Source organism: Microtus oregoni, unplaced genomic scaffold, assembly GCF_018167655.1.
Source record: "Microtus oregoni isolate MIOR12 unplaced genomic scaffold, Mior012 000168F_ref0000490, whole genome shotgun sequence".
NCBI lineage: Eukaryota > Metazoa > Chordata > Mammalia > Rodentia > Cricetidae > Microtus > Microtus oregoni.
Genome location: NW_024544824.1, coordinates 601,402 through 667,500, shown reverse-complemented (window position 1 = coordinate 667,500; position 66,099 = coordinate 601,402). Strand labels below are relative to the sequence as shown.

The 66,099-nt window shown below is 42.1% G+C and overlaps 3 protein-coding genes across 3 annotated transcripts; 1 reads left to right on the top strand and 2 right to left on the bottom strand.

Moving 5' to 3' along the window:
- Positions 1-5,981: 5,981 nt before the first annotated feature.
- On the top strand, positions 5,982-14,504 carry LOC121445234 (interferon-inducible GTPase 1-like). Its single transcript, XM_041647272.1, has 2 exons — positions 5,982-6,205; positions 11,722-14,504. The coding sequence occupies exon 2, from the start codon at positions 11,741-11,743 to the stop codon at positions 13,052-13,054; it is 1,314 nt and encodes a 437-aa protein (XP_041503206.1). The 5' UTR covers positions 5,982-6,205; positions 11,722-11,740; the 3' UTR covers positions 13,055-14,504.
- A 7,978-nt stretch (positions 14,505-22,482) lies between these two features.
- On the bottom strand, positions 22,483-33,712 carry LOC121445233 (interferon-inducible GTPase 1-like). The gene is made up of 3 exons (XM_041647271.1): positions 33,601-33,712; positions 27,339-27,568; positions 22,483-24,135 (listed from the first exon to the last, which is right to left on the bottom strand). Exon 3 carries the CDS (start codon positions 24,113-24,115, stop codon positions 22,754-22,756), a length of 1,362 nt encoding a protein of 453 aa, XP_041503205.1. The 5' UTR covers positions 24,116-24,135; positions 27,339-27,568; positions 33,601-33,712; the 3' UTR covers positions 22,483-22,753.
- A 5,411-nt stretch (positions 33,713-39,123) lies between these two features.
- On the bottom strand, positions 39,124-65,758 carry LOC121445238 (small integral membrane protein 3). The gene is made up of 2 exons (XM_041647279.1): positions 65,233-65,758; positions 39,124-40,427 (listed from the first exon to the last, which is right to left on the bottom strand). Exon 2 carries the CDS (start codon positions 40,418-40,420, stop codon positions 40,238-40,240), a length of 183 nt encoding a protein of 60 aa, XP_041503213.1. The 5' UTR covers positions 40,421-40,427; positions 65,233-65,758; the 3' UTR covers positions 39,124-40,237.
- Between the last annotated feature and the right edge of the window lie 341 nt (positions 65,759-66,099).

Below are 66,099 nucleotides of genomic sequence, written 5' to 3'. Positions count from 1 at the left end.
CCCACATGGGAGCACCGGACAGAAATCTCAAGGTCCAAATCAGGAGCAGAAGGAGACGGAGCACGAGCAAGGAACTCGGGACCACGAGGGGTGCACCCACACACTAAGACAATGGGAATGTTCTATTGGGATCTCACCAAGGCCAGCTGGCCTAGGTCTGAAAAAGCATGGGATAAATCCGGACTAGCTGAACATAGCGGACAATTAGGAATACTGAGAATTCAAGAACAATTGCAGTGGGTTTTTGATCCTACTGCACGTACTGGCTTTGTGGGAGCCTAGGCAGTTTGGATGCTCACCTTACGAGACCTGGATAGAGGTGGGCAGTCCTTGGGCTTCCCACAGGTCAGGGAACCCTCATTGCTCTTCGAGCAGATGAGGGAGGGGGACTTGATCGGGGGAGGGGGGGGGAAATGGGAAGCGGTTGTGGGGACGAGGCAGAAATCCTTAATAAATAAATAAATTTAAATAAAAATAAAAATAAAAAAAAAGAAAAAAAAAGGAATATGCCCTGATAGTGGAGATCCTCAATTTGGAAGCTATGATGCTTTGGTTGGAGGTGAACAGTACTGCATCATGGATAAGTTTAGCCAATCCTTCGAGTTGAGGTGATTCTGAAGGAAAAGATCTGGATGTTGTTTTGGGTAAAGTATATCAAATTGATTTTCTTGTCTATTGTTCCTTTCCCTAAAAATGATTTGTAAATAGAAGTTTCAGATAATGGAATATCTCTGCAGTGTGTGTGAGGTTTGTTGTCTCTCATGGTCATGGATTTCCCACCTGGCTTAAACCATGAATTTAACATATGCTCCACAAAAGGTCAATGCATGCCATATAAGACTATCAATTCCTTGAATCTCCTTAAGTCTAACATTTTCACAGGAGTCCATTCAGCTCTTGCACAGCCTTGGGGAAATCTATCATTTAGCAGTTGATCCTGTAAAGTTACTGGATAAATTAAAGTTTGAAACCTTAGGCTGTTCCTCTCTAACCTTAAAGTGCAATGCTGAGATTGGTTCCCCTTTAAATATCTCTATCTGTTTCTCAATATTTCTAAGAACTGTTTTAATAAGACTTTCTAAAACTTGTATCTTGGCACTCAGATTAACCAACTTCTTTAGTAATAAGAGAAAAAGCAATAAAACTGAAAAAGTTTATAGTTGACAGTACTATCTAAATCAGTTATTCCTTCATTTAATTGTCCCATTTTAAACCATCCAGTGTATTATTATACAGAGACCTAACCAACATTGTTAAAGTGTTTCTTTTTTTTTTTTAGGTTTTATGAGACAGAGTTTCTTTGTGTAATAGCCCTGGATGTCCTGCAAATCAAACTGTAGACCAGGCTGGCCTCAAACTCACCAGAGATCTGCCTGCCTCTGCCTCCCAAGTGCTCACTCTCATTTAAAAAAAAATCCCCCACCTTTAAAAATTCGCAATTGTCTCAGCAAAGCTGCCGCCGGTGATGATGTACACTACAATGGAGTGCAAAGCTGACTGCTGCTGAGGAGAGCAGTAGAAGCCTGAGTGGATTTCAAGGAGGGAATGTGGGGAAAACTCACACCTACCAGGAGAGGGAACCCACTGTCTAAAAAAAACGCACACCAGGGATCATGCGGGAAGAAAGCTGCCTAAAGGGAGAACCAGCTGCTGGTGAGGGGCTAACTCTGGCAGTGTTTGGAGCCCAAGCTTCTGAGGAGTTTGCTGCATGTAGACCGCAAAGAAATATCCCAGACCTGCTCAGAGGCTTAGGGAAAAGGAGAGGAGAACCTGACTGTCAGGGCCGTGACTCCAGCCATGAATAGCTCCAGTCTACAAGTGTGAATACAAAGCCTCAGGCAAGCAAGCGGCTTTTTTCATGAATTCACGCCCTAAAGTTGGAGCGCTAGATGTAGTGGGAATTCTAATTGGTCTTAATAAATAAAAACCCAGAGTCAGATATAGGGACAAGTGCAGAAAGATCAGAGAAGCAGAGCATCCAGCCATTAGAGATCTTCTACACCTCTTAACCAAAAAGAAAAGGAACTCCTGTCTCCACCTTGCTGTATCACCTCCTCTCTCTGCCCAGCCACATCACTGCCTGTCTATACAGACCTCCAGACCTCTGTGGTTAGCTAGTAGCAAGCCTCTCACTCTCGTCTTCAGGTAAGCTTTATTTGTTAGAGCACAAACAAAATATCAGCACACAGTGATTAAGAATGCTGTATGCCAAGTCTGAAGATTTGAACTGAGTCCCCAGAATTCACATGATAGAAGCTGAGAATAAGCTCCCACAAGGTATCCTCTGGTCTCTACCCACAAACCATGACAAATGTACACTCCTATACATACACACAGAGAGACAAACAAACAAATGTAAAAACATAGCTAAATAAAATTTTAAAAATGAGAAAGTATTATGATTCCTTCCAGGAATAATGCAGATCAAAAGGACCAAGAAAGAAGGAAGAAATAAGATGAGTTACATTAAACTGTGTCACATTTTAAGAATTTTTGGGTTCTCTGAAAGTGCTGGTGATTAACAGCAATAATTAAGACATGAGTAGTTGATGCTTGGAGAAATAGATCAATGGTAACAGTTTTCTGCACAAGAATGAAGACTTCAGCTCAGACCCACAGCAACCATAAAGAAAGGTGGATTAAATGGCATGTACTTGTAATGCCAGCATTGGGAGGTAGAGACAGTAGGATCTCAAGAAATCACAGGCCACCTTGTCTTGACTAATGAATGATGTAGGAGGTCCTTCTGTTTATGTGTTGCTTTCATTGGTTAATGAATAAAGAAACTGCCTTGACCTTTTGATAGGGCAGAACTTAGGTAGGTGGGAAAAACAGAACTAAATTCTGGAAGGAAGAAAGTAGAGTCAGAGAGTCATGAATCCACTGGAGATGGACCCTGGTTAGACTCTTTCCCAGTAAGCTACTACCACGTGGCAATATACAGATTAATAGAAACGTTTTAAATCAAGATGTGAGAGTTAGCCAATAAGAGGCTAGAGCTAATGGGCCAAGCAGTAATTTAATTAATACAGTTTCTGTATGATTATTTCGGGGCTAAGCTAACCGGGCTGTTGGGAAGAATAAGCAGGCTCCTTCCCCTGCAACAGATGAACTCAAAACTCAGTGAGAAACTCTATCTCAAAAAAAAAAAAAAAAAAAAAAAAACCAAGTTGGTGGATGATCAAGGAAGACAGCCAGTGTCAACCTCTGTACTCTAAACATGCAAACAAGAGTCTAAGCACCCTCATTTACACATGATCACACACACACATATGAGAGAGAGAGATTGCTGAGCTGTTTTATAGCTGTGTCTCCGTTGAAATTGTCTCATTCTCAAGAAGAAGGGACTGGGGACATGGTTCAGCGGATGAAGTGCTTGCTGTGCAGGCATGAACCCTGCAGGTCAGATCCCTATAGCCCATGTATAAAGTGAGTGGATATAGGTAACTCCAGCTCTCTCAAACAGAGACCAGGGATTTGCAGTGCAAACTGGCTAAAGTGAATAACTAATCTAACTTTATAGGCAAGCTCTAGGCTCAGTTGTGAGCACTGGCCTCAATGAACAAGGTCAAAGATAACAGAGGAAGAGTCTCGGCATCACCCTTGGACAGGCAAATGCTGTCTTTCACACTAGCACTGACCTGATAGGGGTCAAAAGATAAAAGGAAGATGAAATGGAGATATTGTCTTGCTACTTCACAGGTGGCAGAATGCAGGGATCACAAATTACATTAGATCTGTACTAAAGAGGTCTTCCTGGGATCCTAAAACTTGGAACCTATGGGAAGAACTGAAGGACAAAGAGGGGAGAAAAACAAGGTAAAAATAATAAAAGATAACCCTGAAGCCCCACCTTTTCATACAAAGAGTAAGAAATTTCATGATTCAACAAGCAGCTGGGGACCTAAAGAATAACCTATGACAGGACACTAGGAGAATCAAGGAGCATAACAGCCTGAATTGCTCTAATTGGAATTTTTAAACAAACACTAACAGAGACTCCCACCCCTAGTTCATGGGGCTGTGGGATGTGAGCATAACTGAATGAACCTGAGGACGCTGCGAGTGCACAGAGTAATAGAACTGCCTGTTCTCCTTGCGGTAGAGGTTACATAATCCAAGGCAACACAAGGTCATCATTCACTGGTGGACAGTCCCACAGGAACCATTAGGAACCCGTGGTCACCACATGGAAGGGTTCCATGATATAAAGAAGAAAGGACAGACATTACAGAGAGAATTGGGCACGAGATAGCCAGTATTCAATGCCCACCTTATTAGACCACATAGAACTGCGTTCATGAGAGAACTAGGAGGACACTGTCAGGTATGTGCTTGCTATGCTAACAAGGGGACATTTATTGGAATCTCCAGCATCCACATGGAACTTCAGAGGTTGAGAAACATGTTCAAAACCTAGTCCTGGGAGTATGGGAAGAAGAACGTTCCTGGAGCTTGCTGCAGAGCCCATCTAGCTGAGTCAGCGGGCTCCAAGTTCAAGGAGAGACCCTGTCTCAAAAAATAAGATGGAGGAGCAACTGAAGAACAGCAAATGTTTTCCCTTTTGTCCCTTAATTTTTATGCCTATACATTTGATGCTATATTTCCTTGGTTGTATTTTAATTTTCTGTCTCCTCTTTTGTTATTTTAAGATCTATTTTATTTTATTAATTATTTTATTAATTGTGTGCATGTGTGTTTATCTATGTGATATATGCTATTTGGAGGGTTGCATAGGCCAGAGGCATGAGAATCCCTGGAGCTGGCTTGGCAGGTGGTGTGAATCACCTGATGTGGGTGCTGGGAAGAAAACCCTGCTCCTCTGAGAGAGCAGCAGGTGCTCTTTAACCCAGAGCCATCTCTCCAGCACCACCCCTTAAATGTTTATCTGATTTTTTTGTCTTTATTGTATAACCGTTTTTTAACTCTCATATTCACCCTTTCTCTTTCTGCTTCAGTTTAGTAGTATTTGACTTTATCTTGTCCCTTTTCCTTTAAAAAAAAAATGTTATAAAGCTGATAAAGCATTGGAAGTGTCCAGGTGAGACATGGATGGGAATTTGCTTAGTGTGAACTTCAGAAAATAATTCCTCAAACAAGAGGTCTAGAGGCCTTGTGTGAGCTCTATATTATTCCAAGAGTATTATATTAACTCTGAGAACAACTGTAACTGTATGAAACTACCACTATGTAATTGTCATGAACATAATTATTAAGCTACCTCCAAATGAGTTATTGTTATACCCATAGAATGGATATGGATATAATGATATAAGCCATGGATATAATGATACAAGGCATCTCTCAACCCTCATCGTGGAGGCTTGTGTTTGCAGCAGATGATCATCAACCCAGACCAAGACACAGAGACTAGGACACAGAAGACAATCCAGCCCTAAATGGAATATATTAATGCTTCTTCTAAAGGCACAGGAATGGTTGTGGGAGAGAGGATGACAAGACTGAAAGAGCCAGAGTTGGTGGATGGTGACAGGGAAGCAGTGTCTTCTGCACACAGCACGGCAGCTCCACTTATGAACTCACCATGGTTGTGACAGCAGGTGTAAGACCTGCCAAGCCCGTGCTGGACTGAATAGCAGCATAGACAGGGGAATTGAGAATGAGCAGAATTAAGAAATGTGAATTTACAACCATGAGAAATTAAAGGGGGGTAAAATGAGTATTTTCTTGAATGAGACAAAAAAAATGACCTCTGCACAGGACTTGGGACAATGTTTTGTGTAACCAGTTCAGGTTGCATTTGTGAAGTCAGGGATCAGAAAAAATGCCTTTCAAGGGTTGTGTTCCTGCCTATCTAGTCAGATACTTGCCCATGTTGCCCCGATTCCAAAGGTCACATTCCACTCTGTTATTATTTTATGACTGTCCATCATTTGCTGCCAAGAAATGAAGAGATAATAGAATGAAAAACAGCCAATACTTTCACTTTCTCTTTCTTCTTCTCCGAAGGGTAGGGGATTCAAAAAAACAGCAAGATCCATACGCTTAGATGATTGGTAAAAACACACTGAGAGGAAAGGGGCAGAAGTCAGAAGAGTGATAAGTCCCGCCCTGCTGACTTGAACCTGCTGCTTTTCCACAGAGGAAGCAGAGAGGGGATACAAGAGAAAAGACTGTAGGACAGTGGAGCGTGGTTCCTGCAGCTGAACCCAGTGAGGAAATCCACTGGACACAGGATAATCTGGTAAGTGGACAGCAGTATTCAGATCTACCTTGAACCCTCACCATCTCTAAAGAGATGACAGGTAACGGGACTTTTAGAAACATGCCCTGAAAGTGAGGGGCCTCAGTTTGGAAGATCAGGAACTTTGGTGGGAAGCAGGCAGGATTGGTTTGTGGATGGTCTTAGCCAATCATTCATTGAGGTAGACATAAAGGAAACAATCTCAATATTTATTTTGGTAAAAACTCAAGCTGTTTTGGCTTGTCTCTTATTCCTCTCCAAAAAAAAAAAAATGGTTGTTAATAAGTAATGGAGTATCTCTGCATTGTGTAGGAAGTTTATTAAATATCATCTAAAATTGCTTCCTAATTCATGGTCAACTATGTAATTCCTTACATCCCAAGGCCTCCGATCTGTGGAGAAGAGGTCTCTCTGCGTACTGCTTATGCTGCAGCTGTCTGTGGAAATCTGTGCCTGAAAAATCTTCTTTACTGTGGTTTTCTTTATTGTAAAGCAGGAGTGTTAAGGAGCTTCCCTCCATCTGTGAGGGACATGATCTCTGTCAAGGAGTGGTGGCAGCTGTCATTTAGGCAGGCATCATTTTTTTTTTACTTTTTATTTACTTATTTTTTTATTACTTAAAAGAAATACCAATCCAAATTCCCACTCCTTCCCCTCCTCCCAGTCCCCTCCCTCTCCCTCCACAAGCCTCCCACCCCACCCCTTCAACCCTAAGGGAGTGCCATGCACCCTGCCCTGTGGAAAGTCCAAGGCCCTCCCTATTAAATCGAGGTTGAGCAAGATTACATCCAAAGAGAATAGGATCCCGTGAAGCCAGTATATGCAGTAGAGACACATCCCAGTGTCACTATTGATGGCCCCTCAGTCTGCCCCAGCTGTCAACCCCCTTCAGAGGGGCTTGGTTGTTCCCATGCTCATTCACTCCCAGTCCATTGGAGTTGGTGAGCTACCATTAGCTCATGCACACTGTCTCAGTGGATGAAAGTGTGGCACATCCACACATTAGAGTACTACTCAGCAGGGGAAAAAAAAGACAACTTGAATTTTGCATTCAAAGGGACAGAATTAGAAAACATTATCCTGAGTGAGGTAACCCAGACCCCAAAAAAACGAATATGGTATGTACTCACTCATAAGTGGATACTAGTCATAAACAAAGGGCAACGAGCCTATAGTTCAGGATCCTAGAGAAACTAAGTAATAAGGTGAACCCAAAGAAAAACATATGTAGACCCACCTGGAAATTGGAATCAGACAAAAATTTGGGAGCAGGGAGGCAGGGGATAGAAGGAAGGGGAGAAGGGGCTTGAGGAGAACTTGAGGGAATGGAATAATTGTGATGGAAGAAGGACAGATACGAGAGCAAGGAAAGAGATATCTTAATTGAGGGAGCCATTACAGAGTTAGCAAGAAATCTGGCTCTAAAAAAATGCCCCAGAACCCACAGGGATGACCCCAGCTAAGACCCTAAGCAATAGAGGAGAGGGTCTCTGAACTGGCCTTAACCCAGTAGTCAGACTGATGATTATCTTAAATATCACCATAGAAACTTCGTCCAACAACAGATGGGAACAGAGGCAATGACCCACATCGGTTCACTGGACTGAGCTCCTGAGATCCAGTTGAAGAGTGGAAGGAGTGAGAATATAGGCAGGCATCATATTGTAATGCCTGCTCTGTCACAGCCTTCTCGTTCCCTGTGTTCATACTCGGTGGAAAGACCTTGCAGACAACTGTCACACTGGAGTCTGCATCACAGATCCTGGAGCTAGAACTAAAAGAATGAGAGAGAAAAACTGAAGATGAGAACAGCTCGTGTGTTTCAGGGACATGCTGTCTGTGTCCTGTGGGTGACTGTCACCTTCAACAGTAAATGAGGCTATGTAGTTTATCTAATCTTGTTTAGCTTCCCTTTCAGGACAATCTTTTTACCACCTCTTCCCATCCTGTGCCTGCAGCCAGACTGAACAAAGTTCTGCAGCGCTGGTTTCTTGCACAGCTGTCCCCATTTGTCTTGTAGATTGGAGAGGGGCTGTATGTGTTGAGTCTGTTTGCACTGTGCTCATACACAGTAAGATTCTAAGAACACCTCTGTTTTGTATTACACTGTTTTATGCTCTCCCCAGACTGTTGGCACCCACTGTCTATGAATCTACTAAGACTTCAGGTTCCCGCTGAGCAGTTAAAACTACAGAACAGACACGAGTGTTCACAGTAAACTCCAAGTGTTTTCCTCACAGCCCCCTTTAATAGCCTGGTGATATATCTGCGTGTTAATGGTGAAGACGTGAACAAGACAAAAGCACTTTCTGCTGTGTGAGGTTCACTATACTGTGGGAGGGTAACAGCAAATGAACGACAAATACACACTATGCAGCAACAAGGGCTATGGAGAAACTGAAATATAACGAAAGGATGGCAAATGATAAGAGGAAGGCGTATTTGTACATCCCAATGTGAATATAAATCCTGAATCCTGCCTAATTGAAGTAGGACCTAGAGAAATGTAATTAATATCTGTGTGGTTACTGGGAGAGAACAAAAAGACACAGAAGCAGTTGCAAGGTTCAAAGTGATGAGACGAGAAGACAGCCCAAGATACCAGGGGTCTGGAATCCAGACACCAGAGGCTCCAGAAATGTAATAAGTATTCAAAGGTATAATGTATGGAGCATGTGCACTGTATACCCAATGAATGTTCCCTGGTGGAAATGGAAATCTTTGTGGTGCCTGTCAGAATTGCCTTGACATGGTATGACGTCAGTGTCACTAGGATAACTCTGGCTGATTGATTATCCATGTTATTGCAGAAACAATCCCAGGAAATATAGCAATATCGATGACATAATCAACGCTGGATTTGAGGAGGTCTTGCAGAGGGTAAAGGAGGAGGAATGATCAATTGTAAGTGGATTAGGAAATAGAGCCTAAGCCTGTGAACTAATTTGATGTGGGAGAGAGAGAAAGAGGAGACTCCAAGGTGACAATGGGGATTTGCGGTTTCCATAACTGATTGTGAGGTCCATTGTGCTGTCGTGCGAGGTCTTGTAGGCAGGTTTGTGGAAAATAAAGGGTAGAAATATGAGATCTGTGCTAGCTAAATGCTCAACAATTATACTCAGGTCCTTAGACCTGGCAGCAAGTGTATTTACCTGTTGAGCCTTGTAATGAACTTGAGCCCAGGTTAGCCTCTAACTCACTACCAAAGATGACCCTCTTACTCTGAGTTCCAGAATTACAGGGATCCACAAGCACCTACATTTGATGAGAATTGAACTCAAGGCCTTATCCATGCTGGGAAAACTCTCTACCAATTGAACTACATCTCCAGTGCTCAGTTAGACTGCTTTCATAAAAGAAAAGGTTTAAAAGAAAATAGTGAATCTAAATGATGACTTGAGGACACAAAAAATATTGTTTTAAATAAACTCATTTTAATGCAAAGTTTAAGGTATAGAAAGTTTTGTATTATTTTATGTTTATATTCTTCATGGAGATGAGTTCCATGTCAGGAAAATGATAGAAGAAAAGTAAATCTAGGCAAAATTAGAATTATTTCAGCAAAACACAATAACTGAACTTGCTGAAATATTTTTGAAAACAAAATAACACAGACAAAACCAGATTTGTGTGATCATTCGAGAGATTTGTCATTGATTAAACACTGATGTCAATTGCCATTTGTTGTTATTTATTTTTCAGTGTATAAAGCTAGATGTATGTTAAATTTCTATTCATTTGAAAGCAAACACTGAGGGTAGTGTGCACAGATGGTAACGACATCTCAGATTTCAAACAAAATATTCCAGTTCTAATTAGATGCAACAAAGTTACTCATGATTTAATACTTGATTACTTGATGATGTTGGCAAAAGGATACCTGTACATTTTATATTATTTTTATTTACTTAAGTATTATTTTTTCTTTAATGAAGGGTTTAATGAGAGTTAGTAAAATTTGGTTTAGTTTCTTTTCTAATTATAATATAAACACTATGACAAAAAGAATTTCTAAAGAAAAGGGGTTTTCAGGCTTACACACTCTGCTCACAGTCAATCACGGGGGAAAGTCTGGGCAGAAACTCTGCAGGAGTAGAGGCAGTATCAATAGGACATGATGTGACATTTTATTTGTTTTTTAATAAATAAAGCTTTCCTGAAGATGAGAGAATAAAACAGCCTCAATGATCAACCTTACAAGACCAGGCAGAGGTAACACACACCTTAAATCCCAGTAGCCACATTAGATGCCATAGAAACCAGGCGGTACATGTCGTTAAGGCCAGTGGTGTGTGCCTTTAATCCCAGCCTAGAGAGGATTATAAAATGGGAAGAGACAGCTCTCAGACATAATCTCTTTCTGAGATTCCTGGAAGCAAGATCACCATTTCAGACTGACGTAGACATAAGAACCAAATGGATGCCTGGTTTGTCCTTATGACCTTCAGGTTGTGGTGCAAGACAATTCTGTATTCTGCCAATTATGTGTGATTTTCTTTGGGGCATAACGGCTGCAGAAACTGGGCAGGACAGAAACTCCAATAAGCAGGTCCTCATGTTACAATGTTGAACCCCAGTTTCTTTCTCTGAGTTTTTAATTAATTGTGCTTCAAGGAGAATATTGTTTACTATCTTGCTCCCAATAGTTTGATAATGCTTTCTTAAATTACCCAGTTCAGGAGTGGTACCACCAAGAGTGGGCTGGAAGCTCCCACATCAATATTCAATCAAGAAAATAGCACATAAGGATGCTCGTGGGCATCTAATGGAGGCACTTCTTCAAATGAGATTTTTCTCCTCCAAAAGGACAGCAGCTTATATCTTGTTGACTGAAAATAATCAGCAAATGAACTTGCCTAAAGGTGAGATGGTCCTGCAGGGTTCCTGCTTCATGAAAGAGTCTGCCAAACATTCGGCAAGACACCGAAGAAAGTGACTGACAAACTGCCAATATAGGTAGAATTGTCTTTGAAATTTCCTGTTTTATTGAAAAGTCTGCTGGATATTATGGGCTTGTAGGCTGAAGATGGATGCCCCAACAATACAGAAAAACTTTGAGTAACTGTCCAGGCAGCAAGAAGTCTCTGTCATCTTGATAGATTTGGAAGTTGCTTACAATGCACTTCCTGTTTATTTAGGTAATAGTATATCCTTCTGGAGTCTTTGATGGAGTTGAAGAATATGATAAACAATAAAGTAGATATAAATACTGTAATTGTATTTCTTGCTTGATACCTGTCTTGCTGTATGTAATTTTACTATGTTAAAGTTAAAATCTTCCTTTTTATTTAAACAGAAAGGGAGAAAAGGTGTGGGAAGTCCTTCTATATATGTGTTGCTTTTATCAGTTAATGAATAAAGAATCTGCATTGGCCTGTGGGGGAAAAAAGAAAAGAATCAGCATAAAATATATGGTTAACATCAGAACACATCCGAGATTGCAACATAGAGAACTCAATGTTAAGCATAAAGGCATCTTGAATATCTTGCAACTTACTCTCCCTTCCTTCTTTCAGGGCCCTTTTATCAACAGTCATGGATCAATTATTCTCTGATACATCTAAGAATGAAGACCATGGAGATTTGGAGTCCAGCTTTACTGCATATTTTAAGAAAACCAAGAAAGAAAGCAAAATCATTACTCAGGAAACCATTGATTCAATTGAGTTACACCTGACAAGAGGAAATATTCAGGGGGCAAACTCTGTAATCAGGGATGCATTAAAAAATATTGATAATGCCCCAATAAACATTGCTGTCACTGGAGAGTCTGGAGCAGGGAAGTCCAGCTTCATCAATGCCCTGAGGGGGGTTGAACCTGAAGAAGAAGGTGCAGCTGAAGTTGCGGTGGTAGCAAGAACTATGAGGAGAACTCCACACAAACACCCCAAAATTCAAACTTTGACTTTATGGGACCTGCCTGGCATTGGAACTCTGAACTTTCTACCAAAAGATTATCTGGAGAAAATGAAATTCCAAGAGTATGACTTCTTCATTATTCTTTGTGCCAAACATTTTACAAAACTTGAACTAGATCTTGCCAAAACAATCAGACTTATGAAAAAGAATTATTACTTTGTGAGAACCAAGGTGGACCTGGATTTAGACAATGAGAAGAAATGCAAACCACGCACCTTTTACAGAGCAAAGACCCTGCAGAAGATCAGAAGCATGTGTGTGAACACCTTCAGTCAGAATAACATGGATGTATCACAGATTTTCTTGATTTCTAACAGACATTTATCTGACTATGATTTTCCAGTCCTGATGGACACCCTGGTAAAGGATCTTCCTGCTCAAAAGCGCCACAATTTTGTTCTTTCCTTACCTAATATTACAGAACCAGCCATTGACAGAAAGCACAGCTCTATGCAGCAGACTGTCTGGTTGGAAGCCTGCAAGGCTGGATTTTTAAATACTGTTCCTGTAGTGGACATCCTCAGGGATGATGTGGAGGAGTTGAAGGTGAAGTTAAACCACTATCGAGTCCTCTTTGGAGTGGATGATGAATCCTTGCAAGTCATGGCTAAGGATTCCCAAGTGCCTCTTGAACAACTGAAAAAAATTATTAAATCTCCTTATTTGTTAGAAACTAAGAAAGAAGAAACATTCGGAGAAATGTTTTTGAAATATTTGGAGAAACTTGCCTTAGGTAATGGTGGGCTCCTAGCTTCATGTATTTACTTTAGGGAAACCTTTTACTTGCAATTTCTGTTCCTTGACACAGTGACTGAAGACACCAAAGTTCTCCTTAGAGAGACAAATTTAAGAAAGCAGTTTAAACTCAACTCACCACAGCTACTGACCATGACAAGAACAAACGATTACTATCAAGAAGTCATTAGATGAATTCCCCCCTCTGACATATTTTCTTTAGCCAAACCACTATCACCATGGAGACACCTAAAGATATGGACCACACTTCTTACTTTGTCACAGTCTGACAACCCAAGTCCCTCTTCCCCTCTCTGCCTGCCTCTCTGTCTTTCAACTCTACCTGTTGTGAAATATTCTTTTAAGTACGCCAAGATGTGTTACATTTGTTTATGCTGCAGAATATTACTTTAACTGTGTAAAAACCATGGTACATTTTCTCATTCCAACATGGGGCCAGTACTTTTATGTAGGGCCTAAGAAAACTGAGGGAAAAAAGAACAAAAAAGAAGTTGTATGCTAAGCAAAAATAGTCAAAGTTAGGATCAGCATTCAAAGCTAATAATTCTGTGTCATGGATTGGGAGCTAATTAGTGGCCCCAAAGAAAGAAAGTCTGGTACATTAGCCTGCACACTTGAATACACACACACACACACACACACACACACACACGCACATGCACACATCTACAAATGGACACATACAATGCCCAAAATGTACAAGCACATACAAAAGATATGAATAAGTTCTTTGTATCTAATTCCTACTAATCAGCTAATCAAACATTCTAATGGAGGACTTGCCATGCATGTATGAGGACCAGAGCTTAATTGCCAGAACCCATATAAATGTTCAGTGAGTGTGGCAGCCACCTTGTACTTCCACACTCAGAAGGCAGAAACAGTGCAACCATGGAGCATGTTGACTTGCTGGACTGTGTTGATCTACAAGCTCGGGATTCATTTGAGAGAACCTGCCTTGGTGAAAAGGGTAGAAAGTAACTTAGCAGGAGACCCAACATAAGCCTGACATGTCCACACACACGTAAACATGTACACCCCACACAGGGACACATTTTAAATATAAAATAATATTTAGGAAGTAAAAAAATCACAAGTCTTAGAAAGTATAGAAACATAAAAGTTTCATGAAGCTCTCCTCAAGGTTAACAAGTAGTCTGTACATTGTCATAGTTTTTATCTCTGTTGATGGGATTAAACACTAGCTGTTGGTACAAAGTCAGTGAAGGAAGCTTGTGAGGAGATTCCTGAGAGCTTGTGAGAAAACTCCAGGACAAAGACAAAAAGACAAAACCACCTGGCTAAAACCACCATAAAATTTACATATTTACATACAAGGGTCTTGTAACTTCTATTCTTTCATAGCATGAATTTTTTTTTGTGGAATGCACTGCCGTGCCTTTCTGAGGTGGAATAAACAGGAATGGGTCTTACTGTAGATTACCCATCATCTTACCTCTAGTATTCAGGATGATGTTTCCAAACAGAAGTTGTCCTCCTGACTCTATACTACATAAACCAAGGTGAGCTTGCCTTTGTGATTGATCATAACTTGAACTCAAGTGAGCTTTGTTCACATGATCTTGCTTGACCCACAAAATGCCCTCAGAATATAAATTGTCTGATTCCCTGAATAAAGTTGGTTATTGCATGAGACTTTAGATCACCTCATTTTTAAGCCCCACTCTCCCAAGTTCATGCCCCCAAATACAGCAGAAACACTAACTAAGTCACCCTTAGGGAGGAAAGTATTTAATTGGCTGACAGGTTACAGTCTATCATCAAAAGAAGTCAAGGAACTGAAGGAGAAACCGGGAGGGAACACTGCTTACTGACTTGCTCTCCATGGCTTATTCACCCTATTTTCTCACACATCCCAGGACCACATTGTTGTTCCTAATTTCTGGCTGGCTTTCTTGTCTGCGGGCTAGAGGGTAAAGACATTACGCGAGGAAGAAGACACAGACACGCGGCGGTCCCACGTGGGTGCACTTTTAATGGGGAAGGGGTAACAGCGGGCAGGTAAAAGGTGTGCGAACACAACAGGAGAGGCGGGGAAGAAGAGAGAGAGAGCTTGTGGAGGCCCTTGCTTTTTAACGGGGAATGCAAAGGCTTCTGGGAATATGTCCATAGTCCAGGAGAATGCTGGGAGCTGTAGTTCCGCAAAGGAACAACACACATTCCTAGAGATGGCACTCACCACAGTGGGCTGGCTCCTCCTACATCATTTATCAATCATGAAGATTTGGACTCCGGCTTCACTGCTTATTTAAAGAAGTTTAAGGCAGAGAACAAAACCATTTCCCAGGAAACTGTCAGGTCAATCGAGTATTTTCTGACAAAAGGAAATATTTGTGGTGCTAAATCTGTAATGAGTGATGCGTTAAGAAAATATTGATAATATCCCATTAAGTATTGCTGAGATGGAAGAGTGTGAAGCAAGGATTTCCATGGATTACCTCCATCTATTGTGATTGGAAGTTTGGCTGGGTATATTAGTATGGGCTGGCATCTATGTTTTCTTAGAGTCTGAACAACATCTATGCAGGTCCTTCTGTCTTCTAGGGTCTCCACTGAGCAGTCTAGTGTTATTCTAATACATCTGCCTTTATATGTTATTTAGTTATTTTTCCTTGCAGCATTTAGTATTCTTTCTTTATTCTGTACATGCAGTATTTTGATTATTATCCACCAAGGGGACTCTCTTTTCTGCTCCAGCCTACTCGGAGTTCTGTGTGTTTCCTGTATCTTGATAGGCATTTTCTATGGCTTTGTTGAAAATATTTTTCTGTGCCATTGACATGGGTTTCTTCTCCTTCCTTTATTCCTATCATTCTTAGATTTGGTCTTTTCATTGTGTCACAGATTTCCTGAAAATTTTTGTCAGAATTTTTTCTTTTTTATATTTAATATTGTCTTTGACCAAGTTATTCATTTCTTTTATCATCCTTTCAATGCTTGAGATTCCTTCTTCCCTCTCTTGTGTTCTGTTGGTGACGTTTAATTAACATTAAGCATGAGACTTCCCTTCATCAGCATCCTGTTGCTTAGGTAGAGGGATGACTCAAGTCAGCTACACTTGGTCAACACTTGATTACATAGGCAGAAAGCACCTCCTCCCCAGGTAGGAGCAGAGGTACATTAGCATATCCTGACCACCTGTCAGGATGGCACTGAGTTTACTTCACTTCAAAAAGGGGCCAGGTGGCCACCTCCTGTGCTAGAAGGCGTGATTAAGCCTTGTTATTCCCCAAACTGCCTGACCTTCAGATAAGGTGGAAAATGGACCTGCACTTCTTCACTGATATTAGAACAATCATTTCTAGGCTTCCATATTGGATTCTGCATCAGTGGCTTTCAAGGAAGATTCCAGAATTTCAGTGTCAGATTGGGACCTTGGAGTTACCCAGTCTTATGGTCTAAACAATTGTGGGGTAGTTGACCTGCCTAGTAGGAGACAACCATTGTGGGACTACCTGAACTCGTGAGGCATGCCCCATCAAATATGGAGCCAGCAGCAAGTTCTAAACCTCTTAACTGTGATTTATGTGTTGATACTATTACAATGTAAGCTGCCTTAATAAATTATTGCATACTATGTGTTATTCTTTCTGTCCCCGCCCTAGCCACGCCCACTCCTTTTAACCTCTAACTTTGCCCACCATCGCTCTCTCTTCCTGCTTTCTCTCCCGGTGTACACACGGGGCTTTGCCTCTCTCCTCCTCTCTCTCCCTCCTTTTCTCTTTCTCTCTCTCTCTCTCTCTCTCTCTCTCTCTCTCTCTCTGTCCCTTTCTCTCTTTTTCTCCTTTTTAATAAATACTTATGGCTATTTCCTGTGTTTATATGTCTGTTACTCACCGCCACCGCCAGTGCAGTGGGAAACTAGCCACTTGCTCTGGTGCTGGACTCTAGAGCCTGCGCCCAGCACCGCTGGAGACCCGCCGAAGTTTGCTGCTGTTCTGTGAGCCCGCCGGGCGGGGGGGGACCCCATATATTTTTTAAGAATAACACTATGTATGTATAATATACATATATTCATTCCATTGATTTGTTCCTAAAGAGAACCCAGAATAATTCCAAAGGGGTTTGCAGAACACAAATGGTATGAAGAGGGGGGTGATAATGGGGATGATTTAAGTAGGCAGGAGCATGCAAGGGCAGGGTGGAAGAGGAAGGGGAGTTGGGGAAGGAATCAATAACTGAGGATATCTGAGAACACTATACTGAATCCTACTTTTAATGTGTGCTTAAGGAGTTTAACTGTATTAGGAGTGAGGGGGTAATGCTCATTCAAGAAGACATAGCTCATCAAACAGAAGCTCAGGGCCAGGTGTGGGATACCTCCCCTTGAGTTATTGATCAGGGAGTGAGGTCCCAGAGACTGCCAAGCAATGCGGTCTATTGCTATCATTCTTGATTCACCTGAACCTGGTGGTGGGATTCTATCACTGAAGACACCATCCACTTAGTCACAAGACATTGAGAACTGATGGTACTAGCCAGAGCTTCCTGACATCTGGCTAGCTTTGACAGTATTGGAGGGTGCTATGCAGGCTGCTGAGGGAGAGCAGTCATAAACAGTGTTACCTGACTGAGGATTTGTTCAAAGACCAGTCATATGCGAAGAACACTTGCCGTCCTCTTTTGAAGAACTAATGGCATCTAAATTGACTATCACCCCATGAAATCATTGCCCAAAGACCTCCGATGAGTTGTCATTTTCAGCTTATTTTATTGTATCTTATCATCTGGCTTTACAGAGCCTAGTCACTGTCATGTCCTTATATCCCAGGGTTCAGAGTCACTACTACAGCAAGCCTCATCACTGAGGGTCTGAAATGCTATCTTCTGGCAACTATGATTCATGCTGTAATAGAGTCCTGTTCTACCAAGTGTGAGTTTCTGGAACATCCTTTTTCTGTTAAAGTCATGCCAGTGCTGTGCTCTGTTCCATAGGGACAAATTTTACCACATCCTTTCTCCTGGAAATGAGCAACTAGCAATATTGTCTGATTCCACCATCCGGTGTACACGCATATGTGTGTGTGTGTGTATGTGTGTTTGTGTGTATTTGTGATCTGTACTGTCCTGAGCTTTAAGAATGAATAGAAACCTCAAGTCCCAGTTGCCACAGACCCTAAGCACAGGATTATCACTCCACTGCAGTTTTAAACACATGTGCCCTAGAATGAAGTGTGGCTGTGGTTTCTACCTTTTTCATCAAGGAAGGTCTCTCATCCTACCCACTACTTGGATGCCTATACAATCTAGCTAGCAAGCTTGCTCCATGGTTCCACATTCTCTGGTTTTTGAGGGCGGGATTATGAGGTGGCTACCACATCCACTGCATTCTGCAGATTGAGCTCTGGTTCTCATATCTGCATGGCAAGTGCCTTATGCACTGTGTGTGTATGTGTGCTTGTGTGTATCTTTGTGTGTGTGTGTGTGCGCGCGCGCACGCGTGCGTGCACTCGAGGTTACACACATGCTCATGCACACACACACACAAGTAATTGTAGATGCCTGGTAAGGTCAAAGACTTTGGAAACCTGTGAAGCTCTGGGGCTTTGAGTAGTTTCCCAGTGTGGGTACAGAGTGACAGTTAAAGTTCAAAGTGTCAGCCTACTAGGAGGTAACTCACTGATGAGTGAATCCCAGATAGGATAGGCCCTGAGACCACAGACCCCAGAATGTCTTTTGCTTCTGCTGTGCCTTTATATATTTGTGGTGCTATCTTTCTCTGGTATTTGATATGGTGTGGATGGGTGTGGGTAGATCTCCACTGGCTATAATGTAGTGTGTTTATCTCATGAAAACATTCTGCTCTTCTGGGTATTTTACCTGTGGGTTATTATGAAGATGATTTCTTCCTAAGCTGTACTGTCTAATTGATAATAATAGTGTTAGTTTAAATAGAGCTTTGATGATTAAAAATTAAATAAGGATGTGTCGCACAGCTAGGAACACATGACTTTATATTGAAGAACCATATAGACTGTGATTTAAGTTAATGATTAAGAAAATTAATTGAGTCCCAGTAGCCCAACTAGTTTAAATTCTTTTAATCTTAATGTTGGGAGATGTGCTCTCAGGTTTCTGGGTGCACAGCTGAAACAGGCTTTGAAAATAACTTAAAGTTAGACTAAGATGTTTCTGTTAAATAGTTTTGAGGTGAAAAATCCAGAAAGACAACTAAGACTCCTTCTGAAGTCTTTGGTGGAGTTGAAGAATAAATAGTTATAGTTTTCCTTAGTTACGATAAAAGATAAAATAGATATAAATATTGTAACTGTAATTCTTGATTGATAACTGTTTTGTTACATGTGATTTTACTATGTTAAAGTGAAAGCCTTTCTTTTTTGTTTAAACAGAAAAAGGGGTAATGGAGGGCCTTCTGTCTATGTGTTACTTTCATTGATCAAATAAAGAAACTGCCTTGCCCTTTTGATAGGACAGCAGCTTAGATAGGCAGAGTAGGCAGAACAGAATGCTGGGAGAAAGGAGAAGAGACAGAGAGCCTCCACCATGAAGCTGCCAGGTTAGACATGCTGAATCTTTCCCTGTAAGCCACGAGCTCGTGGTGACATACAGATTATTAGAAATCGGTTAAATCAATATATGAGAGTTAGCCAATAAGGGGCTGGAGACAATGGGCCAGGCAGTGTTTAAATGAATACAGTTTCTGTGTAATTATTTCAGGTGTAAAGTTGGCGGGAAGCAGCCCGCTGCTCTCCTTTTACAGAATGGCCCCACGTTGGGCACCAAGTGTAAGTGTTGGCATATTAGGATAGTACGCTAAATAACCAGACCAGCTCAAAACAACAGATATAATTTAATAATTAAAAAACAGGGAAACTCACGCTACCAGAGTGGAAGGTCCGAAGTCCAAATGGGTCTGGCAAACACCGTGTAGAGAGCATACGCACCTATCTACCCTATTTTTCTACCTGGGCTCCAGGTGGCCACATCCTAGCCAGATGTGATTGGCTGAGCTTCCAGATCACATATTAACAATACAGCATAATGGCTTCTGCCTTCCAAATGCAGTCAGGCAGGTTCCTGATTCAGCCCTTAACTTATGTGTATCTGTCAACTCCTTGAGAGAGGACTGTCTTAAATAAGGTCATTAAGTAGCAATGATGCTTGAGTTGTTTGTCTGACAGGTGACTGAACGAGTCACACATTTTGCAGAGCACAGGTCCTGATTACGATGACCAGTAGATGTAGCATTAGAGGGCTGATGAAGTAGGGGGATCATCTTAGTCAAATTGGCCAGTGAAAATTTGTTTGGGAGATTTTGTCTATTTCTTTTTGTGATGATCAATTTGGTTGTCAATAGTATGAAAAAAATCAGAGATATTAAATAGCACACTCCAGTAAATTGTTGACAACCAAGATTATGTTTAAGTAACAGGAAGTCTATAGTAGGTCTATTTTGTAGAACAGTTGTCCTCAATCTTCTCATTTCTTGATTAATGTTGGCGAATATTACTGCTGCAATATTAGCAGCTTTTGAAATTAGACAGGCTATTTTGGAAACCTCTTCCTGTCTCCTAGGGTTGGGTTTTTTTAAAAAAAAAAAAAGGCCACAGTGGCAAAAACTATAGTGGGATCTAATAAATGTAAGGAATCATTGCAATTTTCAGGAAGAGTTCTTGTGATTCTATTAACCGATTGTAAAGATTTCTTGAATAAAATAGGGGTAACACATTTCATCCCACATAAACCCTTATACCCAGCAGAGAGTGAAGAATAAGTATCTTTTTCTTTTTCAGGAAAAGTCTATCCTAAGGGCAATTGTATTAAGGTTGGATGAAGCAGGATCCCCAAAGCAGGCAAAGTGGCAGGATACAAGGTTAATACACAAAAATGAGTAGCCTTACTATATACATATGACAAACAATCTGAAATAGAAATTGGGGAAGCAATCCCATTCAAAATAGCTTTACCAAAAAAGAAAAAAGAAAAGAAGAAGAAATGCCTTGGAATACAGCTAACCAAGGCAATGGAAGACTCTACAATGAAACTGAAACATCTAAGAAATACGCTAAAGAGACACAGAGAGATGGAAAGCTTCCCCACGCTCGTGGATTAGAAGAAGCAATATTGTGAGAATGGCTATTTTATTGTTAGAAACCTACAGAGTCAATGAAATCCCAATGAAAACTCTCATGCCTTTCTTCACAGAAATAGAAAAACATTGTAAAATTCATATGGAAGTAAAGACACCCCTGACAGTCAAAGAAATCCCGAGTAAAAAGTGTATTGTTGGAGGTTATGCCATGCCTGTTTTCAAGTTACCCTACAGAGCCATAGAAATAAAGACAGCATGATACTGGCACAAAAACAGACTCGGATCTATGCTAGAGAGTAAAGGACCCAGCTATAGGCCATAAACTACAACCATCTGATTTTCAACAAAATCACAAAAGAAAAATCAATTGAAGAAAAGAGTATCTTCAACAAGCAGTGCTGGGAAACTGGACAGTTACATGTAGGACAACAAAATTAGATTCTTATCTCTCACCCTGCACAAAAATCTACCCCAAATAGACCAAGGACCTCAGCGTAAGACCAGACACTGCAAATTTATAGGAGAAAACATAGAGTCCACTTAAGACAGAGGCATAGGCAAGGACTTTCTGGATCAGATTCTTGTAGCTCAGCAAATAAGGGCAATAATGAATAATTGGAAACTCAAAAAACAAAAATATTTTGTATAAAAAATTGTCAGAAACTGGGAGCATAGGGACCTTGGTAGAGGGTTGAAGGAAAGGGGAGAGGCAGGGAGCGGAACAGAGAAAAATGTAGAGTTTAATAAAATTCAATAAAAAAGTGTCAGACAAAGAAGAAACACACTAAAGAATGGGAGAAAACTTTGCCAGTTAGAAATCTGATAGAGAATTAGCTACAATGTATAAAGATTTTTAAAGTAAACACTAGGAAAACAAACAACCCAATAAAAAATGGGCCATGAAATGGAACAGAGAATTCTCAAAAAATTAAAAAATGGCTAATTAGCATTTGAAAAAGTATGTAACATCACTGGCCTCAGAGATATGCAAATTAGAACTACTAAGGGGCTGCAGACCTAATGTCTGTCTCCCATTGTGGGGAGGGCTGTTTTCTATCCCTCCTATCTTGTATGCACTTGAGAGAAAAGTATCCCCAGTCCTGTTAGTCCTGTGCAGTCCACAGTCAGCTCGACATCCTCTGAGGAACCAGAGCCTCTCTACTGTCACTTAGGCTAGTGCTGTGAGATGCCGAAGCAGGTAAAGATCCTGACCGACAAGCCTGCATTACTGAGTTAGATGCTCTGAACCCTCATGGTGGAAGGATAAAACTGACTAAGCAAGTTCTCCTCTGGCCTTCACATGAACCTGTAAGTTAAATAAAATAAGTGCTTTAAATAAAGAATTTCAAATGTCCTTAAGGAATTCAAATTAATTCTGACGTACTATTAATGACTTAAAAAATATGTGATTATTGGTTTGCTACATACAATTATGTTGAACATTGAAGAACCTATTTCATTTACATTACCTGTCAGAATTATGACAATATGTAATCTACATCCTATCATTTTTTGTTAGACGGGCAGATATGGCAATTAAATTATATAAGTTCAGAATTTCAGAATAGTCAGACTATTGTCTTACTTAAATCTAAAAGCTATCACAAGGTGAGGTGCATAGTTTAGTGATAAAATGCTTGCCTAGCATCTACAAGGCCTGGGTTGGAGCCCTAGCCTTATGAGTAATTGAATAAACAGGCTATTGTATAATTAACTCATTTGTTTAAACAGTATGTATTTGTATTCTTATAAAATAAGATTAAAATAATCTGAATGTTAAAAAAAAAATTATTTGGAGACTATACCTCATCCCATGCCCAAAGCCTAAGATAAGACAAAACAAAAAAAACTACCACAAATCCTGTCAAGAACATGAGGAAAGAGTAACACTTATCCACGGTCAGTAGCTCTGGGTGACATGAGTTTGAACTAATTTTTGAGTATGTCTCTCTAAGGACAACTTTGGCATCTTCAGTCACTGTGTCAAGGAGAAGAAGTTGTAAGTAAAAGGTTTTCCTAAAGTAGAGACCTGTAGCCAAGAGCCCACCATTAAGTGAGGCAAATCTCTCCAAATATTTCAAAAGTTTTTCTTCTAATGTTTCCCTTTTCTTAGTGTCCAACAAATAAGGAGATTTAATGATTTTTTTCAGCTGTTCAGCAGGCACTTGCGAATCCTTAGCAATGACTTCCAGGGATGCATCGTCCACTCCAAAGAGGACTCGATAGTGGTTTAACTTCTCCTTCACCTTCTCCACATCATCCCTAAGGATGCCCACTACAGGAACAGTAGCTAAGAGTCCAGTCTTGAAGGCTTCTAACCAGATAGTCTGCTGCAGAGACTTGTGCTTTTTGTCAATCGTTGCTTCTGTGATATTAGGCAAGGAAAGCATAAAATTGTGGCGCTTTTGAGCAGGAAGAGCCTTTACCAGTGTGTCCATCAGGACTGGAAAATCATAGTCAGATAAATTGCTGTTAGAAATCAAGAAAATTTCTGGTGCGTCCAAGCCATTTTCCTTTAAGGTATCTATATAGGAGTTTCGGATTTGCAACAGGATATTTTTCCTGTCAAAGGTACGTGCTTTGGATTTCTTCTCATTTTGTAAATCATTGTCCACCTTGGTTCTTACAAAGTAGTAATTCTTTTTCATGAATTTGATTGCTTTGGCGAGGTCTAGTTCAAGTTTTGTAAAACGTGTGGCAGAAACAATAATGAAAAAATCATACTCTTGAAAATTCACTTTCTCCAGATAATCTTTCGGCGGAAAGTTCATAGTTCCAACACCAGGCAGGTCCCATAAAGTCAAAGTTTGAATTTTGGGGTGTTTGTATGCAGTTCTCCTCATAGTTGTCTCTACCACCCCAATGTCAGCTGCATCTTCGTCTTGAGGTCCTACCCCCCTCAAGGCATTGATCAAACTGGACTTCCCTGCTCCAGACTCTCCAGTGACAGCAACGTTTATTGGGATGTTATCAATATTTTTTAAAGCAGCACTGATTACAGAGTTTGCCCCCTGGATGTTTCCTTTTGTCAGGTGTAACTCAATTGATTCGATGGTTTCCTGGGGAATGATTTTGCTTTCTGTCTTAAATTTCTTGAAATATAAAGTGAAGCTGGACTCCAAATCTCCATGGTGTTCTTCCTTAGAGGAGGACTTACCCATGGCTGTGGTGAAAAGGGGCCCTGAAAGAAAGAGGGGAGAGTAAGTTGCAAGAGACTGAAGATGCCTTTGAGCTTAGCTCTGTGTTCTCAGTGCTGCAGCTTCAGTGATGTTCTAATGCTAACCAGTTCCCGTGTATTTGTGCTTTCTTTTTTGTCAACAAGATACAAACTATAGTCCTTCTGGAGGAGAAATCCTTATCTGAGGAATTGCCTCCATCCGACTGAACTGGGGGCACACCTATGGGGCATTTTCTATACTGAGGATTGATATGGGATTTCCCAGTCCACGGTGGGTGGCACACCCCTGGACAGGTCGTCCTGGGTAATTTAAGAAAGCATTATTTAACTGTAGTTGGACTTTTTCATGGAGACTACCACCTCCCCAATTATGACATGGGGACTTATTGTTAATTATAAAAGTTCATCCAATAGCTTAGGCTCATTTGTAACTAGCTCTTGTACCTTAAATTAACCCCATATCTTCTACCTACATCCTTTTATGTGGCTCAGTTACCTTTACTTTTTACTGTCATGCCGCTTCCTTTTAACTGCTCGTGGCTTTTCCTTTCTACCTCCCAGAGTTCTCTCTCTCTCTCTCTCTCTCTCTCTCTCTCACTGTCCTAGCTATCTCTCCTGCTAATTAATGGCCGTATAACTTTTTATTAAACAAATCAGAAGGCGCCTTGCAAAGATACATCTTTACAGTGTACAAAAAGATTATTCCACAACTTTGAACTATGCAGAGCAAGCCAGTAAACAACATTCTCCCATTGTTCCTGCCTGTATTCCTCAGGGTTTCTGCCCTGACTTTTTTCAACAATGGACTGTGTTCAGAATGTATAAGCCCCCAAAACTGTTTTCTTTTCAAAATGCTTTTGGTCACGGTGTTTATAAAAGAAATAGAAAGGAGAGTAGAAAAAATTCTACTAGCTCTCAGTTAAACCCTCAAATATGGAAAAATGAAAACTTAAGTAAAGCAAGGGAAAATAATATAAAAAGATACACAAGTCATTTAGCCAGCTTCAACAAGTATAAAAACATGAACATCTTTGTAGTGTCTAAACTAACTGTAAAATTCTATATGTGAAATCATATGTTTTCTCCATCTGCGCACACTTCCTTCAGTGTGTGCCTTCAAAATGAATGGAAATTTAATCAGCATATGCCTGGTTTTACACACTGAAAAATAAGTAACAATGAATGATACTTGACATCAGTATTTAATCAATGACAAACCTTTCTAATGATCACATAAATCTAATTTCTCTGTTTCATTTTTGTTTTCAAAAGATTTCAGTAACGTCAACTATTGGATTTTGTTGAAATAATTCTTTATTTGCCTAGATTTACTTTCCTTATGTCTTTTTCATGACTTAGAACTCATCCGCATGAAGAATATAAACTTGCGATAATATAAAATTCTTTACACTTAAAGTCCATGTTCAAATCCATTTCTTCAATAAAACATTTCAGTGTTCTCAAGTAATTATTTCAATTCACTATTTTCTCTTAACATTGTATTTTATGAAAACAATATAACTGTGTACTGTAGACACTGGTCAACTGGTAGAGAGCTTTCTCACCATGGATAAGGCTTTGGGTTCAGTCCCCAACACCTCATCAAATACAGGCGTTTGCAGATCTCTGTAATTCTGGTGTTCAGGAAGTAGAGGTAAGAAGGTCAGTACTTCCAGGTTATCCCTGGTACATAGTGAGTTAAAGGCTAGCCTCGGCTACTTAAGACCCTTTCTCAAAAAAAAATGAATAGAAAGTCCAGCAAGATGTCTCAGCATGTAAATAGACTTGCTGTGAGGCCTAAACACCTGAGCTAGATTGTTGAGTATTTAACTACTTCAGTCTCATATTTCTGACTTTTGTTCTCCACAAACCTGCCTACAAGATCTCCCATGGCAGCACAATGGGCCTCACCAACAGTTAAGGAGGCAGCAAATCCCCACTGTCTCCCTGGAGCCTCCTCTGTCTGTCTCACCAATATCGAATCAGTTCTCAGACTTAATCTCTATTTCCAAACCCACACACAACTGATCATCCCTTCTACACTATCTTCCTCCAGACCTCCTCAATTGCCGCTTCATTTATGTCAGCAACATTGCTATATTTCCTGTGATTGCTGTTGTAACAACATAGATAACCAAACTGGCCAAACCAAAAACAGTCTCATGCAAATCAGGGATCTCCATAGGATCATTCTGAGCACATGGGCCTGCATAAGCACATACAGACTCACTTCAGAGCAAGCAACTGTCCAATCTACAGGACAAACAGGGGCAGCTGTGCAGAAAACCAGAGCTGCAGAAAATTGTTCAGCCTGACTGCAGGCACAGGACAAAAAAAAAGGGGGGAGGGGAGAACGTCCGGAAAGAGAAGCTAGAATATGGTTGAATAAACACTGTAGCCAGATTTACTGTTGAGGGGGACAGTCACCCACAGGACACAGACAGAATGTCCCTAAAGCACACAAGGTGTTCTATCTTTTCAGTTTTCCCTTCTCATTTTTTTTTCAGCTCTAGCTCCTGGATCTGTCATGCAGACTCCAGTGATTGTTGTCTGCAAGGTCTTTCCACGGAATATGAACACAGGGAACAAGAAGGCTGTGACACAGCAGGCATTATAAGCTGATGCCTGATTTAATGTCACCACATTCTGACACAGTTCATATTCCTCACAGATGGAGAGAAGATCATTAACAGTCCTGCTTGACAATAAAGAAAATCACCACGAAGAAGATTCTTCAGGCTCAGTTTCCACAGTCAGCTACAACAGAAGCAGCATGTGGAGAGAACTCTTCTCCACATGCCAGAGGCCCCTGGATGTAAGGGATTAAACACTGACCATGAACTAGAAATCAAGATGAGTGTGAGATAGGACAACCTCATGCACACAGCAGAGACATTCCATTACCTGAAAACTATCTTTTTACAACCATTTTAGGGAGAGGAAATACAAGACCATCTAAAACAACTGTGTATGTTTTTGCTAAAACCAGTATCAAGATCATTAGCTTTAGGTCTAATTCAACTTTCGTAATTGACTAAGACCATCCACAAGCCTGTGCTGCCTGCCTCCCACCAAAGCTCCTTAACTTCCAACTGAGGCCCCTTACTCAAAGGGTATGTTCCTGAATGCTGTGTTACCTATCAGCTCTAATCAGAAAAGAAATGGTGAGGGTTCAAAGATAGATCTGAAGGTTCCTGCCCACTTACCAAACTGTCCTGTGTCCGAAGGATGCACTCACTGTAGTACAGCTGCAGGAACCACTGTCCACTGTGCTCCAGTCTCTCCACTTGCAGCCCCTCTCTACGTCCTTTGTGGAAAGCATCTGGTTCAAGGCTCCAGGGCGGGACTTATCACTCTTCTGACTTCTGCCCCTTCCTTCTCAGTGTATTTTGGCCAATCATCAAAGCGTATGGATCTTGCCATTTTTCAGAATCTCCTGCATTTCCAAGAAGAAGAAAGAGAAAATGAAACTATCAGTTGTTTTTCATTGTGTTCTCTCTTTGGTTTTGGCAGCAAATATTGGACAGTCTTAAAAGCGTCAAGGAGTGGAATGTGGGATTAGCACTGACAATGACCTGTAATGCCCAGGGAACTCACTGGAAAACACCTAAAAAAAATCAAACTACATCCTGGGACAGGGCTTTTTATTTGCTACCCTGTGGTGTCTGGCAGGGACATTGTTGTCCTAGTGGAGGGCAGCTCCATCTTAACTCTTTCATACATGTGCATAGACTATTTTAGGAAATGTCTGCAGTGGGAGATTTTCATGACTTGTGGGAAATCCTTCAGTGTTCTTTATCCCTCCCACTTTCCTTCCTCTACTTTATCTCTACCCCCTCACTCCCCATTTTAACCTTTCTTAAAAACATAATTTTCTTTTAAACCTTCCTACCAGTGCCTATTACTTCTCCTCTCTTGCTGGTCCCACCCCATGGCCACATAGTAATACAAAACCTCTGTGGGTGTTCCCAAGGGAACACTCATATTTGAACAGTGATAGCGAACATCCACAAATGAGAGGAATGAAATGATGTTTATCTTCCTGGGCCAGTTTTACCCCACTCAGAATGATAATTCCAGGTCCATTCACTTTCCCTTAGGTTTTGAAGTTTCATTTTGCTTAATAAATGAGAAATATTTAATTCTGTAGTGGGGCCACATTGCCATTATCCTTTCCTCAATTGATGCTGTCTAGGCTGTTCCCATTTCCCATCTAGAAATATCTATTGTGGGTAGAGCATGAATGAGCATGAATGAGGAAGTACCTCTCTGTAGTTGAATACAGAGTCCTTTGCCTTGGAGTGACACAGCTGGATCTTGTGTTAAATCTATTTTCACTGTCTGTGGGTCTTTTTCACCTTAGTGTCTGTACCAGTTTGCCCTCCCACCAGCAGTGACTGGGTGCTCTTCTTTCCACATATCCACAGGGCTCAGAAACCTTCTTTATAATTTGGGGAGTCAGTCTACAGTTTATTGATGATATGTGCATATTAAACAGCCCTCTGTGGATGGATGTTGAGAGGAGTATAGAGTTCCCAACTCTTATATTCTTCTCCAGCATGTTGTTTGCCTGCTTGCTGCCATAGTCATGATGTTCATGGACTGACCCTCTGATTCTCTAAGCAAGCACCCAATTAAATGTCTTTTTTTAATATGCTGCCTTGGTCGTGGTGTCTATTCACAGTCAAAGATAATAATCTAAAACACTGATTTCAAGTTATACTAGTAAAAATAGCATGGTCCTATCAAAAACACATAATTATCAATGGACTAGGACCAGGAGCCTAGGTATAAATCTGCATACCTACAGTCACCTGATTTTTGACATGTATGACAAAGATAAAAACTGGAGAATATATACTGTCTCTAAGAAACTGTGTTGTGAAAACTAGATATTTAATGTGAAGAAGTTGAAGCTACATTGCTATAACTCACCTTGTCCAAAATTCACTTTCAAATTAATCAAAGACTTCAAAGTTACACTAAAATTCTGCACCTTCTATTGCAAAATATAAGGAGTACATTTCAGAATATAGGCTCAGTTATGATCTTTCTGTATGGAACCTCTCTACACAGGGAATGCAGTCATCAATCAAAAAGTACAACTTCATGAAGTTAAAATGCTTACAAAGAGTGAAACTTTTATTCTAGTGTAACAGCATTCATGATAGGGAGAAAATCTTTAAAAGCATTAAATTAGTTAAAGGATTTCTGTAAAGAATATACAAAAACATTTTTAAAAACCTCTAAGAAACCAATTCAATTAAAATTGATTATGGCACTGACCAGAGCATTCTCAAAAAGAGAAACACAAACAAGAAATAATGAAGAGTGTGTTCAACATCCTAGCCATCAGGAAACCTCAAATTAAAACTACTTTGAGATTTCATTGAACCTGAGTCAGAATAGCACCTTCATCCAGCAACTGCTGGAAACAAATACAGAGATCTACTGGGCCGAGCTTCTGGAAACCAGCCTGACGGAGGGAGGAGAGATAATATGAGGAAAGGGGTCAAGACCATGATGGGGATACCCACAGAAACAGCAGACCTGAGTTATAAGAGCTCACTGGCTCTGGATTGATAGCAGGGTAACTTGCATAGGACCAAACTTGATCCACTGAATGTGGGTGACAGTTTTATGGTTGGGCAGTCGGTGGGGTCACTGACAGTGGGACCAGGATTTATCCCTAGTGCTTGGACTAGCCTCTTGGGGCACTTTCTCTTTGGAGGGATACCTTGCTCAGCCTAGATATAGGGGAGAGGGCCTTGGTCTTGCCTCGAACTGTCAGACTTTGTTGACTCCCCACGGGAAGCCTTATCATTTCTGAGGTGTAGATGGGGGAGTGGAGGGAAGGGTGGAGTATGAGGGGAGGGAACAGGCATGGGGATAGAAAAGATTATATTTAAAAATTCTTAATTAATATATATTGTTAAATATATATTAAATATACTAAATGATTTGTTGAATTTGTGTAGGGAAAAAAGAAAACACACAAGACTCTGGCCAGGGAAGCAGGTGGGCTAACTGTTGATCTTCACCTTTCCCTCCCCTTCTCCAAATGCCGAAAAGTAAAACAAAACAAAACAAAAAAACAGGCCTTTTAGGGATATTAAACCAAATGTAAATAGCAGATTACAATAAGACTAAATACAATCCCTCATATCAATGATATATGAGGCTTCCCAGCAGAAGTAAAAGGGTTCCAAGTGCAGGCAAAAGAGTCAGAGACGCCCCGACTCCCACTGTTAGCAGTCCCACACGAAGAGAAGAAACATCTTAATGGAGGGTATTGTGGTCGATCTTAATGTCAACTGACCACAGATTAGAACCACTTCATAGGAAACCTCAGCTGAAGAAGTTTTCTGATTCTCTTGGTTGGTGATGGAAGACCCACCCAGATGACAAGGATACAGCAGGGGATCAATCCCTTGCCTTGGGCTGGCTTGGCCTTTCCTCTAACTGCAGGTTGATTAACTCTGTTTCTGCTGCTGGTTCCGTCATTGGTATCAGAACTAACACTTCCAGGAATCCCTCTGGACTCTGGAGTCTGCAGAAAGCTTTCAGATTTCTGTGCCAGATTGGAACTGTGGAGGTGCTCTGCCTTGTGCCTGAGCAATCATGTGATTGCTGCTCTGCCTAGTGAGAGACAGTCATGGTGGGGTTCCCCTGACTGCTGAGGCACGCCCCCTCAAGTATGGAGCAATTAGTAAGTTCTCAGCCTCTTAGCTGGTTCCAGCTGTTGATACCATTTCAATGTAAGCTGTCTAATACATTGTTGTATATTAAGTACATATTATACTCGTATTCACTCCACTGAATCTCATCCTTCAGAGAACCCTGACTAACAACAAGGGGTTTGGAAGAGCAAGAGTGATATGAAGAGTGGAGGTGAACAATGGAGATGAGTTTAAGTGGGGAGGAGGGTGGAAGGGCAGAGGAGGAGGGAGTGGGGGAAGGAATCACTAACTGAGCATGTCTGAAAACACTGTACTGAATCCTACTACTTTATGTGTGCTTAAGGAGCTCAACTGGAGTTACTGTGTAGGAGTGAGTGGGTGATGTTCATTCAGGAAGACACAGGTTATCAAATGGAAGCTGAGTGCAAGATGTGGAATACCCATCGTGTGTTGATCAGAGGTCCCAGAGATCCTAAACGCCCCTGATGTGGTGATCAGGGAGGTCCCAGAGATCCTAAACACCCCTGACGTGGTGATCAGGGAGGTCCCAGAGATCCTAAACACCCCTGACGTGGTGATCAGGGAGGTCCCAGAGATCCTAAACACCCCTGACATGGTGATCAGGAAGGTTCCAGAGATCCTAAACAATACAGGCTACTACTATTTCTCTTGATTCACCAGAACCCAGTGGTAAGATTCTATTGCTGAAGACACCATACATGTTAGTGATAGGATATAGAGAATTTTTGGTACTGACCAGAAAGCTTCCTGCCTTCTAACGAGCACTCAGTGTTGGAGAGTCCTGTGCAGGCTGCTGAGGGAGAACGGTCATCAATATTCTTACCTGAGTGACCCCTGACTTTTTTTCCAAGTCCAGTCCCCGTGGGAAGAACAATTAGATTCCTCTCCTGCAGAAATCTTGGCATCTAAATTGACTACTGTCCCATGTCCTCAAGACCCAAGGCCCAGCTCTGCCATTTCCAGCTTACTTCCCCTACCTTATACTTGGCTTTACAGAGATGAGTGACTGCCTTGTCCTTTAATCTCAGCGTTCAGTCACAGCCGCAGCATGCCTGCCACTGTGGGGTCTGAAATGCTGTATTGTTAGCAATGATGACTCATGTTGGACTAGAGTCCTGTTCTACCAAGTGTGAGTCTATGGAGCATCCCTTTCCTATTAGAGCCATGCCAGTGCTGTGCTCTGTTCCATGGGAATAAAGTTATTGCTACATCCCTTCTCCTGGAAATGAGCTACTGAGTCATTTTTAGAATCCAAGATTGTGTGTGTGTGTGTGTGTGTGTGTGTGTGTGTGTGTAAATGTATATGAGATCTGCACTCTCCTGTGCCACAAGAATAGATATGAGCCCGGGTCCTATGTGACATGGACCCTGAGCCAAGGACGCTCACTTCTGCAGCTCCAAACATATCTGCCTAGCTGGAGCTTCCATCCCAGTTGTACTGGGACTTTGAATACTAGAAGAATGACTGAGTGACAGAATGTAATGAATATATGGGGAACTGGAATAACCTAGGACATGTGGTGGTGACTTAGGCCAGGGAGGCTTTGACATGAACACAGTCATACCTAGTAATGGGGAATCACTAGAGTGATGGGATTAGAGGCATGATCCACATTGACTCACTTGGAAGAGGAACTCTCAATTTGGAATTGCCTCCATCAGATCTGGTTGTTCATATGTCTGTGGGGGCATTCTCTTAATTGATTAATTGATATAGGAGGAGCCAGCCCACTGTGGTGAGTCCCATCCCTAGGAATGTGGTCCTGGGTAAGAAAGCAGGGTGAGCGAGCCCTGGAGAGCAAGTCAGTAAGCAGTGTTCCTTCCCAGTCTACTTCAATTCCTGCCTCGATTTCCCTTGATGGTGGACTGTAATCTGCCAGTCAATGAAATCATTTCCTCCCTAGGTTCCATTTGGTTAGGTTTAATCACACTATATGAATGCATATATTCCCTAAATGTAGCCTGTTCAGCCTGTGTAATCTTAGTTGTACGTATGCTCTCATGACTGACCATTTGGACTGGAGAACTAATAGGTGTGCTCTGTCTGGGAAGATGGGCTCTCAGTTTTCATTTGGGGCTATCATTTTTCATGAAGGGTTGAGTCCTCACAGACTTTTCCTTGTCAAGTTTGACATGTTCATCGGTCATCCTTTCTCAGATCACATCTAGGCAGTGAAACAATAGCCCACTAAGTCGAACTGGTGCTGCCCACATGCCCGTGGGTGAAGGTAGAATTCATGGGAACATGGGTGACTACCATGGGCCATCCTCTTAAAAAAAACTGACTCTCCTCCCTCAGCATCCATCAACTGCCTATGGCTCCTCCGATAAAAGGGGGGTTCCATTTCTCTTTCTCTTCAATGCTGGCTTGAATGTGTGTGGGTTGGTACCCAGCAACCACTGCTTCTGGGAGCTCATGACCACAACTGCTCTGCCACGCAAGGAAGACACTAGTGCACAGCTTATCTGATCTCTGGCTTTGATGTTTTTTCTTCCTCTACTTTGTTGTGCTCTTTAGGCTTTGTGGGTGAAAGCTGTATGGTACAGATGCCCTATTTAAGGCTGGACACGCCACTGTTACTTTCTGTCAGAGCCTCTGTCAGCTGCCCTGTGCATCTATTCAGGGTTTTGTTTGTACTCAATGGGAGAGACAGTGTGAGTACTCATATCTCACATTGCTTGTTAGAAGAACACTGACTCTATATAATTTGATTTATTGTTTTTAGTGAGCTATATATTTTTCTCCATTCCCCACCCTTCCACTCACCTCCCCTTCTACCTTATCCCATGGTCACCATGCTCCCAATTTACTCAGGAGATCTTGTCTTTTTCTACTTCCCATGTAGATTAGTTTCATGTACGTCTCTCTTAGGGTCCTCATTGTTGTCTAGGTTCCCTGGGATTGTGATTTGTAGGCTGGTTTTTCTTTGCTTTATATCTAAAAGCTACTTATAAGAGAGTACATATGATGATTGTCTTTCTGAGTCTGGGTTACCTCACTCAAAATTGTATTTTCAAGCTCCATCCATTGCCTGCAAATTTCAAGGCGTCATTGTTTCTTTCTGCTGTGTAGAACTCCATTGTGTAAATGTACCACATTTTCCTTATCCATTCTTTGGTCGAGGGGCATTAGGTTGTTTCCACATTCTGGCTATGACAAACAATGCTGCTATGAACATAGTTGAGCACATGTCCTTGTGGTGTGGTTGAGCATCCTTTGGGTAAATATCCAAAAGTGCTATTGCTGGGTCTTGAGGAAGGTTGCTTCCTAATTTTCTGAGAAATAATCATAATGAAATCCAAAGCAGTTATACCAGTTTGCACTCCCACCAGCAATGCAAAAGTGTTCCCTTTACCCCACATCCTCTCCAGCATAAGTTGTCATCAGTGCTCTTGATATTAGCCATTCTTACAAGTATAAGACAGAATCTCAGAGTTGTTTTGATTTGCATTTCTCTGATGGCTAAGGATATTGAGCATTTCGTTAAGTGTCTTTTAGCCATTTAAGATTCCTCTGTTGAGAGCCCTCTGTTTAGGTCTGTATTCCATTTTTTGTTGGACTATTTGTTCTTTTGATGACCAATTTTTTGAGTTCTTTCTATATTTTGAAGATCAGCCCTCTGTCCAATGTGGGGTTGGTGAAGATATTTTTTTCTGTTTTGTCTTGTTGACTGTGTCCTTTGCTTTACAGAAGCTTCTCAGTTTCAGGAGGTCACATTTATTAATTGCTTCTTACAGTGTCTGTGCCACTGGGGTTATATTTAGGAAGTGGTCTCCTGTGCCAATGTGTTCAATGTGTTCAAGTATACTTCCTACTTTCTCTTCTATAAGGATCAGTGTGGTTGGTTTTATTTTAAGGTCTTTAATCCATTTGAACTTGAGTTTTGTGCATGGAGATAGATGTGGATCTATTTTCATTCTTCTACATGTTGACATCCAGTTATGCCAGCACCGTTTGTTGAATATGTTTTCTTTTTCCATTTTATATTTTAAGTGTCATTATTTTATTCTATTAATATTTATCTGATTTGGTTATGAGTTTTTCCATGGTTAGGAAATATTTTTTAGTTTTTTCTAATCTCTTGCTCTTCTCTCTTCCCCTCCATGACTTTTCCACTCTCTCTTTTGTTCCTTCATTTATTTAACTTTGTTTCTCAAATTTTTTCTATTTCCTTACCCCTTTCCTTTGTCACAAGGGGAAGAGAAAGAATAAAAGTTTCTTGCTCTGTTTAACACAGAGGCACTTTCTGCTTTTTTGGAGCTGGCATTGTTCCAACAGAAGCCCTTTATTTTGTTCCAAAAAGCAGCGCCAGGCACCTAAGCTGAGGGAGCAAGCAGCATTTGTGTCTGGCCACAGAACTGAGTACAAACAGCAGGAAGCTCCGTTTTTTTCCTCTCCGTGTCCCAAGTCTCTATTAAGTCCAGATGCTTAAGCTTTTGTTTCTATTTCTAGAATCAGGAAAGGGGTACCGGGCAAAAGAAGGTGTTTGGGAACCAGTCATGAAAAGGGGGTTGAAGGAAAAAAATTCCAGAAGGTTGTCCAAGGCCAGCGGGGCTCAGCCCAAGCTAGATGCTCCCGCTCTTTCCATAAACAGGATGTACATACCAAGAGCTTTGAAAAGTGTGGAATAGGCTGGCCGCGCTGGTATAAAGCTGTCCACTAGATGGAGCAAGCTTGAACCAGCTTTCACTAGCATGGGCAAGGCTTGGGAAATAATGAATCTGCCGGCACCAAATAGCACACATCAGGCAGAAAAGGAAAAGAAAAAAACAAACAAAACAAAAAATATGGCTGACCTCATCAGGTCAAAAAGAAATTAGTGTTTTCCATAGAGGCATAATAATCAAAACTTCCAGAAGACCATTCAAAACTGCCATTCTCATGAAGACATAGCAAGGGCAATCAGAACATCTCTCAGAGAAACAGTAAGTTAATAGACCTGTCAAATTTTGCTTTAAAAATAAAGTTGGTAAAATGAAAAAGACATGTTACTGACTTGGAGAAAATATTTACAAATTAAAGACTCAGACCTTATGCTACTGAGAGAACTCAGTCGGGGGTGGGAGGGGAGCAGACCAGGCTCTCCTAGTAGCCTGACAGAAATCTAAGCCTTAGTTTCGGTTGACTAAACGGGACAGAGCTAAGTGACAGCCCTCCGAGAAACCACAGCCTTCTGCTGGCTCAGCAGACCCCCAGGGTTCCCTCTGCTGGCTCAGCAGGCGCCCCCCCCCCCCAGTCTCCTAATACCTAAAGACAATTTTCCCTAGCCTAGCTGGAAGGTCCCTAACCACTAGGACCATCCATCAATCAGTCCCCATACTAATCTTTCCTCCACCAATCAGCCCCAGATTAATCCCTTCCCTGTGGAATTCCCCTAATGCCACTTAAAAGGGACTTCTGATCTTCTTTGGGGGTTGCCAAGTTGCCACCCCAACACTGGAATTAATAAATGCTCTTATTATTGCATAAGTGACTGCTGGTCTTCTTTGGAGGCTTCTCTTGGACCCTAACAGGGACTTTTGCTCAACTATGCTCATAGCAGCATTTGTAATAGCCAGAACCTGGAAACAACCTAGGCGCCCCTCAACCGAAGAATGGATAAAGAAAATGTGGTACATTTACACAATGGAGTACTACTCAGTGATTAAAAACAATGACCCTTGAAATTGAATGCAAATGGATGGAACTAGAAAAAAACATTCTGAGTGAGGTAACCCAGATCCAGACAGACGAACACAGTATGTACTCACTCATAAGTGGATATAAGACATAAAGCAAAGGATAATCGGCCTATAGTCCACGATCCCAGAGAAGCTAGAACCTTCATCCAGCAACTGATAGAAGCAGATAGAGACTTCCAAGCAAAGGACTGAGTCAAGCTTCTGGAGACCAGACTAAGAGAGGGCAAAGGGGGCAAGACAGTGATGGTGATACCCACAGAAACAGCTAACCTGAGCTAGTGAGAGCTCACTGACTCTGAACTGAAAGCTGGGGGAACCTGCATAGGATCAAACTAGACCCACTGAGGCTTGGACAGTCTGTGTGGTCACTGGCAGTGGGACCAGGATTTATCCCTAGTGCTTGAATTGGCATCTTGGAGCACATTCTCTTTGGAGGGATACCTTGATCAGCCTAGATATAGGGGGGAGGGCCTTGGTCCTGTCTCAAAGTGATATGTCAGAATTTGTTGATTCCCCATGGGAAGCCTTACCCTTAAAGAGGAGTGGATGGGAGGGCAGAGGAGAGGTTGGGCAGGAGAAGAGGAGAAGGTGAGAACAGGAATAACTATATAAAATGAGAAAAGATTGTACTAAAAAAATTCTTACATCAAAAAAAAAAAGAATCAGACCTTATACACAACATATAAAGATTTCCTAAAACTCAATAGTAAGAAAGCAAGCAACTCGATTTTCTAAACAGGGCTAAAACTTAAATAGTCAGATTAGCAAAAAGAAACACCCATGTCAACTAAGCACTTGACGATACAGTCACCATTGGGAAAATTCAAATTAAAAATTCATAAGGATTCCAAATGTGAATTAAGACACTTAGCAAGTATAACCTTGCCTCACGCTGCTGGGAAATAGTGTGCCAGTCTTTGATAACATAAATTCCACATTACCCAGCATTCCTGATGCTAGGTACTTACCAAAGAAAAATAAAACGAGGCCGGTGAGATGGTTCAGCTGGTAAAGATATTTGCGGCCAAACGTAGACACCTCAGTAAAATCTCTGGGAACCACATGATAGGAGAGAACTAATGTCAGCAGGCTGTCCTCTCACCTCCACCTATGTGCATAATATGCACTCACATAAATTAATTAATTAAGGAGAGATGAAACGTTGCATTCATATAAAACATTATACAGAGGGCTGGAGAGATGGTTCAGTGGGGCATAAGGACCTGCATTCAAATCTCAAGTGTATGCTAGTAACCCCTGATTGAGGGTTGCGGGGAAGGGATAGGCAGAGCCCAGAAACTTGCTGGACAGCCAGCCTGTCTAAAATGGAAAGCAGATCATTGAGAGACGCTGTGTCAGGGCAATGAGTTAGAGAATGACAGAGGACAAACACACCAAGCTTTCTCTGCCCCCTGAATATTCACACATACTCACATGCATGCACCATACACAAGTACAACACACACACACACACAATTTTAAAAAACCTCTGCATATATAATGGTTATACGTTCCTAAATTCAGAAGAATTTGAAAGCAATCCAAATACGCATCTGTTAGGTAAGCAGGATGCGGCACAAGACTGTAACAGAACAGAAACCAGTGGATACACAGAATAAAGTACATCTGAATGCATACGCTTTCAAAGAAACAAGCCTCAAAGGCATGCACACTCCAATACTGACCTAGCATTCCAGAAAAGGCCAAACTACACTGTCCAAGAATAGATAGGTGGTAGCTCTGAATCAGGAAGATAGGTGATTCTACAGTCAGAAAGAGCACACAGTGTCTTAGGGTAGCAGAACTACTCTGTTCCCTGCTTCCTCATCAAAGCCATGGGAACAGCTGTCCCTGATAGTTCCCCTACAACATTTGAAACCAACTCTCCCATACTTTCCCTGATGATGAGCTGAAACTGAGCCAAAAGAAACCTTTCCTCCTTCCCGCTGGGACAGGTGCTTTGGTGACAGGGGTGTAACAGTACCCAACACCCAGCCCAAGTGAACAAGACACATACATTCCCCTGCCAGTCTCCCCACTCCCCTTCGGCGTTTGCCTCTTTACTACAGTGCTCTCCCTGGGAAGCTTTGTTCTCTCTCTCTTTGGCTTCCTGGTTGCCTGCTCAGTCCTCAGCCCGTGTGACTGGACCCTTCCTTCATATTGCATGGGCCTTTCCATCTCCTTGATTCTGTCCTTTTCTTCACCGCCCCTTACACTCCTACTTAGCAACCTTCAGCCTCTAGACCTCACTCCACACTGTAGAGTGGTCCTGGCCACCACACTGAGAACCCGATGAGCCAGCATTCGAGAGATGCTGACTGCAGTGGCCGGGCGCAGAAACAGGGAGGTCATGATGACAACGGTAGCCAGGTTGAGGAGGACAGGATCACACTTCATATCTTCCAAACCATAACTACAACTGCAAAAATCCAAGAAACTGCATCCTGAAGGAAGGGCCCAGAGCTCTGCGGGAAAGCTGCTGCCTAACATGAACAAAACCCTGAACTGATACCAGAACTGAGAAAGTAAAACACAGCTGAGTTGAATTCTTTCATCTAGCTCTAAGTTCAGGTAGATGTTCTTCAAAGAAAAACTCAGACATGCTCAGTGAGGCACTTTATTGGAAAATGGATGCATACACCAATGAAGTAAAATCAAAGTAAGCATCATTTGACACAATAACATCCTAATATCTATGCTATCTTCTTACATAACAACAAATCCCAAGATGTCCCTGACTTGGGTATCAAAGGGCAAGTTTTAATGGTCTAGAAATATCTCCATATAAATATAAACCATAGCATCTAAAATAACCATCGCTGTTTTGAGTCGGGTTCAAGAGTCCTGGGAAATCTCGTAAAATAATAAGTACTTTAGACGGCTGCTGGAGCTACAAGGCCTGGGGACGTAGCTCAGTGGCAGAACATGGCCCTATGTTCTCCATTGACACAAGAAATTAACAAAAACATGAAGCTAACGATAACAAAGTTCAGACAGAGGAAAATTCTCTACTGTGTGATACATAAAGGGGCTGGAATGCTGGGCAGAAAACTCAGCCACCCTGCACTTCCAACACTGCTTGAGTGGCAAAGCTAACAGACGTGAGGCTCGATGCAGAAAGCAGGTCATCACGTCACCTCTTTTGGCATTGTTAAATTAAGGCAAAGCTCTCCTTCCGGTTACACAGGGCAGAAACTGGCAGAGAGGTTTTTGAAACTTGTGCTCATCTCTTTCCCCCGCCATACTAGCTCCCTCTCCCCAACTGAGAAAAATGGAAGAATTGTCACAAAATGAAAAAAGTTTGGTTTGCTGAGGATGGGGTACACTTTGCATCGTTTGGCGTGTAGAGGCACGGACTGGCCAAAGCTGCTCTTTCCCAGTCTCCCTCCCCTCCTGCACCGTCAGCAGCTCCAAGGGTCTTTGGTTCTTCAAAGCATCTTATCGCACGGTACAACATCTGTGTGGCTTCACTGCTTACAAACAGCTGTCACCTCCGCTAAGTCACATGGTTCTCAACCCTGTGAAGTAGGACGGAAGGATCATGACCCCTAGTTGAAAGCTAAGGAGCCTGGTACCCACAGAGTTAGGTCCCTTGATCAAATCCACACTGTTGGCCAACTGCAGAATCAAAACTAAAATGCAAGTCCAACTCCTGAGTCTTTCTGAGAACAGTCTGGAGGAGACTTGTGTCCTTATCACGTGCCATCCCACTCTCAAGGGTCTCAGACAGCCCCATTGAGAACCGGATGAGTCCGCATTCGATAGATGATGACTGCAGTGGCCGGGCACAGAAACAAGGAGGTCATGATGACAACGGTAGCCAGGATGATGAGGACAATGGCCCAGATATCCAGGATGTGCTTGGGAAGCAGGACATCCACAGGTGACTGGCTGATCGCATCCATGTTGGCCCTGGAATGGACAGGAAAGGAGAGTCAGTTGTGTGCACCCTCTCCCTGCCTTCCTCCTAGGAAGGAGATCTCCAGGAGTCAGAGTTACTGTGATCAATCATTAGTGGTGATAATGGCATCATTTGCTGGGGCGTCCTATTATCAAGAACTCTTCTTAATATTTTATTACATGTGAGTGTGCATATAAGTGCACACTTCTACAATCATACGGTTGCCTGCAGATACCAAAAGATGATGTCAGGTTCCCTGCAGCTGGAGCTATAAGTGGTTATGAGCTGCCTGACCGGTATTCTGTGTCCTCTGCAAGAGCAGCAAGTGCTCTTAACCACAGTTATCTTTCCTGCCCATTAAGCAGGTCACTTTGTATCTATTAACTCACTATATCCCATTAACCACCAATCCAATGAAGAGGGAGTCCAATAACTGTTCATTTAATGTTTCTTAGTGTTTATCTTCAGTTATTACCAGGATTCCCATATTCCATTGATTTAAAATGGAAATCAAACCATGTAGATGTCATAAAGTAGGCCTACAAAATAAACTCAGATAGATAAGGATTTTTTTATGCTTATTGTTTAAACTACCACTCTGTTTCCCTCGTCCATAAAATGATAATTCACTATTTTTGCTCTGTGTCCCATTGCTTATTCTTTTGGGGGTGTGAGGGAACATGAGTGTACAAATGCACATGAACATGTATGATGTCATTCCTCAGGTGTTATCCATCTTGCATTAGGGTGGTTTTTTTTTTTAAATACATAGCCATATTTTTTAATTGGGTGGGAAGTAGAAAAGAAAGACCCTATACTGGGCCTTATTCAAGGCATCTTTGGGTTCTACAGGGTTAAGGAAAGCAAGATATTCCTTAAGGAAAGATCTAGGTGACCCCTGGATTTGCATACTGTGGCCCCGCACAGCCTCTATCTTGACAGAAGCTAGTGTACTATGTTCTGGAACCCTGGGGCAGGAAAAAGACCACTTCCATTCCTGCTTCTTAAAATTATTGACAGCAACATGGTGACGGAGAAACACAAGCAAGAAAGGTGGCACACCAAGCTCTGTGGTGCAGATGGCAAAGTGCGTATCCATAATCACCGCAACTACTCAGTTCCAGCTACCAGTGCGCAACCTGGTTTCCGAGTCGGGGTCTAGCTCTTCTAGACTAGGCTGGCCTCGAACTCACAGAGATCCGCCTGCCTCTGCCTCCCGAGTGCTGGGATTAAAGGCGTGAGCCACCACCACCCAGCGGCCCTCTCACTCATAATGTCATTATATGCACAACACTGGGCCCATCAACACCCTGCCATGTTTGAGTGGGAGTTCATGGAGTCCCCCCCTTCCTAGAGAATCACTGGGCAGCCAATGGCTGCAGGAAAAACACTTTCTCCAGTGGTGTGGCCATTAATTTCCACCCATGTCCCCAAAACAGCTGCAATGAAGCTCGATGGGTCACTGAAAATAGAGGGGCGTGGTGGGGTGGCTCAGCAGGTAAAGAAACTTCCCCTCACCCCTGACCATCTGAGTTCAGTCCTTGGGATTCACACAATGGAAGGAGAGAAATGAGTCACCTAAGTTGTCATCTGACCCACATAAATGGTGTCCTCAAGTGCACACACACACAGACAAAATAAGCATGTTTTTATTTTTTCTTAAAGACATGAATGTAGAAAATAGGGGTTAGTTAGGAAGAGGATCAAAGAAAGCAAGAGGGAAACAAGAGAATAAGAAATGTGATCAAAACAGATTATACATATATATGAGAATACAATAATTAAACCTATTATTATGTATGATTATATATCGCAATAAAAACAAAATAAAGTCTAGCATGTGCACAGAAATATATTAAGGAACCTACAGCACCCCTGTTTTTCCTCCAGTGAGTTGACTATGACTCCTCAGGTCACCTCACTGCACAGCTCAAGACCCACAATGTAGTACATTCTGTGTTCAGGCAACATGAGGCTGGCACAACTCCTATAGCCCATCTAATCTAGCATCTATGACCCTAGGTTCCAATAAAATTCCCAATTCTTATTTCCTTTCCCTAACCACCAGCTTTTCTTTCCTAATGCCTTTGATTCAGTGCCTCTGTTAGCACTCTGAGTTAGTAGCCATCACGCCCAGGACCAGTAGAGTACCCAACATATACATACAAGCACGTTTCTGCATTCTCTGCTGTAGCGATGGAAACAATTAAACTGTTCACTAATAATAAGATAAACAAGAAATATCCATATGCTGTGGTTTAGATATAGATTGGGTGTGTCCTCCATGCATCCCTGTTTAATCTAATCTCCATTTCAAGATATTCAGCAGGAAGAAGTTAATTCAACGGTGGTGCTTTGAAGTGGAGCCCTTGACAGCTGGGCATGTAAGCACAGGCCTGTAACTCAGTGTTTTGGAGAGAGACCAAGAGGAACCCAAGTGTGAAGCCAGCCTAAGCAACATAGAGAAATTATTTGAGAGAGGGGTTGGAAAAGAAGGAAAAAGAAAGAGATAAGGAAGGAGGGGTGTAATAATCTGACATTGGTGAACTCCAAAATATTTTTTTTAAGATTTTTAATTTTATATGTATGAGTGTTCTGGTTACATGTTTGTCTGTGTACCACCTGTGTGCTGTGCCCACGGAGGTCAGAAGACAGAGCAGGATCCCCTGAACTGGAGTTATAGGTATTTGTGAGCCACCACGTGGATGCTGGGGAAATCAAACCCAGGTCCTCTATAAGAGCAACAAGTGCTCTTAACTGCTGAGTCATCTATCCAGCTCCACCCACCCTGACCTGTTGCCAATATTTTCTTAAAATGAGGTCTCTCAGTGACCTAGGCTGCCTTGAACCTACTATGTAGCCAAAGATGACCATGAACTTCTGATCCTCTTGCCTCCACCTCCCAAGTGCTGGGCTCACAGGTGTGCATGATGCTCAATTTATGCCGTGCTAGAGAACAAACCGTGCTAGAGAACAAACCCGGGGTTTCAGACTTGCTAGGCAAACACTTGGCCTACTGAGCTACATCCTCAGTCCCCACCAAAGTAATTTAAGTGGGCTACATCCTCAGTCCCCACCAAAGTAATTTAAGTGGGGGAAAAAGGACAAATGAAGTACAAGATAGTGTGTATAGGATGATTCCTTCAGTTCGGATTTTGTGGATTGAGTAGATAGGAAAGTAAGGACACAACCGTGGAAAATATCTGCAAGAGTAATCCATCCAAAGAAAGGGTTAATAGTCATCACCTTCCGGTAGAGTTCACCAACAATTCAAGATGCTTTTGCTTCTCATTTTTTGTGCTATTAGGCCACTTGAATTTTCTAAACATGAGCATTATTATAATCTCTTTATCTTGACTGAGTAGAGGGGAAAATAGAATTGGAGGGGAAGTTCTTTAAGGTTTTCTGTATTGAAAAGGATAACTATATCTATAATTTTTAAATAAAATTAAGATTTGAGATGATCAAGAGTCATCAAATTTTATACACTATAAGAAGTAAGAATCACTTTCAGATAAAACAACAACAAGAACACTGCTTCCTGAGCCTCGACCTTGACTTACAGAAAGATTCAAGAACGATGGAGACAGCTTGTCCTGTTCCCCAGGTGATGTGAATACACAGCCAGGTTTGAGAGGCCCTGGACTCAACAGTCTCAGGAGCCTTAGACCTTTCTAGCACTAAGGCTTAAGAATCGGTGCCTGTGTGCCCTGCAGCCAGGCTGCTCAGACTTGATGATGGGAGCCTCTGGCAGGGGGCCCAGCACCAGGACGTCAGGCCAGGGCCTGCAGAGAAGGGAGAGGCATAAGCTGCTTGACTCAGCCCTAGCGATGTTGCCACTTTTTCCAAAGTCAAAGACACAGAAGCTTGACTCACAGCAGACACAAACTGTTCAGGACCAAGGGGGCGGGAGAAATCTCTCTGTGGTCTCCTGATTGCATCAACAGCTAGCCTGCCTCAGGCCTGAGGAACCCCACAAAAGTCTTCCAGGAAGTCCATTAACATCAAACAGTCTCTGGAACTTCAGATGCCGGGAACACAACTTCCCTGACAGATCTTTCATAAGCAAAACCTGTCATTTACAGTAAAACAGGCTTTGGGGCTCATCCACACTAAGAAATCATGGACATGAAAGCTTGAGTCAGTCCAGTTTCACAGAACGTGTGAAGTAGGAGGCCTTCGGCACTTTCGCTCCTACCCTTCTGAAGTAAGCATTGAATCCCACTCCACAGCGGAGAAACCATGCCTGATATTATACCCTCAGTTAAACACATATTCTCATCACACCCCTGCTCCTACAAAACTAAGCAAGCAAGAAGTGTAAATAAACACTTGTTATAACCCGCATCCAAGACTATCCAGGCACTGTTCTGGTGCAAATGAATGGGTTATGGGATTTGTGTACATCCGAGTAAAAGCACACATGTATGTGGGGAGGCGGTGGGGAGGCGAGAGGTCCATGTCATACATCTTCTCTCCATCTCCATCTTATTTTTTAAAACAAGGTCTCTCACTAAAATTGGAGCTCACAATTTTGACTAGACGGTCTGGCCAATAGGCTCCCAGATCCTCCTGGCTCCACCTCTTGGCTCTGGGATTACACACATGTAATACCACACCAACAATTTTGCCTAGGCGCTAGGGATCTGAACTCAGATCCTCACACTTCTATGGCAAGCACTTTATTTAGCCAATGAACCTTCTCCCCAACACAAATGAAAGTATTTTTAAAACTCAGAGTGTGGGTGGGAGATGTGGCTCTGCGGGAGTCCCTGCCTTGTGAGAGTAAAGCCCTGTTTGACCCCAGCATAAACTGGGTACCGAGGAGATACCTGCAGTCTCGGAGGGGAAGACAGGAGGATCAGAAGTCCCTTGTCTTACCAGGCAAGTGAATTAGAAGCCTGGGTCACATGAAACACTGTCTCAAAACAAACAAAAAGAAAACTGAAGGGTGGAAACAGAACAGAGAAAACGCTTCAATAGAAGACAGAGGATGAGCAACTTGAGTTTCTGTCCACTCTGAAAGGTTGAATAAATATCCTTGAGACCCTAAGCACATAAACACAATATAAATTAAAGGGGATTCTAGCCAAGCAGTATTGGCACAGGACTTTAACTCCAGCACTCGGAAGGTAGAGGCAGACAGATCTCTGTGAGTTCGAGGCCAGCCTGATCTACAGAGCAAGTTCCAGGATAGCCAGGGCTACACAGAAGAAAAAAAAAAAAAACCTCTCTCAAAAAAAACAACAAAATAAATAAATAAAAAACAAAAAAAGCGATACTAAAACAAAACACAAAATTTACATGTTCTAAAATTAAAGGCTTTTCTCCTTCTAATAAAAACTCTGCCATGTTCTCCCTGAACCTCAGGGTCAGCTCTGTCTACATTTCACTCTTCTCTGTCCTTCAGCAGGCTGTTTCTTCCCAGGTAACAAGCTCCAAATACAATGCAAGGAAAAATTTGTCCCCTGAATAGGAACTAAACATCAGCATCTTTGATTTCATGGTTTAAAAACTTGAAGAAAAGCAGGGCCCTCAGCCTCTGCGGCTGGCTTCTGTTTGGCCTCATTTTAACATCCGGGTGCATCGGTCACTTATCACTACATAAAAACGTGTATCTTGGCACATCTAATGAATAGTAATAAATCAACCTCCTTATCACTGACTTCACAGACAAACTGCTTGTAATTTCTGATTAACTGTTCATGTTGGAATTTGGCCCCAACCATTTACGTCATAATTTTAATCCTACCATTGATAAAAATATGAAGTTTCTATGACTACAGGCAGTAAACAGCAGTCAGTCTGAACCTCTGTCATTTTGAACTAGCACACTTGATTTACCTCATGATTGAACAATAAACTTCAACATGCATTCCAGAGCTGTATTACCAGCCAGGCACAGTGGCACACAACTACAATGCCTGCACTGGAGGCAGAGGCTGGAGGATTAGAAGTTCAAAGTCAGCCTAGGAAACACGAAAGCCTGTCTCAGAAACTCAGAAGGGGGTGAAAAGGACAAGAACAGAGACTGGAGCTGACTGCACACAGCGCTCTTCTAATAACGTATTTGGTAGTCTGAGACCCTTGCCTGCACTTACTATGTGCACCCTTCTGCAAAAATGCACCTGACAACCTGTTTTCAGCCTAGGACTCTACCTGCATCGAGCTATACACACACTGGACAATGGGATAAGTGTCCCCCTTGGACAATATGCAGTCAAACGTATTCCCAATACATCTAGGTAAGAAAGCAGGAGGGGTGATCCAGCCTGAACTGATTTGGGTGCATGTGCAATAAAGTAAACTGTGTCCTCTAAGAGAATATTTAAAGGGAATTTCCCATTTACCATCTTTTGCCAATGTATAAGTAGTTAAAATTAAATGCACTGTGGGAGGAACATGTAGAACAAAGAAATGGATTTAAGATTTATGAAGACATCTACAACACATTCCCATATCCAAGGCTCGATATGTGGAAGGGGGCAGGAAAACTAAGAGCCAGGAGATCAGAGAGTTTGCTGTGAGATGTGCCTCCTAGTAACATCAGAAGCTATATTCATTGAGTCTAACCAACATACCAGCCCAGAAGTGAGCTGAACAAGGATGACATCAATCAATGGATATGCCAAACTGGACAGGGAAGGCCCACAGAGCCTTAACACTACACAGAGGACTACAGGCAACTGAGGAAAGTTGGGAAGGGAAGAGAACACCAATTAGTTGTCCAGTACCAAAAAGTCAGCTCTGAAAACACACGTGTGGTAACATTAGCATTATATGAACTCAACAGGTTATATTTAAGAATAAAAAGTCAAGCAAGGCAATGCACACAGCTACAATCACAGCGCTGTGGGAAGCAGACAGAGGGCAATTACTGGAACTTGCCAGCTGCCGTCCTAGCTCTAAATTCAATTAATGATCCTGTCTCAGGGAATAAGGTGCAGAGGAACAGAGCAGATGATTTGGCATCCTTCTCCAGCCTCACATGCACATGTGTGCACATCACATGCATGCAATACATACAACATCACACAGACACACTAACACAAACTGACAGACAGAGAGAAGGAGCGGGGAGGGAAGGAAGAAGAGGAGAAGGAGGAGGAAATGGCCTAACTCCTCCCCAGGCCTGCAGCTCCTAGGTGGGGGATGGTAGGAGGACTGAATTGATTTAGCCAATTTACTGAAAGTCAATAATCTCAAAATAACTACTGAATTTTGTGTTCATTAACAAGAGTAACTTACAGCTTTTTAAAAAAAATGTAGTTTCTCTTGTTTATTTTGTACAGAGAGAAAGAAGGCATGGAGCTGATTGGGTGGGAGGAGATGAAAGAAGGGAAATAGTGGTCAAAGTATATTGTATGAAAAAAACATTTTCTTAGCCAGGCGGTGATGGCGCACACCTTTAATCCCAGCACTCGGGAGGCAGAGACAGGTGGATCTCTGTGAGTTCAAGGCCAGCCTGGTCTACAAGAGCCCAGCAGAACTATTTTCTTAAGCAGCCAAGTTCTTTGACAAAAGACAAGATCAATGTGCTCAACTAATATCATCACATAACATATTTAAGTGACCTAATTTTCATAAATTAAAATTTCTCAGATGTTGACTGTCATATGGCTTTTTTCCTTTAGTTTAAAATGGACAAGATAAAAACATTTTTTTTTAAAAAACAGCTTTGGCTATTCCTGCGGAGGACTCAGGTTCAATTCCCAGCACCCAGCATGGCATCTTACAATCATCTGTAACTCCAGTTCTAGGGGATCTGACGCCCTCTTCTGGCCTCCACAGGCACCAAGTACTAATGTGGGGCACAGACATATGTACGGGTAAAACACAAAAAATAAAATTTATTTTTAAATGCTGCCTTTGAAATAATTAATTAATTAATTACTCTGTGATTCTTTTGCCCCCAAGAAGCATAGAGGTGAGGTTTCCCTTCAGACTTCTCAAACATATAATCATAAACCTTATACTTGTGTAACAAACTGTATTTGTTTAAAAAAAAAATACTGTAGCAAGTTTATATAGTGTTTGTATTTGCTTAGTGAATGCAAATATTGAGTTTTATCTAACCTGGCCCCATATGTTCACAAAACCTCCCCAACAATCCTGTACAGGATGTATCTGGTTCCTGCTGTGGAAAGCAGAAGTTAACCAGGAGGGGTCTCGAAGCTCTGAAGTATGAAGGATTTTGCTAAAATACCTAGAAGTTTTACAGCTAGCCTTTCTCCAGTCCTTCTACAGAGGGATCTACAGCCTCTTACAAGGGTAACTGTACACAGGGGGGAAGGAAACAGACTTTCCGGGGTCTGCTGGATACTGTTTCAGAATTAACACTGATTCCAGGAGACCCCAAGAAGCAAATGGCCTTCCTTTGAAAGTTGGGGCTTGGCTTATGGAGGTCGGGTGATTAATGGAGTTCTGGCTGACATCCGACTCACAGTAGGTCCAGTAGGTCCCCACACTCATCCTGGGATTATTTCTGTAGTTCCAAAATGTGCAATTAGGATCAACACACTTAGAAGACAGCAGAATCCCCACATTGGTCTCCACTCCTGTAGTCACCATTGCACTAAAGCTCCTTTCAGAATCCACACAGCCTAACACACAAGCTGGCATGGCCCAGTGGTATAAGCCAGCACTGCCCAGCTTACAAGCTGGCCCATGTCAGTCCCACCGCTCTCTTCCCAGTGCAGGGCAGATTCTTCTTGTTTCTGACCAAAGGTCTATTCAGATGTAGAGAGTGAAGATACGTGCAACCTCAAACTATCCAGAGTTCCAGTTCTGATGATGGTAAAGCAAACAATGAACCAATCCTTTATCTAGACACAACTAGAAAGGCAGGGGAGCAAAAACAAACAAATAATGAAGCATTACAAGGAGACCATCTGGGAAAGGTCAGAAAGCAAAGAGGGCAAGCTTGGCAATTAGGGGCAGCGTTTTCCCTCATGGAAAATGGAGACCGAGCAGTGCTTCTGGCAGATGCAAGAGGGTAAGGGAGCCAAGACTGCCGAGATGGACAGGGGGAACGGGCCTTGGAATTGGAACTAGAGCACTCAGTGCTACTTATGCGTTGGAAGTACACCAGGTCTCCCAGTACACCATGGCCTCTTTGAGTTAGCCAAGTCCCTAAAATCAAATTCCCGCAAATCTGGATTTCAAGCATCTCCAGGTACCTGACCCAAGAAAATGTGTCTTCTTGGAGGCAAGAGCATCAAACATGCTGAGTTTCAGGTTGTTATTAACATACCATGTACAGTATAAAACCAAAATGACCAGGAATGCAAAAGAGACAGTATAGCACACACAAAACTATCAAAACAAGAGAAAACAGAGAGCCAGGTCAGGTGTGGTGGCGTGCCTATAACCCAGCACTTGAGAGACAAGGCAGGAGGGGCAAGTGTTCAAGAGTAGTTTTATCGTGTATGTTCAGGCCAGCCTGGGCTCCATGAGACACACTAACACTACTCATTACTATGTTCTTTAAAAAAATTCAAGATTGTAAGTTTGCCGGAGAATATGAAAGAGAAAGAACTTACTAGATTTCCATATCGGAATACTGGACCTAATACACTGTTAGGAACGAAAAGGCAGCAACACACACACAGTTAAAGAGGTGACTGAAGATTCATCATCAGGGAAAATTACTTAAAATGGAGCAGAGAAAAAACAAAGGATGGACCACAAACACCAAGCCAGTAAGTGACTCAGGACACACTCGGGTCACTGTGATAAGATACAAAGACTACAAAGCACAAATAACTGGAGATGGGGGTGGGGGGGAGATGTGCAGAAACAAGGCTGGAATAAACAATAAGGCTGAGGAAAGACATCAGTTCACGAACTAAAGCTCCTGAGACCCTATGAAGACAAGTAAAATAAAGTGTGTTACAGAGAATCTGCTGAAATTCAAAAATAAAGAAAAATAAGAAGTTACCGTCAAATGAGAAACAGTTGACTGGTTGCCAGCTTTGTAATAGAAACAACACTTAGAAATAGTGGGTGTTTAAACAGGTGAAAAGACATGACTCCCATGACTTATGGTGAAGCAGGATATTTCCAGACAAAAATACAGAAATAAAATATTCAACAGCAATAATGAACAGCAAAAGAAACCAAAGTAATGTACTTTGATTTTCTGACACTGTCTGGGAAAGAAAAAAAGAAAAACAATAGTAGACTTGGCTTTACTCAAGAATAAATGCCATCCTTGGAGCATCCATTAAGGAAATTTAAGTATATTGGGAGACACTACTTCATTTTTCTCTTCCCCAAACAGTGTCAGAAAAATCAAAGTTCATATGTATTATCAGACAAAGTAGACTTCCAGGCAAAAAGCAGGATGGCAAATCCATAAAGATAAAATGATTTTTAATTTCTATGTACATAATCTCAGAATTTTAAGGAGAAATAGCCAAATTCATAGAGTGGGAGGTTATAACACAGCTTTCTCAATCAATGATAAAACCAAGGTATTTTTTAAATATTTATTTATTTATTTATTATGTATACAATATTCTGTCTGTGTGTCTGCCTGCAGGCCAGAAGAGGGCACCAGACCTCATTACAGATGGTTGTGAGCCACCATGTGGTTGCTGGGAATTGAACTCAGGACCTTTGGAAGAGCAGGCAATGCTCTTAAACTCTGAGCCATCTCTCCAGCTCCCCAAGATATTTTTTAAATAGCTATGGGACAGATGTCTTAAGTTATTAGCTTTCTATAATATATCATTTCAAAGAGGAAAATGAGGCTAGGGCACTGCTCAGCTGTGGAGTGGCTGGTCTACATGGAGCCTAGGTTCTATCCCTAGCACAGAAACAAGAGGGGAAGGAGGATCAGAAGGAAAAAGGAAGAAGAAAAGGGGAAAGGCAGGAAGGAGAGGGAAAATAACTGAATAATTGCATTAGAAAACAAGAAAATACAATATATATAAATAGGATGTTTCTACAAGGTAGTCATCCCAAAGAGAATTCTAAATTGATCTCCACAAATTCTATCTCCTAAGAGCATCCCAATGACGCAGCAGTGTGACCTAAGGTTCCATCACATCACTGATGAATGCAATCCTGTCCTTGCTATTTCAGTCCTTTGGCTTTAGTCCCAGATGCAAATAAAGTTAATGAAGACAATAAATAGGTAAACCTTGAAGGTTATTCATTTTCATTTAAGTAAGGCTCTAGAGAACTTGGGCCTAATAAAATTATCACAGTGAGCTTAATACAGTCAATAAGAAGCCCTTTAAAAAGAGGGTTTAGGACAACCACCAAGAGGAGGCTCTCCTCTAGAGCCTATGACCTCTCCAGCCATGGATAGTTGGCTAAGTTACAAGGCACAGATTCCTTCCTAATGAATGATTCTTAAATCTAATTAGATACTGTTGGTTACCCCCAAGATAAAAGTGCCACTATTACATATTACACCACTGGGGAGATAGATAGGTAGGTAGGTAGATAGATAGATAGATAGATAGATAGATAGATAGATAGATTTAATTTTATGTGTATGTATGAGTACCAAGTGCATGCCAGGTGCACACAGAGACCAGAAGAGGGCATCATATCTCCTGGAATTGAAATTATAAGCTACCATGGAAGTGCTGGGAACAAAGATCAGGTCCACTAGAGGAACAGTAAGAACTTTTAACTGCTGAGCCATCTCTCTAGCATATACCTCCCCTTGGGGATATTGTGTCATGATGGTCACTGTTGTGGTTCATGAACTTTATAGCTGGGTAGAATTATCGACTATTTTTCTCTCTTGGCAGTTTGCATAGCACTTTCAGATCCTATGAGAACTAACCCTCAGGAAAAAGGCTTCCAGGTCGGTTCCAGTTCAATTCCTCAAAATCCTGTGTCCAAAGCATGTGGTGTATTTAGTAACAGGGTCTTATTTTCAAGTTCTGGGCAATGGCCATAGCCTATATTGTTTGGGGAATCTACTGGATTCCCCTGACCAACAACTCTGCCATTTTCCTAACCAATGAAATCTCTAACTATATTCTAAATATTAATCCTTATACTCACAGATAAGTTGAACTCTTACCCTCATCAAAGAAGCTGTTTTTTGAAAGAAAAAGGGGGGGGTAAACTATTACAGAGAGCTACAATTGGTAAAAATGAAGAGAATAAGTAACCATAGAGTTCCCAGCCTCCACTGATACATCTACAGTGCCACCCCTACTCCTAAGGTCAAAGAAGAGCACAGAGCAAGTGGAAAGATTGTAAGAAGATTCAGGATTTCTCTGAAGCAAAGCACTATTTCTACAGCAGAAGGTCACCAAAGACAGCTTGGATTACTAACCTATTGAAGCTAAGATAATAAATTTGCTGCTTATCAACACCAAGTTTGCAATAATCTGTTATATATCCAATATACCATATAAACAATATGGTAATACTACATCCACCAGATTGTTCTCTAGAAACGAAATGACTGGGTTCTAGACATGTGCACAGACTTTAGAAACCACACCGTATGAAACATATAACCTATCATCCATTGCACACAGGGCAAAATAATAGCTGAAGAAATTAAATGGGCCCAGCCTGGTTATTCATACTTGTAATTTCAGCACTCAGTGGCAAAAGCAGGAAGATTATAGAAAGTTCAAGTCAGTCTTGTGTATTTAGCAAGTTCCAGTTCCAGGATAGTCAAAGCTACATAGCAAAACATTCTCAAAAAAATAAATAAAATTCCCGCTACTCAGTAGATATTGAATAAACATTCGAACTGAACAAAGTCACAAGATTTTCTATTTAGATGAAGCTATGGGAACTCTTCCAAGTGAGGGAATACTTTAACAACCAAAGGGAATATAGAAAGACCCTTTTCTTTATTTTTACACTACAGATGAATGTTAAAAACCCAGACTCTGAGGCCAGGAAGCTTGTGTTTGAAATGCAGGCCCACTACCTTCTGGCTAAGCAACCTTAAAGTACACTAATTGAACTTCCTCATGCTTCTATTTACTTAGCTGAAAACAAAACCAAATATGGGGGGAAAGTATCTGCCTCACGATTAAGAGAATTATCTGAGATAATCACACACAGCACATAATACTGCTCTCACAAAGTAAGAACTCTACAAATAATAACTCTTATCATGATTGGAAATTCCTGTCTGTAACATTAACCTAAGCAAACATCTTCCCCTCCTTCAGCTAAAGTCTGTTAGCATCCTAGACTTGGAAAGAAATTCTACTTTATTAACAAAGACCACAAATGGTGCTGTGGTTCAGATGTAGTCTGCCTCCCAAGGTTTCTCAGTGGAACAGCACTGAGGGGTGGTACTGCCTGGGGGCATATAATAAATAAGGTCACGGGAGACCACCTTTGAGTGATAAGGCCAGTGTTACAGAGTGAGTTCTTGCCATGAAACCAGGTTATTACATAGCAAGGTCATGTCACATGCTTCTTTATTAGCCTCTTGGTACATACATCTCTGTTTCTCCTTTACCATGAGTCATGTGTCACCATAAAGCCCTCATCAGAAGCCAGTGTCATGCTCTCAAACCTCTAGGGCAGTGATCCCAATAAACCTCTTTTACAACCAATACAGCCTTGAATATTTTACCAATATAAAGCCTTCTAAGACAGATGATTATCCAAACCAAAAATTTTTTTAAATCAACTGACAGAGTTAATAAGCTGACCTACTTCTCTGGTCCAACGATGAAGTTGGTAGTCATTCAATCTGACTAGATAAATAGAGATGGCACTCTGACTACCACTAGAGACAAGGGAGTATGGCTAGATATATCAACAAATAAAAGGTTTGGCCCTTAAGGAGGAAAGCCGACAAGTTGGGCATATTTGAGACACACCTTTAACCCCCAGTTAAATGGAAAAGGTGGGTGAATCTCTGTGAGTCTCAGGCCAGCCAGGAAAACACAGTAAGACCCAATCTCAAAAAAAAAAAGTTCATTATCAGACTGGGGGTGTAGGTCAGTGGTAGAGGACCTGCTTAGCATATTAGACCCTGGATTCAATTCTAGTACTGCAACTAAGAAATAAAGCAGACTGAGAAATAGTTTAATAAGTAAAGTACTTGTTTCATAAGCATGAAGACCCAAGTTCAATCCCCAGTACTCAGAAAAAAAAACCAAGCATGGTGGCACTTGCTTGCACTCCCATTGCTTTGGAGATGTTGGCAAGAAGATGCCTGGGGCTGGTTCCAGTCAGCGTAGCCTATTGAGCAAGTTCCAGGCCATCGAGAGATGCTGTCTCAACAAAACAAGATGAGGGTGGCAAGATGGCTCATCAGGTAAAGTCATTTGCCACACAAACCTGGTAACCTGAGTTCAATCCATGGAACCCACATAAAGGTGAAAGAAAAGAAATGACAAAGTTGTTCTCTGATCTCCGCACATGCACATCCCATAGCAAACACACAAATGCGCATGCACACACACACACACACACACACTTATAACAAGGTGATGGTGCCTGGGATGCACTACTTCATGTCATCTTCACACGAGAATACAGGGAAGCCACAGAGAGACTCCAAGAACAAAAAGGCAGTGACCCTCATCCTTCCACTCGGCCTAAGAAAAAGAGGACTACAGGCAAGGGATTTTTATATGGGTTGGAAGGACAGGTGGAGAGTCAAGAGAAAGGAAAGAAGGGAAGTGGGCTGAGCAGAGCAGATTACAAGGCTCCAAAGTGCTGAGCTGTAGGCTGTGCTGGGACACGTGGAGTCCTGGCAGCTTCAGCAAAGGCTTAGCCTCTCTCAGTATGAGTACCACTTGCAGAAGGGGGCGAGGCATAACACCTGTGGGAGTCAAATGAACTAGTGGGCCTAAAATAGCACTGCAGTTTGTTGTGGGATATTTGATCACACTGTGTGAAAGGCACCTTCTGGTCGGTTTAATAAAGAGCTGAATGTCAAATAGTTAGGCAGGAGCAATTAGTCAGGAAGATGTAAGTACCAGAGAGACACAGAGCAAGTCGGACATGCAGAATAAAATAAAGGTTTTTAAAATACTAATATTATGGCAGAACTTGGATTAATAGAGATTATAGAAACAGGTTGGTTTGAGTTATAAGACTAGTCGAGAACAAACCTAAGCTAAAGGCCAAGGTTTCATAATTAATTAGTCTCTGTGTCATTAGTAGAGCAGTGCACAGTACCATAGAATTTAATCGATTAAATGAACATGAGGGGAGGGGCGACACTCTTTAAAACGAGGTCAGCAGCCCTAACAACTAGGAGGCATTGGTAGTCTAAACTGACCTGAATCCAGTGGAGGCAACCACAGTGATAACTTCGGTAGCCTTTCATGGTCTATCCCAAGCTTTGACCTTCCTCTGAAGCAGCTCACCCTCCATACCAGAACTGAAGGGAAGAATTAGGGTTTAAGAGGTTGCCAGTGGTCATCCAACTGGTTTTACCACAAGGACCTACTGAGGAAGGAGGCAATAAAAGAAATGACTTCCTGCTAGCAGGCAAGCCTAATTACCCCACAGCAGGAGAAAAGGCAGATAGGGGCAGGTGGCATCCTGCAGATGTGGCCCTTATCCAGCTCTGCCAGCAGTCTGAGCAGATAGTGGGGCGGCTGCTTCTACACCAGACACAGGGCAGAGAGGAGCAGCTCTGAGTCATGGGCACTATGGGTGTCTGAAGATGTGTGACTCCAAATATCTTCCAGAAAGTGAATCACGGCCAGGCATGGTAGCACATGCCTTAAACCCCAGCACTTGGAAGGCAGACACAGGTGGATCTATGTGAGTCTGTGGTTAACGTGGTCTATAACAGTGAGTCCCAGGACAGAAAGGGCTATATAGAGAGACCCTGTCTCAAAAGAAAAAAAAAACACACAACAAAACAGAAAGGAAACCATAAAGGCAGGGAACCAGAAAACCACTACAATGATTTGCCAGTATCATGCCTCTTATTAATTTTTATTGAGCTCTACATTTTTCTCTGTTCCCCTCCCTGCCTCTCCCCTCCACTTAAACCCTCTCCCAAGGTCCCCATGCTCCCAATTTACTCAGGAGATCTTGTCTTTTTCTACTTCCATGTAGATTAGATCCATGTATGTCTCTCTTAGTGTCCTCATTGTTGTCTAGGTTCTCTGGGATTGTGATTTGTAGGCTGGTTTTCTTTGCTTTATGTTTAAAAACCAACTATGAGTGAGTACATGTGATAATTGTCTTTCTGGGTCTGGGTTACCTCCCTCAAAATTGTTTTCTAGCTCCATCCACTTGTCTGCAAATTTCAAGATGCCGTTATGCTTTTCTGCTGTGTAATACTCCATTGTGTAAATATACCACATTTTCCTTATCCATTCTTTGATCAAAGGGCATTTAGGTTGTTTCCAGGTTCTGGCTATGACAAACAATGCTGCTATGAACATAGATGAGTACATGTCCTTGTGGCACAATTGAGCATCCTTTGGATATATACCCAAAAGTGGTATTGCTGGGTCTTGAGGAAGATTGTTTTCTAATTTTCTGAAATAGCTCCACACTGATATCCAAAGGGGATGTACCAGATTGCATTCCCATCAGCAATGTAATTTCTCTGTTTAGGTCCGTACTCCATATTTTTATTGGATTATTTGTTCTTTTGATGACCAGTTTCTTGAGTTCTTTGTATATTTTGAGGATCAGACCTCTGTCTGGTGTGTCGTTAGTGAAGATCTATTCCCATCCTGTAAGCTGTCGTTTTGTCTTGTTGACCTGTCCTTTGCTTTACAGAAGCTTCTCATTTCAGGAGGTCCCATTTATTTATTGTTTCTCTCAGAGTCTGTGCTACTGGGGTTATATTTAGGAAGTGGTCTCCTGTACCAATGCGTTCAAGTGTACTTCCCACTTTCTCTTCTATGAGGTATTCTTGGATTCAATTTGCCAGTATTTTATTTAGTACTTTTGCATCAATGTTCTTGGGTGAGATTGGTCTGTAATTCTCTTTCTTAGTAATGTCTTTATGTGGTTTGGGTATCAGGATAATTGTAGCCTCATAAAAAGAGTTTGGCAATGTTCCTTGTTTCTATTGTGTGGAACAATTTGAGGAGTATTGATATTAGTTTTTCTTTGAAAATCTTGTAGAATTCTGAGCTGAAACGATCTGGTCCTGGGCTTTTTTGGTTGGGAGACTTTTGATGACTGTTTCTATTTCTTCAGCAGTTATATGTCTGTTTAACTTGCTTATCTGGTCTTGATTTAATTATGGTAAGTGATATTTATCCAGAAAGTTGACCATTTCCTTTAAGTTTTCCAATTTTGTGGAGTACAGGTTTTTGAAATATGACCTAATGATTCTCTGTATTTCCTCCTTGTCTGTTGTTATGTCCCTTTTCATTTCTGATTTTGTTAATTTGGATATTCTCTCTCTGCCTTTTGGTTAGTTTGGATAAAGGTTTGTCTATTTTGTTGATTTTCTCGAAGAACCAACTCTTTGTCTCATTGATTCTTGTGTTGTTTTCTTTGTTTCTATTTTGTTGATTTCCTGCCATCTAGTTCTTTTGGGTGAGTTTGCTTCTTTTTGTTCTAAAGTTTTCAAATGTTCTGTTAATTTACTAGTGTGGGATTTTTCCAGCTTCTTTATGTAGGCATTTATTGCTTGAACTTTCCTCTTAATACAGCTTTTATTGTGTCCCATAAATTTGGGTATGTGGTGTGGTCATTTTCATTGAATTTTAGGAAGTCTTTAATTTCTCCCTTTATTTTTTCCTTGACCCATTGATGATTCAGCTGAGCATTGTTTAATTTCCATGTATTTGTGGGGTCTCTGGATTTGTATTGCTGTTGAATTCTAGTTTTAAGCCACAGTGATCTGATAAGGTACATGGGGTTATTTCAATTTTTTTTTGTATCTGCTGAGGTTTGTTTTGTTACTGAGTATGTGGTCAATTTTTGAGAAGATTCCATGAGGTGCTGAGAAGAAGGTATATTATTTTCTTTTTTTTTTTTTTCTTTTTTTTTTTTTTAAATTTATTTATTTATTAAGGATTTCTGCCTCGTCCCCACAACCGCTTCCCATTTCCCTCCCCCTCCCCCGATCAATTCTCTATTTGGATGGAATAGTCTATAGATGTCCGTTGAGTCCATTTGAGTCATAACATCTATTAGTTCCCTTACTTCTCTGTTCATTTTTTTGTCTGACTGACCTGTCCAGTGGTAAGAGTGTTGAAGTCTCCCATTATTAGTGTGTGGGCTTTAATGTATTAAGCTTTAGAAATGTTTCTTTTACATATAAGGGTGCCCTTGTATTTGGGGCATAGATGATCAGTATTAAGATTTCCTCTTTATGGATTCTTCCTGTGACTAATATGAAATGTCCTTCTTTGTCTCTTTTGATTGATTTTAGTTTAAAGTCTATTTTGTTAGATATTAGGATACCTTACACCAGCTTGTTTCTTAGGTCCATTTGATTGGAAATTTTTTTCCCAACCATTTATTCTGAGGCAACAGATCATGCCTCTTACAAGACCTCTATGGCTCTATCCTCTATCAAAGTTGAGATTGTAATGGAAGAATGCAGTGTCTAAAATGGAGAAAGCAACCCAGCTACCAGGAGGTTTACCACCACTGCCTTCAGCCTAAAGCACCAAATGCCTGAGACCCACCAACTTAACCCACTTGCGGTCTCATTCCTCTCTTCTTAGAATGCTCAATACTGGTTTCTATGGAAATGCCCTGGAGTTTTTTTCTAGACTTACTTTATTAAAATACCACTTACATCCACCGGCCACTCTTGTACCTCGTTATGTTTTATTTTCTTCACACAACTTCTGGAGAGGCTGTTTGGTTGGCTGGTAGTTTTGTGTGTGCGCACACATAATGGGGTATTGTGCCTTGGTGATCACATGGAGATCACAGAAAAACTTGGTGGACTCTGTTCTCTCCTTCCACCTTATGCAGGTTCCAGGCACTGAACTCAGACTGCAAGGCATGCCCAACAAGCTCATTTAACCAATGAACCATCCCAGAAGCCTTGTGTTGTTTTTGTGAGACAGGGTCTCACATAGCCTGGTCTTAAGACTTAAACTCACTGGTCTTAAACTCACTGGCCTTTTTCAAGGTCATCCTTCTGCCTACTTAGTGCTAGGATTGCAGGCAAGTGCCACTAAACCTAGTTTATGTATTACAAGGGTATCTTAATCAGGGCTTCTATAGCCTAATTCCTTTGATCCCCTCAAATGAAAGCCTGTGAGAATGGAAGCCCTGTGTTTTGTCTATTGCCTCATCTTCAGTGTCCACCACAGGACCCAGCACATCACAGTACCAATAATGGAAGACGGAAGAGAGACTAGAATGAGAATGCTGGACATATCACATTTGGCCTCAATCCGTGGAATTAGCAGAGGGGTCGAGAAATAACCCTGACTCCTGCAGAAGTCTCAATAACCATCAACGTTGAACTGTCTCCAGAATAAAATTCAGCCTCTGATTTCACCACTTTCTGGGCTCTGTGAATTCAAGGATTACAGGGGGCTCCTTTCTCTCCTAGTTCACACTATACCCAACACAGGATTGGTCTTTTAGAATCAAGTCCTCTAGGATTTCCTCTTGTTGATATGCTTGGACTGATGAGCATAAATTCCAGTTTAATTCCATTTATAACAGTGGGTAGGTGCAGCTGGAGAGTACCCACAGTGTGAGCTGTTCTCCGCTCTCAGAAAAGAACAGGGAGGCTGGGCAAAGAGGAGCTCCTGATGCCATGTACAGCATGAGGACATTCTGGCCACCCATTAAGTCTTGGAAATGGCAGCTCCCTTCCCATTGTATAACAGCCTCAAACCTTTGCCAGCCTGGCATAATCATTTCACAAGGGAAATGTATTCCAAATAAATGGGCCAAAAGAAGAAAGGAACACGGCAGACAAGATATCAAAAATGGGATATGAATCAAATCAGAAACCTTTCTCTAATGTCCCAAGATACTGAAGGGACACTCTGTTCTCATCTCACCCTGACTGATTTTACTTCTCTAAAATTCCTAATGGATACAGACTTGTTCATTGCTTGAGTTTCTGCTCCTCTGTGGCTAGAAAATGGAAAAACACAGGCTATTTATTTCAGACACCAGAAAAGCAGCCAGAGCCCTTTGAGACTGCCTGTAGACGGCGTTTGACTGGCCAGGCACACAGTTTCAGAAACCAGCAGCAAGCCAGCAGAAGAGAAAACACAGGCCAAATCCACAGCATCCTGTTTAAGGCAGTACCATCCATCATTGCTCACCAGTGGTTTCAATACTGTGTGCTAGCTGACAAAAGAGACTTCCCACAGATGCAGAGACTCTCGCACAGCCACAGAGCACAGAATGAAGGTGCTAAGCCTCTGCCTTCCCATAATAGTAAACCAGCCACTCTCCCAAAGATTGCTTCACATGTGTGGCCTGCAGAAAAAAATGGCCCCAAAAGATATCCATGTCTTGGTCCCTTTGGAAAGGAATCGTGACTTGCAGGGTAAGACCAAGAGAACACAGGTAAAAGTTTTCAGATGTGGTTCATGTTAAGGGTGCTTCTACAGGGAGAGCACCCTGGAATATCCAGATAGATCCAGCCCACCACAGGAACCTCTAAAACTCAAGTGGAAGGTTAGAGAAGGGGTGGTACTCAGCCTCCCCAATGCTGTGACCCTTCAATACAGTTCATGCTGTGGTGACCCCTAACCATAAAATTATTTTCATTGTTACTTCATAACTGTATTTTTGCTACTGTTATGAACTGTAATGTAAATATTTGTTATTTCCATGACCCCTGTGAAAGGGTCAGTCATCCTGGGTTCGCAACCCACAGGTTGGAAACTACCAGGTTAAAAGGCTGTGGGAAGGATTAATTCATTGCTGATCTGAATGAGGAAGGCAGCCGATAGCCAAAGACTGCAACACCTATCAGGAGCAGAAGGTGGTCCTCTGTTTACAGCCCAAAAGAAAATGGTAACCTTGGGCCCACAACCAAAGGGAATGAATTCTGCCAACAACTCCAAGAAGGAAACATTTCTACCCTCCGGTCTCGAGAACGGCAACTCTATGATGTCTGATTATACATACTCTCATGCCACCCAGACAGATGCTAATCTGTGGAGCTCCCAGAATAAAAGTGTTCAAAGCTGCCAAATTGAAGTCTGATAAATTGGGTTTGGAGGATTTGGGTTCTGTTGGGGTTTTGTTGTTGTTATACTGTTCTTGCAGATGACCTGAGTTCAGTTCCCAGCACCCACATCAGGCTGCTCAAAACCACCTATAACTCCAGCTCCAAGGTACCCACATATAAGCGCACAAAGACACATATATAAATAAAAAAGTTAAGTATTTTAAAGACAAAATTGCATGTTTTCTCTCATGTGTGGATACTAGACTCTATACATTACACGTGCACAGAGGCTATGAAAGCAGAAGCGAAGCTACCTAAGACAGCAAAGGAAACGGGGGGGGGGGGGTGTAAGGACAGGATAGTGAGTGTGGGAAAGAATGCACACTTGCATGAAAATAGTTTTATTTAACCCAATGTGAAACTTTCAGCAATTTTTAAATGTTAAAAATAAAATTAAAAGCCAGGCAGTGGTGGCGCACGCCTTTAATCCCAGCACTCGGGAGGCAGAGGCAGGCGGATCTCTGTGAGTTCGAGACCAGCCTGGTCTACAAGAGCTAGTTCCAGGACAGGCTCCAAAACCACAGAGAAACCCTGTCTCAAAAAATCAAAATAAATAAATAAATAAATAAATAAATAAAAAATAAAAATAAATAAATAAAAAATAAAATAAAATTAAAGAAACAAAGGGTAATCATTTCAGAAGCCCCGGGCTATCTCCAAAGGTGATGGACAGAGAGGGCTTTTGTCACTTCCAACATCGCTAGCAGCACCTCAGAGCAATTAAATGAAGTCTGGGACAAAAAGGAAATCCCACCACTGAGTTAAGGTTTTGGGGACCTGAGAAGGAGAAGTACAACATGCTGATTAGCAATGTCTGCCTGCAGCAGGTGTCACAGGTAGCAACATCTACCAGGCACTTGTCATTATCGATTCAAACTAATTCAGGAAGTATGGAGTTTGCTTTTCTCCTTTCTCCTCCTCCCTCTGCTAGTCCATTTATAACGGGTCACCAGCAAGTCATATCCAGTCAGGCAATCAGAATCCAAATCAATGGATAATGAAGCTATATCGATATACAACAAAAATTGTAAGCATACAGTTTGAATCAGGCTTGCCAGTATCTAATGTGCAGGCAAGTATCATCTGCCCCCCCCCCAGTCTCCTGGCTACCCTGCACTTAGCCTTTAACATCCTGGTCCTTCTTGAGGTTCACCTTCTACCTTTAAAAAGAACTTTAAGGGATCTAGGGGTCCCTGGTGATCCACAAGCATAATGGCTGATGAATTCTCACTTAATCTCTCCCATGTCATCCTGCAGCTTATACAAGATTTGATCCCTGTTTCTGCAGGGTTTGGAGAAATTTGAAGGCTATATACTGAAGCCACTGTATCAGCATCGCACTGTGCCCTGCCACTGACTTCCTGTGTGACCATGGATGAGTTATTTTCTCCAGAGCTTAGTTCGCTCATTTATTAAGTGGAAGAAATGGCAGTCCTTCCCTAATAGGATTATAGTAGAGACTAGATGAAACAGTTCGTGTAAACGCTCAGAATTATGCCTGTATCACAGGAGGCACCAATCAACATCAAGTACTATTATCATTCAGAATATGTGGCCAGGCTGGTGGGCTAGGGTATCAGAAGAAGAAAGAAAGAAAGAAAGAAAGAAAGAAAGAAAGAAAGAAAGAAAGAAAGAAAGCTTTTAATTGGGGGCTGGCTTACAGTTTCAGAGGATTAGTCCATAGTCACCATGGTGGGAAGCAGGCAGGCCTTTACATTGTAATCCACAGGTTGGGGGGGGGGGTGCAACCTCAAAGCCCACTCCCAGTGACACACTACTTCCTCCAACAAGGCCACACCTACTCCAATCCTCTTAATCCTTCTAATCCTTTGCAAACAGTTCAACTCCCTGGTGACTAAGTATTCAAATATATGAGCCTATGAAGGCCATTCTCTTCAAACCACCACACTCCTATAAACCATGGGAATGGGGAGTTTACTGGTGTCTATCTTTATAATGTGATAGAAGTAAAACCAGTGTAAGGCCAAGCAAAGCAAAGATCCTGTTTCTTTGGAGACATCCAGTTCATTTGTATGTTTTAATCCATACGGAAGAAACAGAAGCATGTTTTAAGACGAGATCAGAGCACAGTTGGGAAAGCAGCTGAAGTTGGCTTGGCCCCTCACCACCTTGTCATGTCACCCACTGGGGACCGGCAACTGACCCAGCCACAGAGTTTACACTTCAGTTCGTGTCTCTGACACCTTGCCACAGCTTTGCACGGAGTTGTCTAGCTACACCACAGGAAGGAGGGGGAATCCCCAGACTTTTTGTACAACAGAGCCTACGATTCTGAGGTTCTGAGGGGTCAGCTTCAGGAACTCCCGATAGCTTGACTTGTCACCCTATGGGTGACTCACAACCCCAGGGTGGCTGCAACAGAGAAACACTGTGGCTTTTTCAGTTCTTACCACAGAATTCTGTAATAGCCTAAAACTCAGCTGGGCTTTCTTACGTGCATTCAGACAGTGGTGAGTGTCTTACACAATCCAAAGAACACATGCTATGGTTAGCACAGACAAATAGGCATCTGTCCCACTCTACTTCCTTATTTTACATATGAGGAAGACTGGGTACAGAGAAGGGAAATGCCCCAGTCATGGCAACTCTGAGATCTCCTACTCCCCAGAAATGCTCTTCCCATTCCACTGTGGGAGGCCTTGTTCTCCCCCAGACGACTTCTCTCCTGAATGGCACAGCAGATCACAGCGGATGCTCTGGTGATCTTTCATTGGTGAATGACAGCAGCTCTACCCTAACAGCCCTGGGCTTTGAGTAATTTGGTATTCACTGTCTGCCCACAGACCAGAGAACTGCCAGCCACAGGATTCTGCTAGTCACGGAAGAAAAAAAAAAAAAAAGGAAAAAAAAACCGGCTGCATAAAAGCCCATCCAGACTGCTCGATCAGAAAACTCCCTGACATTTGCACAGATTCTGATGGTTCACACCTTCCATCCTTTACTAGGTGAACTACCCGGAGCACTTACTATCTAACAGACCCTGTGCCAGGTCCTGAGCATGCCTCAGAAACGAGGACAGATGGGCTGTCCCTACAAAGAACTGAAGAGGGGCTGAGGGGTACGAAGGAACTAGTAAGGCAGAAACTAAGTTCTAACTAACAACAGATAACCTGGAGAAGTGGAAGAAGGGTCCCTTTCCAAGATACTTTCACCGTGTTTTCATTTCTAGTCTGAAAGGATATTTGCCCCATTCCACTGTGACTGAACAGTTCATTGAGACAATGATGAAGTAACGAGAGGCAGCACCTAGGTTAGAAGCCAGCAGTCCTCAGGACAAACTGCCGGCTCCAGATATCCCGGACTCTGATGACCTGTTGTTTCTGTGGATGCCCAACCCCTGCGCTGTGCTCAGGCACACCGGAGCTGAGCTGGGACACCCAGCCCGGAGGGCAGGAGTCGCGAAGTCTGAGGGAGAACGGAAAGGCAAAAGTAGAGAAATCGTAGAGAAGTCCATCTGCGAGTGAGCGGGGGTTCACCACGGCCTGCTGAGAGGCCCAAGACTATGGGCAGAAGGTGGCTGGAACCAAGTGGCTGACAGCGGAGGTAAAGGACAAGGATGGGAAAAAGAAACTCCAATGTAGCAAGGCAGGAGACGGCAAGGGGTAAGGGCTACGTAGGGTAGTCTCCAATCCGGAGAGCCCCGCTCAGCTGGAGCCCCACAACAAAAGACATCTTTCGGTCTCACTCACCCTCAATCCGATCCCGATCCGCGTTTAGGCTTTATAGCAGCTACCGGTGCTTCTCCGGGTCCCGAGCAGCTTCAAGCTACCCCAACTCTGGAACCTCAGCCCTGCTAGCCGGGAACGTGCTCCAGCTCCGAGTCCAGGAGCGCGCAGGAGTGGCAGGGATGCGTGCTGAGCTCTGAGAGCTCCGCGCGCCGCACACGGATGACTCTGGAATGCACAGACGCTAGGGACCGCCCCGGAAAGACTGAGCCCCCAGCCTCAGCGCAAAGCGTGCTCTGCTCCTCCTCCCAGCCTCTCCAGGACTGCTGTGAAGAAATGAACCCGGACAGACTCAAGAACTGTGTGGCTCCCCCGGCTCAATACTCTCTGTACTCTGTACTCTATACTCCTCTGTAGCCTTAAACAAGTCTCTTCATTCCGGGAAGGAGGGGGGGACTTCCGCCCTCTGCGATAAACAGAGGGGCGAGCCTACAGCATGTCCCCAAGATCCTTTCCAACAATGTTTGGATTCAGGCCGTACCATGTCCTGGACATAAGATCTTAAGTAGGACTTTGCTTGCCTCTCTGTTAAACTGGGATAGCAGCACTAACCCTCTTTGTGAAGGCAGACTTAAAAGGACCAGTGTGAAGCTAGTTGGTGACCTGCCATAACACACCTCCATGTATTGTTTATTTTGTGATAACATAAAAGTCCAAGGTGATCAACACCCCATTAGAATTCAGATCTGAGAGGCCGCCACTCCCTCTTTGTTAGTGATCCACTTTCCACCAGGGCAGTGCCAACTCTGCGGTCTCCTGCCCCATTCTACAATGGGATGAACCGGGACCTCCACTCATCTTTTTTTTTAATTTATTTATTTTTGAGACAGG

What these genes read in the sequence shown, in the direction of transcription:
- LOC121445234 (XM_041647272.1), top strand. Translation starts at nt 11,741, where the DNA reads ATGGATCAATTATTCTCTGATACATCTAAGAATGAAGACCATGGAGAT.
- LOC121445233 (XM_041647271.1), bottom strand. Translation starts at nt 24,115, where the DNA reads ATGGGTAAGTCCTCCTCTAAGGAAGAACACCATGGAGATTTGGAGTCC.
- LOC121445238 (XM_041647279.1), bottom strand. Translation starts at nt 40,420, where the DNA reads ATGGATGCGATCAGCCAGTCACCTGTGGATGTCCTGCTTCCCAAGCAC.